A 72,089-nucleotide genomic window follows, 5' to 3' on the forward strand; every position below is an offset into this window, starting at 1 on the left:
TTAAACAAGATACTTACTTAACATTATATACGTAAACCTGTGATATTCGTGATTTTTATACGGCCATATTTTCATATGAACGTATTATGATGTCGTCCCTGTCCCTCCGTTTACATGTGTTTAAAGACACAATACAGGCTACAGATCATATCGGGGGTTGGATGGCCGAATGGTCAGCACCTGCGCGCTGTATCATAAGGCCTGTCATTGAGTCAACGGGCATAAAGAGCCTTGACGAGCTCTCGCTTTCTGGAAGGCCATCAACAGCAACTATTCATAAACATTACCCGGGGACAAGACATGGTGATGGCTGATCGATGGAGGTCGACAGAAGACGCGATGGTAGCTTTTCTTGGCAACCGAGATTGGAGGATTTTAAACTTTTATTATATCTTTAGATGCATATAGATATTAATCAGCCATCATCTTAAAGGAGCTAATATTTGGAACCTAGAAATTGACAACGCATATAATAATGTAATATGAATGTATATAAACTGATTTACATTCAATCGTTTCTGTTTTTACTGTAATTTCTAATCAGTTAGGTTCGGCGACATACGCCAGTATTCTCAATCGAATTTCAATCTCTAGCTTCTGGTTATTCCAGTCTACGCCGAAAGTAAATATTGAGCATGCTCTCCAGATAAGAATATAGCGTCACCGGTTGACATGACTTGTGGAATATGCCTAGCATCGTTTTTCGGGTCCCCTATTACACATAGCGCTGAAACGCATTATGGTACACGATTCGTGTACCAATTGTAAAATGTTTATTTTGCATGCATATAGATGCATATAGATATTAATCAGCCATCATCTTAAAGGAGCTAATATTTGGAACCTAGAAATTGACACAAATGGGTCACAACACATATAATAATGTAATATGAATGTATATAAACTGATTTACATTCAATCGTTTTCTGTTTTTACTTTAATTACAAATCAGTTATGTTCGGCGAAGTCTCAATCGAATGGCAATATCTAGCGTCTGGTTATTCCAGTCTACAAAGATGTATTGCGCACGCTCTCCCGGTAACAATATGACGTCACCGTTTAACATGACTTTTTGGAATATGTCTAGCCTCGTTCTTCGAATCCCTTGTTACAAATGGCGTTGAAAGGCATTATGGTTCACGATTCGTGTACCAATGGTAAAATGTTTATTTTGTCTTAAATATTGGATATCAGAAGTCCATCTTATCCCGGTAAGATAACAACATAACAACATAGCAGGGAAATCCCCTAAAATTAACCGTGAAACACTTCTTATATGCATACAAAAAAAAAAAAAAAAATGAAAACTGCATATTTGACAGCTCTTGAAATATTGAAATGAAGCATTGCCCGGGTAAAGGAGAGTGTCATAATTCTTAATAGTAGTAGCACGCACGGCGGGTTGAGAGCTAGACTTAACCAATATTACAAAATGGGATCGAGGGGAAGCAAACTTGTTAATACAACCATTTTTACAGAGGGGGATATAGTTTTCTTTCAAAGACCAGGTTATAAATGTTATGGTATCTATGTAGGTAAGCGAAATTAATTTTCTACTAGCAATTCAATGTGGTTTAAAAATAACGAATGCAAATTCAAAGTTCGCTATGAATGAAATAATATTGTAATTCTTATTGGGCAGGGTTTCATTGTGTAAGAGGCAGAGCTAAAGTAAAATGAAACGAGGTTTAACGTCCTACTGTTCTGCTTCGACTAGACCATTGAAGACAGGCATACTCAATACAGTGTGCTATGAGGGATATTTTGCCCAGGCAGCGGCATATCGAATACCAATTCCAATTAGTGTTCTTGTACGTACACGACAATGTGTACACGGTACCTCAAATTTTCTTCCCATCCGAATGACTGTTGAGATGTATATATTCTGCTTTCATTTAATACAATTATAACATCTTTGTAGACTGGAATGACCAGACGCTAGATATTGCCATTCGATTGAGACTTCTAGCCTATTTCGCCGAACATAATTGTTGAATATGGCGGCCATTTAGGACAGAGATCTATTCTCGAAGTAGAGTAGGTAGTACTCCTTGTGCAGAAAGGGACGAAGTCCTCTAACCGTTCCTATTAAAAATACCATTCTACCTCATCTCTGTTCAAAGGCTATATTGGAGTTCGCAATTTTCACCGCAATTATTCTTTGTTCACCGCGTCTGACACAAATGTATAATAATCCAACATTATTTTCAAGTAGAATTTTGCGATTAAAATCCAAAAACACGTTTAAATCGGCTCTCCATTACAAAACTAACACTTGTGCATGTTTTTGCAATTCTACATGAAAATAGTGTTGGGTTATTTTTATTTTCAGGTAATGATGAAATAGTCTATTTAGCTGGGGATGATAACTCGGATACTATGGTTAAAAGGGAAAACATGTGGAAGGAAGCCAAGGGCTCTAAAATCACCACAGTAAATACAGATATTAAAAGACGGTACGACGTTTTCTCACAGGGGCAAAAAATTTATATTCATAAAATTTCTATATTCACATTGTCAAAACTCCAACCAGTGTCTTACTTCAAGCATTACAAAAACATAAGGGGGTTGGATGGCCGAATGGTTAGCACGTGCGCGCGCTGTATCACACGGTCTGTCATTGAGTCAACTGCATGGTGAGGTTTAGATTCCCCGGTTGTACGTGACAAGGAGTAGGGTCGCCTGTTAAACCTTGTGGGTTTTCTCCGGGTCCTCCGGTTTCCTCCCACTGGTAAGACCCCTTCGCGCAATAAAATTGAACCATGTGTTAGTCCCGAAATGACCTAGTTTGTGTCGAATGGACGTTAAACCCCATCTCTCTCTCTCTCTCTCTCTCTCACACACACACACACACACCCACACACACACACAATATAAATCTTGCATGATTCTTATATCATATATATATGCAAGCGCAATACAAAGTTAAAAAAACTTTGCATGTAGGATCCGTAGAACCGGGAGGAAACCAGACCTCGGTTTTTCGTCCCATCTGAGCGACATGATAGTTCACTTGACTTGACGGCACCACAGACACAACGTCCGATAAATGAAAATATGGTCACAAAGAATATTAAAATAATTCTTATTTTAATATTGATTTTGTTTTGTTTAAAAAGTGTCTTTTCCACAATATTTTTGTAGTCCGTTACCAATAGAAGAAGTAGTAGAGAGGGCTCTATCCAAGCTGGGTGAAGGTGATTATGATCTGTTCGAGAATAGTTGTGAACATTTTGCTATTTGGTGTCGATATGGAGATAAGGAAAGTGATCAGGTACATACAACTGAATTACTCTGTTTATTAAAGGGACAATAACACTCTTGCTGGCTTGAAAGCTCCAGAAAATAAATAATATCTCTATCTAAGTACTAGATGTTTAAGTGTCCTACCTGTTGTGTAAATTATCCATTACATCCTATTTTACTTGTCCAGAGGGTTCGAAAATATTTTTAAATCGAAGTTTCATTTGAAAAGGTTTACGTTAGACGTTTCAAACCATTATTTTGAATTTTTCAAAATTTTTAAATAAGGCGTGTTAAGATGAAATTTGTATCATCAATTAATTGAAATATTCTAAAATAGTACAATTTGTTGACCAGAATAAAGATTGGGACATATTATTCAGTTACAACAAGAGTGGTATTGAGCCTTTAAGTTACCCAACAAACATTTTTTAGTTAGCCACCTAGCATTTTTAGTTATTGAGCCTTTAAGTTACCCAACAAACATTTTTTAGTTAGCCACCTAGCATTTTTAGTTAGCCATCTAGCATTTTTAGTTAGTCAACTAGCATTTTGTTTTTCTCCATCATGTATGTTGTGATTTTACTCTGTATAGTACAGGTGCCCCGTCAGGATAACCGGGACTTCGTCCATCTTTCCATGGAGTCCCGTTCGACCAGCGGTATCTAACATATAGATTGTCGATAGGCTGTTAAGATTTTGCACTAGGCTTGAAATAGGTAATATTGATATTATTACAGACGGCTTGATTCATCAAAGGGGAGTATAGGTACTTTATAGAAATACACTCGATCACTAAGGGAGAAGGGGTAAGTTGAGTCACCCACTTTCCAGCCTGTATGATTAAAGATGGACAAATGGTGGCGCCATCTATTAAATAGTCCAATAGTTATTGGTGTAAAGTCAATTTACCCACAATTGTTTTGGAACTCAACCATTTTATTACGGCAGAGTAATTTGACAGGATATGGTTGTTAATGATGAACAAGTCATTTAACTATGAACCAGCAAATTGTGGATACTTTGAAATCCACAGCAGTTTTTGTGGCAAGTGGCACAACTTACCCCGCTCTCCCCTATATGTATAAAGCGCGGGGGCTGGGTGGCCGCGCGAATGGTTAACGTGTGCACGTTTGATCAAAAGCTCTGAGTCAAGTGGCGTGGTTACGATTGTACGCGATAAGGAGTAGGGTCGCCTGTTCAAAACCTCGTCGGTTTTCTCCTGGTCCTCCGGTTTCCTCCCACTGATAAAAAAAAAACCTACGCGCTAGCGAATTATTGGAATGCCATTGAACCATATATTAGTTCCGAAATGACCTAGTATGTGTCGAGTGGACGTTAAACCCCATTTCACTCTATCTCCCCTACACGTATAATGCAGATGATCAAAATATCCAACCATTTTCTTATTTTTTATTTTACTATTATATTTTAGCTCAATAAGACCAAAACCGACAAGGGTAACTTGGGAAGAAATATGGAACGCTTCGTTAACGGAGCTCAATTTATAGCATCCATAGTAACCGCAGTAATCTAACCCAAGGATATTTTTTAAGTAAAATGATATACATATAATGCAGTAATCAAAAGACCTACGTAGTCCTCATAATAATAAGTGAAATGGAAAAATATGTTAAATAAACAAGGAAGCAAATCATGACAACAGTTGGTTGATGGCCAACAGGGTGTTAAATAAAGATGGCGAATAAAAGGAGGAAACGACACGACGTATCAATTCTTGGATGTCATAAACAGGTTCCATTTGCAAATAAAGATTCAAATAAATACCTAACCGATCCCTTTTCACTAGACACACATGCGACACTGAATGTGAGGCATTTGGGCAGGGTCAGATTGGGCCATCGGGCGATCGCCCGAAGGGCCGGTCGGACAAAAAACTGAAAAAAATAATTTTGTCCAATTCGTCTAAAAAACCCTTTTCTGCTGAACATTATATGGGGAGGGGGGGGGGGGTATTTGACTGGCCATGGAGCGATGATGATCATGTTGTATGTGGCCGGTGGCTTTAACGGACCGCCACGCCATCACTGGAGTCTGGAATGGGCTGGTATAATAGACTTTCTGGGCCGGGTGTGCGCCGGAATTCGGAATCCTGCATAATATGACGATATGATGATTTCACAGGTTGATGGTTGTAAGTTACTTGCAGGTCTGGGTTTTGGACTGAATTAATCGATTTATGAGATATACTATTTGACAGAGATTATAATCAGAATCGCATATTTGGGGTTCTTTTTTCAAAATGTTCCCGGCGGAAAGCCCCCGGACCACCCGTCGGGGCTCCGCGGTCAGTAAAAGGGGCCGCTCCGACACGGGAGCCCGGGCCGGTTTCCGGCCCCAATCCGCCCCTGCATTTGGGTCATGAGAGGACGAACCCTATCGATATCCAGCTTTCCGACACCGTTCGTACGAGAGTTACCCCCTCCCCCTTTTGCTAAAAATCTTGTGAACGCGATAGAGGCTATAATACAAGCCAAATATTGATACTCTTTCCATAAACACGCGGATTGTCTCTGCTCTGACGCTTCATTTATACTTTCTCACTATTCCCCCTTATATCTGTTCCTTTCTTCTCGTGCTTCCTTCTCTCGTTCCGTGATATCAATGGCAGCGATGTTCCGACAGGCTATAACCTTCTTAACAATAGCTATTGGAGCAGCAACAAACAGAAGTAAAGTCTACAAACCAATGGAAAGATTTCCTACTACCACTGTAAAATAGAATGAATTAATGAATGAATGAATGAAATGGAGTTTTATGACAGGCCACGTCCAACCGGTTTGTCATTGAGTTAAGTGTAGTGGTTTGGATTCCCTGCTTGTACATGACAAGGTGTAGGGTCGCATGTCCCTCTGCTGCTAAAAACAATCGATTATTGAAATACAATTGAACATTATGTTAATCTCGAAATGACTTGGTTTGTGTCGAGTGGATGTTAAACCCCATCTCTCTCCCTCTTTTTCTCGCTTCGTGGTTGTAGTTAATCAGAGGTATTGTTTTCTTGAATCAAACACTATCAATGTTATTCTCTATGTTGATTATGTCCAACCTCGTGGGTTTTCTCCGGGTCCTCCGGATTCCTCCCACTGCTAAAGACCCCTACGCGCAAGCGAAATATTGAAATGAAATTAAACCATATGTTTGTGATGAGTGGACGTTAAACCCCATTCCTCTCTCTCTATGTTGATTATTTATACGAATCTACTCATGACGACCCGATAAAGCTATTTTGAAAAGTCTACAAGTGCGAACTTAGTAATTTAGGGTAAGTAAGAAGTTACCACCCGATTCTAGAAAATATCACAAAATTTGTTTTATGATTTGTCTCTTGGCCGTGTTTACCTGTATTTCAAGGGCTTGGGTTGGCATATGTAATATAATCCATCACGAGGATCAAGCTCATACATATCTATCCATCACGTTGCCATGGAAATGAAATGAGAGAGAGAGAAATGGGGTTTAACGTCCACTCGACACAAACTAGGTCATTTCGGGACTAACATATGGTTTAATTTTATTTACATAATTCGCTTGCGCGTAGGGGTCTTTAGCAGTGGGAGGAAACCGGAGGACCCGGAGAAAACCCACGAGGTTGGACAGGCGACCCTACTCCTTGCCACGTACAACCGGGGATTCGAAACCACGCCAGTCGACTCAATGACAGACTTTATGATACAGCGCGCGCACGCTAACCATTCAGCCATCCAACCCACCGGAAATGAAATGAATTGAGGTTTAACGTCCTACTGTTCGGCTTCTAACCTGGGCAAATAAAGACGGGCATACGCCATACAGTGTGCTATGAGGGAAATGTGCCCGGACAGCGGCACTACGGCCCACTCTTATATCGAATTCCAACTGCCAATGGATCTTTTACGTGCACGCCAACGTGTACACAGGACCTCGGTTTTTCGTCCCATCCGAACGACTAGACAACTGTCCTTGTAAGGCCCTCCATCCTGCATCACTGACAAGGGGAAACCACGCCGGAAAATCTGGATGAACTTTCTCGGCCAATGCAGGGATCGAACACCCGACCTCCAGGCTAGCGAGCCAGCGTCTTACATAGCCACCGTGATCCCCCACGTTGCCATGGAACTTTCGTTTTGTATATCGGTATTAGTCTTTGACGCATTACATTGCGCAATAGACTTCACAATCTGAAAGAATGTTTATGATATGTTATCTCACATTATAATTATCCGACTCAAACAAAATTCAATTTTTAATGCAACCATATACAACTGGCGGTAGTTTTTACTTTGATGTCCATAGCAGTTATATCTCATAACAACCTGTCATGACATCATCATAGGTTGATATATTCGTTCATATCAACCGCTGATGACGTCATGACAGGTTGATATTTCATATCAACCGCTAATGACGTCATCTCAGGTCAATATATTCGACTCATATCAACCGCTGATGACGTAGATGATCGAAATAATACAAAAAAAACCACAGAAATAAATTTTTATTCTTTTGACAATTAAAATTTATTATGGTACAGTTTCTAACATTCAGGACCGAAATAGACGGCGTACTTATCGACATACATGTATTTAGATCGATTATCCATGTCTAAGATATCTTTCAGAATTTTCTTTTCGTCCACATTGCGATTATTTCTCCACACACTACAAGACTTGAAAGTATTTATCGCCCAAGAGTTCCTTTGTAAAGTATTTTTGGGTACAGTCCTCTTAAAACAGTCGGTCAAATCCTTCTCTGAACATACCGAAAACCTTCAATCATGGTTCACTGTCAGAATTCTTGGAAAAGAATGCCTTTTGGTCCAAATTTACTGCAGGCTTTGGATAGATCCTCGTCGATATTTGCATTCACATCTATTCCATCGTCAATATGTTGGCTAAAAAGGATTGATTATTCGTCTGACTTCGTATTACTATCCATTTTGTTTTTGCTTTCAATTCAATAGTCCAAAATGGCGACGTATAAACAAAAACATGCACGTGATTACTTCGGTAATTTTCGCTATTTGGCGGAAACTATCGAGCAATTATCCAATCGTTGTTGCCTTTTAATGGAAGAGCCCATTAAATTTAAGGGTGAAATGGCGTTGTATATATGTCGGATATAAACCTACTCTCCCTCGGATTGATATGGTAGAGAACGGGTAGGTTAATATCCTATACATAAACGACCATTAGTTTACTCGTTAATGTTTTCGATAATAAACGCAAAAACAAATTGCTGACCATTTCTATTCGTAAATTCCACCTGATGAATTTCGCAGCTTTTCAAGATTGTGAAATGTTCATAATGTTACGGTGTTTATGCCCTATTCAATGGGCATTGTCTCAAGGGCATCAAAATAAACAAACAATCTTGATCTGATCGAATAACGAGTAATGACAAACTTTTAATATTGCCCATTAAAAAGATTTTAAATTGTCCGGCAAAGGTTTTGCGATGCCCTATATCTTTAATTGTCATCGAAGATGGGGAATCGTGTCCGCGGTCCACGTAAGCAATGAAAGTAACTGCAATAAATGCGAGCTATTGTTACAGACTATTAATGGATGACATGCACAAAAATTGCTTGACGAACGGGGCGACATTTTTTAGAGATCACGCTTTGGAGTGACCCCATAGTTGATAAATTACCTACATACCACTGTGTCCCAGTATAATGTAGTCGCGTTTATGTTATATCACACGTAAGCAATATGTCATATTACTTCTCAGTTTCGTAAACAGGATAAGATAAACAAAGTTGTCAATCATTGTCGAGCGACTTTAAACTGAACAACCGAGGGCCCGTGTACACACTGGCGTGCACGTACAAGATCCTTGGCAGTAAGAATTGGATATAATTGAGTAGCCCTTAGTTTCGCTGTCCGGGCACAATTTTACTCGAAGCACACTGTATGTCGTTTACCCGTCTTCATTAGCCCAGTCGGAGCAGAACAGTAGGACGCTAAACCCCCTTTTATTTCATTTTCGTTACATCTGCATACAATGTAAAACCATGTCACGAAAACTATCCGTATTTTATTTATTTTTTTTAGTCAAGTTCAATTGGAACATGCGCAATTTCTATCTGCCATTTCAGAATGAAATCAAAGGGGTTTAAATTCCTACTTTTCTACACTAACTGTTGTAATGAAGAAGGGTATACACGATACAGTGTGCTATGAGGCGGCGGTGTGAAATGAAATGAAATGGGGTTTAACGTCCTATTGTTCTGATCCGACTGGGCTAATGATGACGGGCATACGCCATACAGTGTGCTATGAGGGAAATTTTGCCCGGGCAGCGGCACTATCGCCTACTCTTATATCGAATTCCAACTGCCAAGGGATCTTTTACGTGCATTCCAATGTTTACACGGGACCTCGGTTTTTCGTCTCATCCGAGGGACTATACAGGTGTCCTTGTCAGGCCCTCCGTCCTGCATCACTGACAAGGGGAAACCACGTCGGAAAATGGCGACGGTGTGTCTTCTACGACCACGCCAGTGTTGATGGAACCTGGGTGTCTCGTGCCATCCCAAAGATAAGGCGCTGTCCTTGTCAGAGCCGGAAAATTTTGTGGCTCCTGTTAGAATCAAAGATGGTCTCGGTGCTCCCACAAAATCCTAGTCTTCAACGTACGGAGGGTTTTGGACCATTGTCAATATTTGACGAAAAGATATATTGCCCATGCGTAACCGAGATTGGTTGTTAATGTGGTTAATTATCCAGTAACTTTGGACAAGTCAAGTAAGAGTTGCGCCCCTTCGCGCAATAAATCCCATAATTCTTGCACTAATATAAAAAAACATAAATCGTGACGACGAATTAGGATTAATTTTTAAAAAAAACCCGATAGATATGGTCCATGAAGAAAGAAATTTTACAATAAAATTAATTTCATGGGCGTCAACATCTTGTTTTAGGACTAGTTACCTCCCATAGACTGTAATAATTGTTTATGATAATGTTAAAGATCGGATAATCTAGCCAATGACCTATTATTCCCAAATGTTGACAACGCATCGAGACTGATCGTGACTAATATTCGTAGAATATTTTTCTGGATGATAGAGACTAAATCAAGTATTGCTATTGGTGACATAGATTTTCAACATGTTAAAGTTCAGACAAGAGTAATTTTCAACATGTTAAAGTTCAGACAAGAGTAATGGCAACGTTATTCTTCCAACAGTTCAAAATACTTATTTTAGTTCTAGAATTGCCATTGCTCCACAATACCAAGGTCACAGTGTTAAAATACAGAATACACATTTCAATAACACAAAATACAATATAAGAGAGTCATGTATCAGTTAGTTTGCACATTATACACTTTTCCATTTTACATTATAGGCAAATGTATTGGGACTCTGCATGATGGAATATATACCTTCTATGGAAACTACAACGCATACGGAAAAAAGTATAGACAATGACGGAAATTAATGAATTACACGATCAATATACAAGGCCAAGGTCAGTAGACGGGAGCGGTACTCTGTTCTCTAGTTGAAGGCAGGCCCCTCGTATGCAAATAGCATTTATATATGGTATATCAAGGTTGTGGACCCTCTAGAGGTCACAATGTTCTTTTGATTTGATGAAACTTGAAATATATCTTTTTATCCCAAAGATTTCAGTCCCTTTCGGTATTCGCGCATTTCAGACCATAACCTCTTAGATTATGTCCCCTGATTGTACAAAAAATCGTGTTTATTTTTTTTTAACTATTTCTCTATCCATCTCTTGCAAAACGTGGCTGTATCTTGTCTGTGGGTGTAGATTTTTGAATGTAAATCTTTTATTTCAAAGAATGCTAATCCTTTGTGGTGATCTTTTAATATGTTGCAATAACATAATAATTAATAGCTGAGAATTATGTCATAACTGGGTTTTTTCCAATGATAGCTCTGATGTTTGAAGTGTTTCAAACATTGAAATATTTCCAATTTTATAAAATGTCCGGGGGGTCGGGGGTAGCTGCCCAATAACTTTTGGGCAATCTGACTTTTCGGGCATACGCGTAAAGTGGTGAAAAAACAATATTTTATAATCTGGTGCCCGAAGTCTAATAAAACACTCATTTTACTATTCTTTTTATTGAATATCGCGAATTTGTACTGCATTGACTATGGATTTAAACATTTTGTATGGAGCCATTCTGCTTGGTAAAATATCATCTAGTTGGTAAATAAAGTGCCCGAAATCTAAAAAAAACCCACATATTTCACTTTTCTGTTAATTGAATACCGCGAATTTGTACTAATTGAATATGGATTAAAACATGTCCGTGCTCTGAGAAATATAAAAAGTTTCAATTTGAGCAAAATGCCAGGTATCACTGACGAGATCTCAATCATTGTACCAAATTCATATTTTTTTTTGAAATTTTGAAACTTGAGTTATGATTCATTGTTTTGTACAACACTATATTATTCTTCAGTTGCATTAGTCATCAGTATGAATTAATATACAGGTTTGAATTAATATACAGGTATGGACCATAGGCTCCCGCACATAAAACACATAAAAGTTCACACCCACAGCTGTAGGTAGTGTTTCGAGAGGTTCATCTAGTGCTAGCTGCTTTTAATCGCAGTTTTATCGAAAATCAAGTTGTTCTTCAAAACGATTGATTATTGTTCTTTATAACATTTTAGCCACATCCAACTACAATTAAGCATACAATCCTAGCTGACACGAACACATATCTTCTGTTTTAAATCAAAGAGGCTACGCTTTAGAAAAAAAAATAAACTCCTCTCGATTTCATATATAGCAAAAGAGGCGTGTAGATGCTAATGCTACAAATTGGCAGTATCTATGAATTGATGACCCAAATCACTACTTGATTAATTTAACCGATAATCCTTGCCTTGAGCTGGGTATCTTTAATTTGTCAAAATAACACTATCTTATTTCAAGGACATAACAGGTATTATTAAACACAATAAGTTTGCAAGGTTGAATTTAATGGATCCATTTGAAACTAAAATCAAACATATTAGAATATGTCAACGTTTTTGGCGATGTTCTCTTAGCTATCGCAGCTTCTGATCGAAATTGAACCATGTGCTGAAATAGGGGCGAGACTTCCTTAAGCTACGTCAGGGTAGCGTACGCCCGTGTACTGACGCAATAGTTAATTACGGTAAAACAGATTTCGGTAAGCCTGAAAATGATAGCTAGAAACAAACATTTGCCATCTACATGTACAGTCATTGAATGAATCACATACATACAAACGGCAAATGTAGTTTTATTTTTGTCTTTGTGCCAGACTATCTTGTGAACCGACCCGTTGAAATCGCCAGAAATGGACAAGACTGGCTATAGGGCAGTCATCAACTGAAAAGGACTTACCCCGACACCGATACATGCCAACATGGTCTCCACTTTAGGGGATGATGCCCCTACTTTTTTCACAGCACAGAAATGGGCTGAGGAATATACGCGTGGCATAAAGAGCCTTGACGAGCTCTCGCTTTCTGGAAGGCCATCAACAGCAACTATTCATAAACATTACCCGGGGACAAGACATGGTGATGGCTAATCGATGGAGGTCGACAGAAGACGCGATTGTAGCTTTTCTTGGTAACCGAGATTGGAGGATTTTAAACTTTTATTATATCTTTAGATGCATATAGATATTAATCAGCCATCATCTTAAAGGAGCTAATATTTGGAACCTAGAAATTGACACAAATGGGTCACAACACATATAATAATGTAATATGAATGTATATAAACTGATTTACATTCAATAGTTTTCTGTCTTTGCTCTAATTACAAATCAGTTATGTTCGGCGAAATACGCTAGAAGTCTCAATCGAAACGTGATGACTTTGACTTTCCAATTGTTAACTTTCCATTTATTAGTAGTAACATTCCAATATCACCAGCTTATGGAGTGTTTGTGTCTCAACTAATTCGTTACGCGAGAGCTTGTTCATTTTATTATGATTTTTGAAGTAGATCGAGGCATTTGTCATCTAAGCTTCAACTACAGGGATACTTGCGAACTAAACTTATTAAAACCTTTAAAAAGTTTTATGGGTGTCATATTGACTTGATTGGTAAATATAACATGTCTCTCTCGGCTATTATTCTAGATATATTTAATTCACGGGTATACAATCTCCCTGATAATGTCTGTCTACTACATCGTTAACACTGTTCACCACGTGCATTTTGCATACCGATAGTCTATTGGCCAATCACGCTATTTTACCGAGATTTCGCCTAATAGTTTGGATGCAGCTATGGCGGGGTGGCGCCATGCAGGGTAAGCTTACTCTTCCGGACACCTGTTACCACTGTTTGTCGTGTATTTTGTACACTGTGAACAGTCCATATGCTGATTACACTATTTTGCCTTATTACACTATTTTGCCTATACCGTTTTTTAGGACTTCGAATTTTGTCTAATGGTTTGGATTGTTCGTACTTAGTTTTATTTTATTAATATCTAGCGTCTGGTTATTCCAGTCTACAAAGATAGTATTGCGCACGCTCTCCAGGTAACAATATGACATCACCGTTTGACATTACTTGTGGAATATCTCTAGCCTCGATCTTCGAATCCCTTGTTACAAATGGCATTGAAAGGCATTATGGTACATGATTCGTGTACCAATGGTAAAGTGTTTATTTTGTCTTAAATATTGGATATCAGTAGCCCATCTTATCCCGGTAAGATAACAACATCAATGTTGATTTAAATTGACAAATAATTCGTGTTTTCAATGCGGAAGACTTTGGGTGATATTGAGTTAGAAACTTAGCTATTCCGGGTGATATTGAGTTAGAAACTTAGCTATTTTAAAAGATACACAAGTCAATATTTATATATCTTGGAAACATAGCAGGGAAATCCCCTAAAATTAACCGTGAAACACTTCTTATATGCATACAAAAAAAAAAAAAAAAAAAAATGAAAACTGCATATTTGACAGCTCTTGAGATATTGAAATGAAGCAGTGCCCGGGTAAAGGAGAGTGTCATAATTCTTAATAGTAGTAGCACGCACGGCGGGTTGAGAGCTAGACTAAACGAATATTACAAAATGGGATCGAGGGGAAGCAAACTTGTTAATACAACCATTTTTACAGAGGGGGATATAGTTTTCTTTCAAAGACCAGGTTATAAATGTTATGGTATCTATGTAGGTAAGCGAAATTAATTTTCTACTAGCAATTACATTCAATGTGGTTTAAAAATAACGAAGTTCGCTATGAATGAAATAATATTGTGATTCTTATTGGGCAGGGTTTCATTGTGTAAGAGGCAGAGCTAAAGTAAAATGAAACGAGGTTTAACGTCCTACTGTTCTGCTTCGACTAGACCAATGAAGACAGGCATACTCGATACAGTGTGCTATGAGGGATATTTTGCCCAGACAGCGGCATATCGAATACCAATTCCAATTAGTGTTCTTGTATGTACACGACAATGTGTACACGGTACCTCGAATTTTCTTCCCATCCGAATGACTGTTGAGCTGCTTTCATTTAATACAATTAAAAAGGTGTATTTAGTCTTGTTGTGTATAACATCTTTGTAGACTGGAATGACCAGACGCTAGATATTGCCATTCGATTGAGACTTCTAGCCTATTTCGCCGAACATAATTGTTGAATATGGCGGCCATTTAGGGCAGAGATCTATTCTCGAAGTAGAGTAGGTAGTACTCTTTGTAGACTGGAATAACCAGACGCTAGATATTGCCATTCGATTGAGACTTCTAGCCTATTTCGCCGAACATAATTGTTGAATATGGCGGCCATTTAGGACAGAGATATATTCTCGAAGTAGAGTAGGTAGTACTCCTTGTGCAGAAAGGGACGAAGTCCTCTAACCGTTCCTATTAAAAATACCATTCTACCCCATCTCTGTTCAAAGGCTATATTGGAGTTCGCAATTTTCACCGCAATTATTCTTTGTTCACCGCGTCTGACACAAATGTATAATAATCCAACATTATTTTCAAGTAGAATTTTGCGATTAAAATCCAAAAACACGTTTAAATCGGCTCTCCTTTACAAAACTAACACTTGTGCATGTTTTTGCAATTCTACATGAAAATAGTGTTGGGTTATTTTTATTTTCAGGTAATGATGAAATAGTCTATTTAGCTGGGGATGATAACTCGGATACTATGGTTAAAAGGGAAAACATGTGGAAGGAAGCCAAGGGCTCTAAAATCACCACAGTAAATACAGATATTAAAAGACGGTACGACGTTTTCTCACAGGGGCAAAAAATTTATATTCATAAAATTTCTATATTCACATTGTCAAAACTCCAACCAGTGTCTTACTTCAAGCATTACAAAAACATAAGGGGATTGGATGGCCGAATGGTTAGCACGTGCGCGCGCTGTATCACACGGTCTGTCATTGAGTCAACTGCATGGTGAGGTTTAGATTCCCCGGTTGTACGTGACAAGGAGTAGGGTCGCCTGTTAAACCTTGTGGGTTTTCTCCGGGTCCCTCCCACTGGTAAGACCCCTTCGCGCAATAAAATTGAACCATGTGTTAGTCCCGAAATGACCTAGTTTGTGTCGAGTGGACGTTAAACCCCATCTCTCTCTCGCTCTCTCTCTCTCACACACACACACACACAAACATAATATAAATCTTGCATGATTCTTATAACATATATATATGCAAGCGCAATACAAAGTTAAAAAAACTTTGCATGTAGGATCCGTAGAACCGGGAGGAAACCAGACCTCGGTTTTTCGTCCCATCTGAGCGACATGATAGTTCACTTGACTTGACGGCACCACAGACACAACGTCCGATAAATGAAAATATGGTCACAAAGAATATTAAAATAATTCTTATTTTATTATTGATTTTGTTTTGTTTAAAAAGTGTCTTTTCCACAACATTTTTGTAGTCCGTTACCAATAAAGGAAGTAGTAGAGAGGGCTCTATCCAAGCTGGGTGAAGGTGATTATGATCTGTTCGAGAATAGTTGTGAACATTTTGCTATTTGGTGTCGATATGGAGATAAGGAAAGTGATCAGGTACATACAACTGAATTACTCTGTTTATTAAAGGGACAATAACACTCTTGCTGGCTTGAAAGCTCCAGAAAATAAATAATATCTCTATCTAAGTACTAGATGTTTAAGTGTCCTACCTGTTGTGTAAATTATCCATTACATCCTATTTTACTTGTTTAGAGGGTTCGAAAATATTTTTAAATCGAAGTTTCATTTGAAAAGGTTTACGTTAGACGTTTTTAACCATTATTTTGAATTTTTCAAAATTTTTAAATAAGGCGTGTTAAGATGAAATTTGTATCATCAATTAATTGAAATATTCTAAAATAGTACAATTTGTTGACCAGAATAAAGATTGGGACATATTATTCAGTTACAACAAGAGTGGTATTGAGCCTTTAAGTTACCCAACAAACATTTTTTAGTTAGCCACCTAGCATTTTGTTTTTCTCCATCATGTATGTTGTGATTTTACTCTGTATAGTACAGGTGCCGCGTCAGGATAACCGGGACCTCGTCCAATTTTCCATGGAGTCCCGTTCGACCAGCGGTATCTAACATATAGATTGTCGATAGGCTGTTAAGATTTCGCACTAGGCTTGAAATAGGTAATATTGATATTATTACAGACGGCTTGATTCATCAAAGGGGAGTATAGGTACTTTATAGAAATACACTCGATCACTAAGGGAGAAGGGGTAAGTTGAGTCACCCACTTTCCAGCCTGTATGATTAAAGATGGACAAATGGTGGCGCCATCTATTAAATAGTCCAATAGTTATTGGTGTAAAGTCAATTTACCCACAATTGTTTTGGAACTCAACCATTTTATTACGGCAGAGTAATTTGACAGGATATGGTTGTTAATGATGAACAAGTCATTTAACTATGAACCAGCAAATTGTGGATACTTTGAAATCCACAGCAGTTTTTATGGCAAGTGGCACAACTTACCCCGCTCTCCCCTATATGTATAAAGCGCGGGGGCTGGGTGGCCGCGCGAATGGTTAACGTGTGCACGTTTGATCAAAAGCTCTGAGTCAAGTGGCGTGGTTACGATTGTACGCGATAAGGAGTAGGGTCGCCTGTTCAACCTCGTCGGTTTTCTCCTGGTCCTCCGGTTTCCTCCCACTGCTAAAAAAAACCCTACGCGCTAGCGAATTATTGGAATGCCATTGAACCATATATTAGTTCCGAAATGACCTAGTATGTGTCGAGTGGACGTTAAACCCCATTTCACTCTATCTCCCCTACACGTATAAAGCAGATGATCAAAATATCCAACCATTTTCTTATTTTTTATTTTACTATTATATTTTAGTTCAATAAGGCCAAAACCGACAAGGGTAACTTGGGAAGAAATATAGAAAGCTTAGTTAACGGAGCTCAAGCTATAGCATCCATAGTAACCGCAGTAATCTAACCCAAGGATATAAAGATGGCGAATAAAAGGAGGAAACGACACGACGTATCAATTCTTGGATGTCATAAACAGGTTCCATTTGCAAATAAAGAATCAAATAAATACCTAACCGATCCCTTTTCACTAGACACACATGCGACACTGAATGTGAGGCATTTGGGCAGGGTCGGATTGGGCCATCGGGCGATCGCCCGAAGGGCCGGTCGGACAAAAAACTGAAAAAAATAATTTTGTCCAATTCGTCTAAAAAACCTTTTTCTGCTGAACATTATATGGGGAGGGGGGGGGGTATTTGACTGGCCATGGAGCGATGATGATCATGTTGTATGTGGCCGGTGGCTTTAACGGACCGCCACGCCATCACTGGAGTCTGGAATGGGCTGGTATAATAGACTTTCTGTGCTGGGTGTGCGCCGGAATTCGGAATCCTGCATAATATGACGATATGATGATTTCACAGGTTGATGGTTGTAAGTTAGTTGCAGGTCGGGGTTTTGGCCTAAATTAATCGATTTATGAGATATACTATTTATCAGAGATTATAATCAGATATGCCACCAAATCGCATATTTGGGGTTCTTTTTTCAAAATGTTCCCGGCGGAAAGCCCCCGGACCACCCGTCGGGACTCCGCGGTCAGTAAAAGGGGCCGCTCCGACACGGGAGCCCGGGCCGGTTTCCGGCCCCAATCCGCCCCTGCATTTGGGTCATGAGAGGACGAACCCTATCGATATTCAGCGCTCCGACAACGTTCGTACGAGAGTTACCCCCTCCCCCTTTTGCTAAAAATCTTGTGAACGCGATAGAGGCTATAATACAAGCCAAATATTGATACTCTTTCCATAAACACGCGGATTGTCTCTGCTCTGACGCTTCATTTATACTTTCTCACTATTCTCCCTTATATCTGTTCCTTTCTTCTCGTGCTTCCTTGTCTCGTTCCGTGATATCAATGGCAGCGATGTTCCGACAGGCTATAACCATTTGTACACCACTTATGACCATCTTAACAATAGCTATTGGAGCAGCAACAAACAGAAGTAAAGTCTACAAACCAATGGAAAGATTTCCTACTGCCTCTGTAAAATAGAATGAATTAATGAATGAATGAATGAAATGGAGTTTTATGACAGGCCACGTCCAACCGGTTTGTCATTGAGTTAAGTGTAGTGGTTTGGATTCCCTGCTTGTACATGACAAGGTGTAGGGTCGCATGTCCCTCTGCTGCTAAAAACAATCGATTATTGAAATACAATTGAACATTATGTTAATCTCGAAATGACTTGGTTTGTGTCGAGTGGATGTTAAACCCCATCTCTCTCCCTCTTTTTCTCGCTTCGTGGTTGTAGTTAATCAGAGGTATTGTTTTCTTGAATCAAACACTATCAATGTTATTCTCTATGTTGATTATCTCCAACCTCGTGGGTTTTCTCCGGGTCCTCCGGTTTCCTCCCACTGCTAAAGACCCCTACGCGCAAGCGAATTATTGAAATGAAATTAAACCATATGTTTGTGTTGAGTGGACGTTAAACCCCATTCCTCTCTCTCTATGTTGATTATTTATAAGAAACTACTCATGACGACCCGATAAAGCTATTTTGAAAAGTCTCCAAGTGCGAACTTAGTAATTTAGGGTAAGTAAGAAGTTACAACACGATTCTAGAAAATATCACAAAATTTGTTTTATGATTTGTCTCTTCGCCGTGTTTACCTGTAATTCAAGGGCTTGGGTTGGCATATGTAATATAATCCATCACGAGGATCAAGCTCATACATATCTATCCATCACGTTGCCATGGAAATGAAATGAGAGAGAGAAATGGGGTTTAACGTCCACTCGACACAAACTAGGTCATTTCGGGACTAACATATGGTTTAATTTTATTTACATAATTCGCTTGCGCGTAGGGGTCTTTAGAGGAAACCGGAGGACAAGGAGAAAACCCACGAGGTTGGACAGGCGACCCTACTCCTTGTCACGTACAACCGGGGATTCGAAACCACGCCAGTTGACTCAATGACAGACTTTATGATACAGCGCGCGCACGCTAACCATTCAGCCATCCAACCCCCCGGAAATGAAATGAATTGTGGTTTAACGTCCTACTGTTCGGCTTCTAACCTGGGCAAATGAAGACGGGCATACGCCATACAGTGTGCTATGGGGGAAATTTGCCCGGGCAGCGGCACTACGGCCCACTCTTATATCGAATTCCAACTGCCAATGGATCTTTTACGTGCACGCCAACGTGTACACAGGACCTCGGTTTTTCGTCCCATCCGAACGACTAGACAACTGTCCTTGTAAGTCCATCCTGCATCACTGACAAGGGGAAACCACGCCGGAAAATCTGGATGAACTTTCTCGGCCAATGCAGGGATCGAACACCCGACCTCCAGGCTAGCGTCTTACATAGCCACCGTGATCCCCCACGTTGCCATGGAACTTTCGTTTTGTATATCGGTATTAGTCCTTGACGCATCACATTGCGCAATAGACTTCACAATCTGAAAGAATGTTTATGATATGTTATCTCACATTATAATTATCCGACTCAAACAAAATCCAGTTTTTAATGCAACCATATACAACTGGCGGTAGTTTTTACTTTGATGTCCATAGCAGTTATATCTCATAACAACCTGTCATGACATCATCATAGGTTGATATATTCGTTCATATCAACCGCTGATGACGTCATGACAGGTTGATATTTCATATCAACCGCTAATGACGTCATCTCAGGTCAATATATTCGGCTCATATCAACCGCTGATGACGTAGATGATCGAAATAATACAAAAAAACACAGAAATAAATTTTTATTCTTTTGACAATTAAAATTTGTTATGGTACAGTTTCTAACATTCAGGACCGAAATAGACGGCGTACTTATCTACATACATGTATTTAGATCGATTATCCATGTCTAAGACATCTTTCAGAATTTTCTTTTCGTCCACATTGCGATTATTTCTCCACACACTACAAGACTTGAAAGTATTTATCGCCCAAGAGTTCCTTTGTAAAGTATTTTTGGGTACAGTCCACTTAAAACAGTCGGTCAAATCCTTCTCTGAACATACCGAAAACCTTCAATCATGGTTCACTGTCAGAATTCTTGGAAAAGAATGCCTTTTGGTCCAAATTTTCTGCAGGCTTTGGATAGATCCTCGTCGATATTTGCATTCACATCTATTCCATCGTCAATATGTTGGCTAAAAAGGATTGATTATTCGTCTGACTTCGTATTACTATCCATTTTGTTTTTGCTTTCAATTCAATAGTCCAAAATGGCGACGTATAAACAAAAACATGCACGTAATTGCACGTGATTACTTCGGTAATTTTCGCTATATGGCGGAAACTATCGAACAATTATCCAATCGTTGTTGCCTTTTAATGGAAGAGCCCATTAAATTTAAGGGTGAAATGGCGTTACATATATGTTGGATATAAACCTACTCTCCCTCGGATTGATGTGGTAGAGAACAATGGGCTTCGACCGCGCGTTCTCTACCATATCAACCTCGGGTAGGTTAATATCCTATACATAAACGACCATTAGTTTACTCGTTAATGTTTTCGATAATAAATGCAAAAACAAATTGCTGACCATTTCTATTCGTAAATTCCACCTGATGAATTTCGCAGCTTTTCAAGATTGTGAAATGTTCATAATGTTACGGTGTTTATGCCCTATTCAATGGGCATTGTCTCAAGGGCATCAAAATAAACAAACAATCTTGATCTGATGGAATAACGAGTAATGACAAACTTTTAATATTTGCCCATTAAAAAGATTTTAAATTGTCCGGCAAAGGTTTTTCGATGCCCTATATCTTTAATTGTCATCGAAGATGGGGAATCGTGTCCGCGGTCCACGTAAGCAATGAAAGTAACTGCAATAAATGCGGGCTATTGTTACAGACTATTAATGGATTACATGCACAAAGATTGCTTGACGAACGGGGCGACATTTTTTAGTGATCACGCTTTGGAATGACCCCATAGTTGATAAATTACCTACATACCACTGTGTCCCAGTATAATGTAGTCGCGTTTATGTTATATCACACGTAAGCAATATGTCATATTACTTCTCAGTTTCGTAAACAGGATAAGATAAACAAAGTTGTCAATCATTGTCGAGCGACTTTAAACTGAACAACCGAGGGCCCGTGTACACACTGGCGTGCACGTACAAGATCCTTGGCAGTAAGAATTGGATATAATTGATAGCCCTTAGTTTCGCTGTCCGGGCACAATTTCACTCGTAGCACACTGTATGTCGTATACCCGTCTTCATTAGCCCAGTCGGAGCAGAACAGTAGGACGCTAAACTCCCTTTATTTCATTTTCGTTACATCTGCATACAATGTAAAACCATGTCACGAAAACTATCCGTATTTTATTTATTTTTTTAGTCAAGTTGAATTGGAACATGCGCAATTTCTATCTGCCATTTCAGAATGGAACCAAAGGGGTTTAAATTCCTACTTTTCTACACTAACTGGTGTAATGAAGACGGATATACACGATACAGCGTGCTATGAGGCGGCGGTGTGAAATGAAATGAAATGGGGTTTAACGTCCTATTGTTCTGCTCCTATACTGGGCTAATGATGACGGGCATACGCCATACAGTGTGCTATGAGGGAAATTTTGCCCGGGCAGCGGCACTATCGCCTACTCTTATATCGAATTCCAACTGCCAAGGGATCTTTTACGTGCATTCCAATGTTTACACGGGACCTCGGTTTTTCGTCTCATCCGAGGGACTAGACAGGTGTCCTTGTCAGGCCCTCCGTCCTGCATCACTGACAAGGGGAAACCACGTCGGAAAATGGCGACGGTGTGTCTTCTATGACCACGCCAGTGTTGATGGAACCTGGGTGTCTCGTGCCATCCCAAAGATAAGGCGCTGTCCTTGTCAGAGCCGGAAAATTTTGTGGCTCCTGTTAGGTTCTCCCACAAAATCCTAGTCTTCAACGTACGGAGGGTTTTGGACCATTGTCAATATTTGACGAAAAGATATATTGCCCATGCGTAACCGAGATTGGTTGTTAATGTGGTTAATTATCCAGTAACTTTGGACAAGTCAAGTAAGAGTTGCGCCCCTTCGCGCAATAAATCCCATAATTCTTGCACTAATATAAAAAAACATAAATCGTGACGACGAATTAGGATTAATTTTTAAAAAAACCCCGATAGATATGGTCCATGAAGAAAGAAATTTTACAATAAAATTAATTTCATGGGCGTCAACATCTTGTTTTAGGACTAGTTACCTCCCATAGACTGTAATAATTGTTTATGATAATGTTAAAGATCGGATAATCTAGCCAATGACCTATTATTCCCAAATGTTGACAACGCATCGAGACTGATCGTGACTAATATTCGTAGAATATTTTTCTGGATGATAGAGACTAAATCAAGTATTGCTATTGGTGACATAGATTTTCAACATGTTAAAGTTCAGACAAGAGTAATTTTCAACATGTTAAAGTTCAGACAAGAGTAATGGCAACGTTATTCTTCCAACAGTTCAAAATACTTATTTTAGTTCTAGAATTGCCATTGCTCCACAATACCAAGGTCACAGTGTTAAAATACAGAATACACATTTCAATAACACAAAATACAATATAAGAGAGTCATGTATCAGTTAGTTTGCACATTATACACTTTTCCATTTTGCATTATAGGCAAATGTATTGGGACTCTGCATGATGGAATATATACCTTCTATGGAAACTACAACGCATACGGAAAAAAGTATAGACAATGACGGAAATTAATGAATTACACGATCAATATACAAGGCCAAGGTCAGTAGACGGGAGCGGTACTCTGTTCTCTAGTTGAAGGCAGGCCCCTCGTATGCAAATAGCATTAATATATGGTATATCAAGGTTGTGGACCCTCTAGAGGTCACAATGTTCTTTTGATTTGATGAAACTTGAAATATATCTTTTTATCCCAAAGATTTCAGTCCCTTTCGGTATTCGCGCATTTCAGACCATAAACTCTTAGATTATGTCCCCTGATTGTACAAAAAATCGTGTTTATTTTTTTTTAACTATTTCTCTATCCATCTCTTGCAAAACGTGGCTGTATCTTGTCTGTGGGTGTAGATTTTTGAATGTAAATCTTTTATTTCAAAGAATGCTAATCCTTTGTGGTGATCTTTTAATATGTTGCAATAACATAATAATTAATAGCTGAGAATTATGTCATAACTGGGTTTTTTCCAATGATAGCTCTGATGTTTGAAGTGTTTCAAACATTGAAATATTTCCAATTTTATAAAATGTCCGGGGGGTCGGGGGTAGCTGCCCAATAACTTTTGGGCAATCTGACTTTTCGGGCATACGCGTAAAGTGGTGAAAAAACAATATTTTATAATCTGGTGCCCGAAGTCTAATAAAACACTCATTTTACTATTCTTTTTATTGAATATCGCGAATTTGTACTGCATTGACTATGGATTTAAACATTTTGTATGGAGCCATTCTGCTTGGTAAAATATCATCTAGTTGGTAAATAAAGTGCCCGAAATCTAAAAAAACCCACATATTTCACTTTTCTGTTAATTGAATACCGCGAATTTGTACTAATTGAATATGGATTAAAACATGTCCGTGCTCTGAGAAATATAAAAAGTTTCAATTTGAGCAAAATGCCAGGTATCCCTGACGAGATCTCAATCATTGTACCAAATTCATATTTTTTTTTAAAATTTTGAAACTTGAGTTATGATTCATTGTTTTGTACAACACTATATTATTCTTCAGTTGCATTAGTCATCGGTATAATTAATATACAGGTTTGAATTAATATACAGGTATGGACCATAGGCTCCCGCACATAAAACACATAAAAGTTCACACCCACAGCTGTAGGTAGTGTTTCGAGAGGTTCATCTAGTGCTAGCTGCTTTTAATCGCAGTTTTATCGAAAATCAAGTTGTTCTTCAAAACGATTGATTATTGTTCTTTATAACATTTTAGCCACATCCAACTACAATTAAGCATACAATCCTAGCTGACACGAACACATATCTTCTGTTTTAAATCAAAGAGGCTATACGCTTTAGAAAAAAAAAATAAACTCCGCTCGATTTCATATATAGCAAAAGAGGCGTGTAGATGCTAATGCTACAAATTGGCAGTATCTATGAATTGATGACCCAAATCACTACTTGATTAATTTAACCGATAATCCTTGCCTTGAGCTGGGTATCTTTAATTTGTCAAAATAACACTATCTTATTTCAAGGACATAACAGGTATTATTAAACACAATAAGTTTGCAAGGTTGAATTTAATGGATCCATTTGAAACTAAAATCAAACATATTAGAATATGTCAACGTTTTTGGCGATGTTCTCTTAGCTATCGCAGCTTCTGATCGAAATTGAACCATGTGCTGAAATAGGGGCGAGACTTCCTTAAGCTACGTCAGGGTAGCGTACGCCCGTGAACTGACGCAATAGTTAATTACGGTAAAACAGATTTCGGTAAGCCTGAAAATGATAGCTAGAAACAAACATTTGCCATCTACATGTACAGTCATTGAATGAATCACATACATACAAACGGCAAATGTAGTTTTATTTTTGTCTTTGTGCCAGACTATCTTGTGAACCGACCCGTTGAAATCGCCAGAAATGGACAAGACTGGCTATAGGGCAGTCATCAACTGAAAAGGACTTACCCCGACGCCGATACATGCCAACATGGTCTCCACTTTAGGGGATGATGCCCCTACTTTTTTCACAGCACAGAAATGGGCTGAGGAATATACGCGTGGCATAAAGAGCCTTGACGAGCTCTCGCTTTCTGGAAGGCCATCAACAGCAACTATTCATAAACATTACCCGGGGACAAGACATGGTGATGGCTGATCGATGGAGGTCGACAGAAGACGCGATTGTAGCTTTTCTTGGTAACCGAGATTGGAGGATTTTAAACTTTTATTATATCTTTAGATGCATATAGATATTAATCAGCCATCATCTTAAAGGAGCTAATATTTGGAACCTAGAAATTGACACAAATGGGTCACAACACATATAATAATGTAATATGAATGTATATAAACTGATTTACATTCAATAGTTTTCTGTCTTTGCTCTAATTACAAATCAGTTATGTTCGGCGAAATACGCTAGAAGTCTCAATCGAAACGTGATGACTTTGACTTTCCAATTGTTAACTTTCCATTTATTAGTAGTAACATTCCAATATCACCAGCTTATGGAGTGTTTGTGTCTCAACTAATTTGTTACGCGAGAGCTTGTTCATTTTATTATGATTTTTGAAGTAGATCGAGGCATTTGTCATCTAAGCTTCAACTACAGGGATACTTGCGAACTAAACTTATTAAAACCTTTAAAAAGTTTTATGGGTGTCATATTGACTTGATTGGTAAATATAACATGTCTCTCTCGGCTATTATTCTAGATATATTTAATTCACGGGTATACAATCTCCCTGATAATGTCTGTCTACTACATCGTTAACACTGTTCACCACGTGCATTTTGCATACCGATAGTCTATTGGCCAATCACGCTATTTTACCGAGATTTCGCCTAATAGTTTGGATGCAGCTATGGCGGGGTGGCGCCATGCAGGGTAAGCTTACTCTTCCGGACACCTGTTACCACTGTTTGTCGTGTATTTTGTACACTGTGAACAGTCCATATGCTGATTACACTATTTTGCCTTATTACACTATTTTGCCTATACCGTTTTTTAGGACTTCGAATTTTGTCTAATGGTTTGGATTGTTCGTACTTGGTTTTATTTTATTAATATCTAGCGTCTGGTTATTCCAGTCTACAAAGATAGTATTGCGCACGCTCTCCAGGTAACAATATGACATCACCCTTTGACATTACTTGTGGAATATCTCTAGCCTCGATCTTCGAATCCCTTGTTACAAATGGCATTGAAAGGCATTATGGTACATGATTCGTGTACCAATGGTAAAGTGTTTATTTTGTCTTAAATATTGGATATCAGAAGCCCATCTTATCCCGGTAAGATAACAACATCAATGTTGATTTAAATTGACAAATAATTCGTGTTTTCAATGCGGAAGACTTTGGGTGATATTGAGTTAGAAACTTAGCTATTTTAAAAGATACACAAGTCAATATTTATATATCTTGGAAACATAGCAGGGAAATCCCCTAAAATTAACCGTGAAACACTTCTTATATGCATACAAAACAAAACAAAAAAATGAAAACTGCATATTTGACAGCTCTTGAGATATTGAAATGAAGCAGTGCCCGGGTAAAGGAGAGTGTCATAATTCTCAATAGTAGTAGCACGCACGGCGGGTTGAGAGCTAGACTTGACCAATATTACAAAATGGGATCGAGGGGAAGCAAACTTGTTAATACAACCATTATTACAGAGGGGGATATAGTTTTCTTTCAAAGACCAGGTTATAAATGTTATGGTATCTATGTAGGTAAGCGAAATTAATTTTCTACTAGCAATTACATTCAATGTGGTTTAAAAATAACGAAGTTCGCTATGAATGAAATAATATTGTGATTCTTATTGGGCAGGGTTTCATTGTGTAAGAGGCAGAGCTAAAGTAAAATGAAACGAGGTTTAACGTCCTACTGTTCTGCTTCGACTAGACCATTGAAGACAGGCATACTCAATACAGTGTGCTATGAGGGATATTTTGCCCAGGCAGCGGCATATCGAATACCAACTGCCAATTAGTGTTCTTGTACGTACACGACAATGTGTACACGGAACCTCGAATTTTCTTCCCATCCGAATGACTGTTGAGAAGTATATATTCTGATTTCATTTAATACAATTAAAAAAGTGTATTTAGTCTTGTTGTGTATAACATCTTTGTAGACTGGAATGACCAGACGCTAGATATTGCCATTCGATTGAGACTTCTAGCCTATTTCGCCGAACATAATTGTTGAATATGGCGGCCATTTAGGGCAGAGATCTATTCTCGAAGTAGAGTAGGTAGTACTCCTTGTGCAGAAAGGTACGAAGTCCTCTAACCGTTCCTATTAAAAATACCATTCTACCCCATCTCTGTTCAAAGGCTATATTGGAGTTCGCAATTTTCACCGCAATTATTCTTTGTTCACCGCGTCTGACACAAATGTATAATAATCCAACATTATTTTCAAGTAGAATTTTGCGATTAAAATCCAAAAACACGTTTAAATCGGCTCTCCATTACAAAACTAACACTTGTGCATGATTTTGCAATTCTACATGAAAATAGTGTTGGGTTATTTTTATTTTCAGGTAATGATGAAATAGTCTATTTAGCTGGGGATGATAACTCGGATACTATGGTTAAAAGGGAAAACATGTGGAAGGAAGCCAAGGGCTCTAAAATCACCACAGTAAATACAGATATTAAAAGACGGTACGACGTTTTCTCACAGGGGCAAAAAATTTATATTCATAAAATTTCTATATTCACATTGTCAAAACTCTAACCAGTGTCTTACTTCAAGCATTACAAAAACATAAGGGGATTGGATGGCCGAATGGTTAGCACGTGCGCGCGCTGTATCACACGGTCTGTGGTGAGGTTTAGATTCCCCGGTTGTACGTGACAAGGAGTAGGGTCGCCTGTTAAACCTTGTGGGTTTTCTCCGGGTCCCTCTCACTGGTAAGACCCCTTCGCGCAATAAAATTGAACCATGTGTTTGTCCCGAAATGACCTAGTTTGTGTCGAGTGGACGTTAAACCCCATCTCTCTCTCGCGCTCTCTCTCTCTCTCTCACACACACACACACACACACACACAAACATAATATAAATCTTGCATGATTCTTATAACATATATATATGCAAGCGCAATACAAAGTTAAAAAAACTTTGCATGTAGGATCCGTAGAACCGGGAGGAAACCAGACCTCGGTTTTTCGTCCCATCTGAGCGACATGATAGTTCACTTGACTTGACGGCACCACAGACACAACGTCCGATAAATGAAAATATGGTCACAAAGAATATTAAAATAATTCTTATTTTATTATTGATTTTGTTTTGTTTAAAAAGTGTCTTTTCCACAACATTTTTGTAGTCCGTTACCAATAAAGGAAGTAGTAGAGAGGGCTCTATCCAAGCTGGGTGAAGGTGATTATGATCTGTTCGAGAATAGTTGTGAACATTTTGCTATTTGGTGTCGATATGGAGATAAGGAAAGTGATCAGGTACATACAACTGAATTACTCTGTTTATTAAAGGGACAATAACACTCTTGCTGGCTTGAAAGCTCCAGAAAATAAATAATATCTCTATCTAAGTACTAGATGTTTAAGTGTCCTACCTGTTGTGTAAATTATCCATTACATCCTATTTTACTTGTTTAGAGGGTTCGAAAATATTTTTAAATCGAAGTTTCATTTGAAAAGGTTTACGTTAGACGTTTTTAACCATTATTTTGAATTTTTCAAAATTTTTAAATAAGGCGTGTTAAGATGAAATTTGTATCATCAATTAATTGAAATATTCTAAAATAGTACAATTTGTTGACCAGAATAAAGATTGGGACATATTATTCAGTTACAACAAGAGTGGTATTGAGCCTTTAAGTTACCCAACAAACATTTTTTAGTTAGCCACCTAGCATTTTGTTTTTCTCCATCATGTATGTTGTGATTTTACTCTGTATAGTACAGGTGCCGCGTCAGGATAACCGGGACCTCGTCCAATTTTCCATGGAGTCCCGTTCGACCAGCGGTATCTAACATATAGATTGTCGATAGGCTGTTAAGATTTCGCACTAGGCTTGAAATAGGTAATATTGATATTATTACAGACGACTTGATTCATCAAAGGGGAGTATAGGTACTTTATAGAAATACACTCGATCACTAAGGGAGAAGGGGTAAGTTGAGTCACCCACTTTCCAGCCTGTATGATTAAAGATGGACATATGGTGGCGCCATCTATTAAATAGTCCAATAGTTATTGGTGTAAAGTCAATTTACCCACAATTGTTTTGGAACTCAACCATTTTATTACGGCAGAGTAATTTGACAGGATATGGTTGTTAATGATGAACAAGTCATTTAACTATGAACCAGCAAATTGTGGATACTTTGAAATCCACAGCAGTTTTTATGGCAAGTGGCACAACTTACCCCGCTCTCCCCTATATGTATAAAGCGCGGGGGCTGGGTGGCCGCGCGAATGGTTAACGTGTGCACGTTTGATCAAAAGCTCTGAGTCAAGTGGCGTGGTTACGATTGTACGCGATAAGGAGTAGGGTCGCCTGTTCAACCTCGTCGGTTTTCTCCTGGTCCTCCGGTTTCCTCCCACTGCTAAAAAAAACCCTACGCGCTAGCGAATTATTGGAATGCCATTGAACCATATATTAGTTCCGAAATGACCTAGTATGTGTCGAGTGGACGTTAAACCCCATTTCACTCTATCTCCCCCACACGTATAATGCAGATGATCAAAATATCCAACCATTTTCTTATTTTTTATTTTACTATTATATTTTAGTTCAATAAGGCCAAAACCGACAAGGGTAACTTGGGAAGAAATATAGAAAGCTTAGTTAACGGAGCTCAAGCTATAGCATCCATAGTAACCGCAGTAATCTAAACCAAGGATATTTTTTAAGTAAAATGATATACATATAATGCAGTAATCAAAAGACCTACGTAGTCCTCATAATAATAAGTGAAATGGAAAAATATGTTAAATAAACAAGGAAGCAAATCATGACAACAGTTGGGTTGATGGCCAACAGGGTGTTTAATAAAGATGGCGAATAAAAGGAGGAAACGACACGACGTATCAATTCTTGGATGTCATAAACAGGTTCCATTTGCAAATAAAGAATCAAATAAATACCTAACCGATCCCTTTTCACTAGACACACATGCGACACTGAATGTGAGGCATTTGGGCAGGGTCGGATTGGGCCATCGGGCGATCGCCCGAAGGGCCGGTCGGACAAAAAACTGAAAAAAATAATTTTGTCCAATTCGTCTAAAAAACCTTTTTCTGCTGAACATTATATGGGGAGGGGGGGGGGGGATATTTGACTGGCCATGGAGCGATGATGATCATGTTGTATGTGGCCGGTGGCTTTAACGGACCGCCACGCCATCACTGGAGTCTGGAATGGGCTGGTATAATAGACTTTCTGGGCCGGGTGTGCTGGGTGTGCGCCGGAATTCGGAATCCTGCATAATATGACGATATGATGATTTCACAGGTTGATGGTTGTAAGTTACTTGCAGGTCGGGGTTTTGGCCTAAATTAATCGATTTATGAGATATACTATTTGACAGAGATTATAATCAGATATGCCACCAAATCGCATATTTGGGGTTCTTTTTTCAAAATGTTCCCGGCGGAAAGCCCCCGGACCACCCGTCGGGGCTCCGCGGTCAGTAAAAGGGGCCGCTCCGACACGGGAGCCCGGGCCGGTTTCCGGCCCCAATCCGCCCCTGCATTTGGGTCATGAGAGGACGAACCCTATCGATATTCAGCGTTCCGACAACGTTCGTACGAGAGTTACCCCCTCCCCCTTTTGCTAAAAATCTTGTGAACGCGATAGAGGCTATAATACAAGCCAAATATTGATACTCTTTCCATAAAAACGCGGATTGTCTCTGCTCTAACGCTTCATTTATACTTTCTCACTATTCTCCCTTATATCTGTTCCTTTCTTCTCGTGCTTCCTTCTCTCGTTCCGTGATATCAATGGCAGCGATGTTCCGACAGGCTATAACCATTTGTACACCACTTATGACCATCTTAACAATAGCTATTGGAGCAGCAACAAACAGAAGTAAAGTCTACAAACCAATGGAAAGATTTCCTACTGCCACTGTAAAATAGAATGAATTAATGAATGAATGAATGAAATGGAGTTTTATGACAGGCCACGTCCAACCGGTTTGTCATTGAGTTAAGTGGAGTGGTTTGGATTCCCTGCTTGTACATGACAAGGTGTAGGGTCGCATGTCCCTCTGCTGCTAAAAACAATCGATTATTGAAATACAATTGAACATTATGTTAATCTCGAAATGACTTGGTTTGTGTCGAGTAGATGTTAAACCCCATCTCTCTCCCTCTTTTTCTCGCTTCGTGGTTGTAGTTAATCAGAGGTATTGTTTTCTTGAATCAAACACTATCAATGTTATTCTATATGTTGATTATGTCCAACCTCGTGGGTTTTCTCCGGGTCCTCCGGTTTCCTCCCACTGCTAAAGACCCCTACGCGCAAGCGAATTATTGAAATGAAATTAAACCATATGTTTGTGTTGAGTGGACGTTAAACCCCATTCCTCTCTCTCTATGTTGATTATTTATAAGAAACTACTCATGACGACCCGATAAAGCTATTTTGAAAAGTCTACAAGTGCGAACTTAGTAATTTAGGGTAAGTAAGAAGTTACAACACGATTCTAGAAAATATCACAAAATTTGTTTTATGATTTGTCTCTTCGCCGTGTTTACCTGTAATTCAAGGGCTTGGGTTGGCATATGTAATATAATCCATCACGAGGATCAAGCTCATACATATCTATCCATCACGTTGCCATGGAAATGAAATGAGAGAGAGAAATGGGGTTTAACGTCCACTCGACACAAACTAGGTCATTTCGGGACTAACATATGGTTTAATTTTATTTACATAATTCGCTTGCGCGTAGGGGTCTTTAGCAGTGGGAGGAAACCGGAGGTCCCGGAGAAAACCCACGAGGTTGGACAGGCGACCCTACTCCTTGCCACGTACAACCGGGGATTCGAAACCACGCCAGTCGACTCAATGACAGACTTTATGATACAGCGCGCGCACGCTAACCATTCAGCCATCCAACCCACCGGAAATGAAATGAATTGAGGTTTAACGTCCTACTGTTCGGCTTCTAACCTGGGCAAATAAAGACGGGCATACGCCATACAGTGTGCTATGAGGGAAATGTGCCCGGACAGCGGCACTACGGCCCACTCTTATATCGAATTCCAACTGCCAATGGATCTTTTACGTGCACGCCAACGTGTACACAGGACCTCGGTTTTTCGTCCCATCCGAACGACTAGACAACTGTCCTTGTAAGGCCCTCCATCCTGCATCACTGACAAGAGGAAACCACGCCGGAAAATCTGGATGAACTTTCTCGGCCAATGCAGGGATCGAACACCCGACCTCCAGGCTAGCGAGCCAGCGTCTTACATAGCCACCGTGATCCCCCACGTTGCCATGGAACTTTCGTTTTGTATATCGGTATTAGTCCTTGACGCATTACATTGCGCAATAGACTTCACAATCTGAAAGAATGTTTATGATATGTTATCTCACATTATAATTATCCGACTCAAACAAAATTCAATTTTTAATGCAACCATATACAACTGGCGGTAGTTTTTACTTTGATGTCCATAGCAGTTATATCTCATAACAACCTGTCATGACATCATCATAGGTTGATATATTCGTTCATATCAACCGCTGATGACGTCATGACAGGTTGATATTTCATATCAACCGCTAATGACGTCATCTCAGGTCAATATATTCGACTCATATCAACCGCTGATGACGTAGATGATCGAGATAATACAAAAAAAACCACAGAAATAAATTTTTATTTTTTTGACAATTAAAATTTGTTATGGTACAGTTTCTAACATTCAGGACCGAAATAGACGGCGTACTTATCGACATACATGTATTTAGATCGATTATCCATGTCTAAGATATCTTTCAGAATTTTCTTTTCGTCCACATTGCGATTATTTCTCCACACACTACAAGACTTGAAAGTATTTATCGCCCAAGAGTTCCTTTGTAAAGTATTTTTGGGTACAGTCCTCTTAAAACAGTCGGTCAAATCCTTCTCTGAACATACCGAAAACCTTCAATCATGGTTCACTGTCAGAATTCTTGGAAAAGAATGCCTTTTGGTCCAAATTTTCTGCAGGCTTTGGATAGATCCTCGTCGATATTTGCATTCACATCTATTCCATCGTCAATATGTTGGCTAAAAAGGATTGATTATTCGTCTGACTTCGTATTACTATCCATTTTGTTTTTGCTTTCAATTCAATAGTCCAAAATGGCGACGTATAAACAAAAACATGCACGTGATTACTTCGGTAATTTTCGCTATTTGGCGGAAACTATCGAGCAATTATCCAATCGTTGTTGCCTTTTAATGGAAGAGCCCATTAAATTTAAGGGTGAAATGGCGTTGTATATATGTCGGATATAAACCTACTCTCCCTCGGATTGATATGGTAGAGAACAAATTGCTGACCATTTCTATTCGTAAATTCCACCTGATGAATTTCGCAGCTTTTCAAGATTGTGAAATGTTCATGTTACGGTGTTTATGCCCTATTCAATGGGCATTGTCTCAAGGGCATCAAAATAAACAAACAATCTTGATCTGATCGAATAACGAGTAATGACAAACTTTTAATATTGCCCATTAAAAAGATTTTAAATTGTCCGGCAAAGGTTTTTCGATGCCCTATATCTTTAATTGTCATCGAAGATGGGGAATCGTGTCCGCGGTCCACGTAAGCAATGAAAGTAACTGCAATAAATGCGGGCTATTGTTACTGCGATATCACCTCGGTGGAAGCGGACGTAAATACAACTAACTCATCATCATCACAGACTATTAATGGATTACACGCACAAAAATTGCTTGACGAACGGGGCGACATTTTTTAGTGATCACGCTTTGGAGTGACCCCATAGTTGATAAATTATCTACATACCACTGTGTCCCAGTATAATGTAGTCGCGTTTATGTTATATCACACGTAAGCAATATGTCATATTACTTCTCAGTTTCGTAAACAGGATAAGATAAACAAAGTTGTCAATCATTGTCGAGCGACTTTAAACTGAACAACCGAGGGCCCGTGTACACACTGGCGTGCACGTACAAGATCCTTGGCAGTAAGAATTGGATATAATTGAGTAGCCCTTAGTTTCGCTGTCCGGGCACAATTTCACTCGAAGCACACTGTATGTCGTATACCCGTCTTCATTAGCCCAGTCGGAGCAGAACAGTAGGACGCTAAACCCCCTTTTATTTCATTTTCGTTACATCTGCATACAATGTAAAACCATGTCACGAAAACTATCCGTATTTTATTTATTTTTTTTAGTCAAGTTCAATTGGAACATGCGCAATTTCTATCTGCCATTTCAGAATGAAACCAAAGGGGTTTAAATTCCTACTTTTCTACACAAACTGGTGTAATGAGGACGGATACACACGATACAGCGTGCTATGAGGCGGCGGTGTGAAATGAAATGAAATGGGGTTTAACGTCCTATTGTTCTGCTCCTATACTGGGCTAATGATGACGGGCATACGCCATACAGTGTGCTATGAGGGAAATTTTGCCCGGGCAGCGGCACTATCGCCTACTCTTATATCGAATTCCAACTGCCAAGGGATCTTTTACGTGCATTCCAATGTTTACACGGGACCTCGGTTTTTCGTCTCATCCGAGGGACTAGACAGGTGTCCTTGTCAGGCCCTCCGTCCTGCATCACTGACAAGGGGAAACCACGTCGGAAAATGGCGACGGTGTGTCTTCTACGACCACGCCAGTGTTGATGGAACCTGGGTGTCTCCTGCCATCCCAAAGATAAGGTGCTGTCCTTGTCAGAGCCGGAAAATTTTGTGGCTCCTGTTAGAATCAAAGATGGTCTCGGTGCTCCCACAAAATCCTAGTCTTCAACGTACGGAGGGTTTTGGACCATTGTCAATATTTGACGAAAAGTTATATTGCCCATGCGTAACCGAGATTGGTTGTTAATGTGGTTAGTTATCCAGTAACTTTGGACAAGTCAAGTAAGAGTTGCGCCCCTTCGCGCAATAAATCCCATAATTCTTGCACTAATATAAAAAAACATAAATCGTGACGACGAATTAGGATTAATTTTTAAAAAATAAACGATAGATATGGCCCATGAAGAAAGAAATTTTACAATAAAATTAATTTCATGGGCGTCAACATCTTGTTTTAGGACTAGTTACCTCCCATAGACTGTAATAATTGTTTATGATAATGTTAAAGATCGGATAATCTAGCCAATGACCTATTATTCCCAAATGTTGACAACGCATCGAGACTGATCGTGACTAATATTCGTAGAATATTTTTCTGGATGATAGAGACTAAATCAAGTATTGCTATTGGTGACATAGATTTTCAACATGTTAAAGTTCAGACAAGAGTAATTTTCAACATGTTAAAGTTCAGACAAGAGTAATGGCAACGTTATTCTTCCATAAATGTATGGAAGAATAACGTTGCCATTAGTATTTCAATGTTTACGGTCGCAAAATGCACATGTCAACAGTTCAAAATACTTATTTTAGTTCTATTATTGCCATTGCTCCACAATACCAAGGTCACGGGTGTTAAAATACAGAATACACATTTCAATAACACAAAATACAATATAAGAGAGTCATGTATCAGTTAGTTTGCACATTATACACTTTTCCATTTTGCATTATAGGCAAATGTATTGGGACTCTGCATGATGGAATATATACCTTCTATGGAAACTACAACGCATACGGAAAAAAGTATAGACAATGACGGAAATTAATGAATTACACGATCAATATACAAGGCCAAGGTCAGTAGACGGGAGCGGTACTCTGTTCTCTAGTTGAAGGCAGGCCCCTCGTATGCAAATAGCATTAATATATGGTATATCAAGGTTGTGGACCCTCTAGAGGTCACAATTTTCTTTTGATTTGATGAAACTTGTAATATATCTTTTTATCCCAAAGATTTCAGTCCCTTTCAGACCATAACCTCTTAGATTATGTCCCCTGATTGTACAAAAAATCGTGTTTATTTTTTTTTTAACTATTTCTCTATCCATCTCTTGCAAAATGTGGCTGTATCTTGTCTGTGGGTGTAGATTTTTGAATGTAAATCTTTTATTTCAAGGAGTGCTAATCCTTTGTGGTGATCTTTTAATATGTTGCAATAACATAATAATTAATAGCTGAGAATTATGTCATAACTGGGTTTTTTCCAATGATAGCTCTGATGTTTGAAGTGTTTCAAACATTGAAATATTTCCAATTTTATAAAATGTCCGGGGGGTCGGGGGTAGCTGCCCAATAACTTTTGGGCAATCTGACTTTTCGGGCATACGCGTAAAGTGGTGAAAAAACAATATTTTATAATCTGGTGCCCGAAGTCTAATAAAACACTCATTTTACTATTCTTTTTATTGAATACCGCGAATTTGTACTGCATTGACTATGGATTTAAACATTTTGTATGGAGCCATTCTGCTTGGTAAAATATCATCTAGTTGGTAAATAAAGTGCCCGAAATCTAAAAAAAAACACATATTTCACTTTTCTGTTAATTGAATACCGCGAATTTGTACTAATTGAATATGGATTAAAACATGTCCGTGCTCTGAGAAATATAAAAAGTTTCAATTTGAGCAAAATGCCAGGTATCACTGACGAGATCTCAATCATTGTACCAAATTCATATTTTTTTGAAATTTTGAAACTTGAGTTTTGATTCATTGTTTTGTACAACACTATATTATTCTTCAGTTGCATTAGTCATCGGTATGAATTAATATACAGGTTTGAATTAATATACAGGTATGGACCATAGGCTCCCGCACAATCTTGTTTACCAGTTTCTATGTTCTGGCAGTGACCTCGCTGAGTTTCCGCAGATATACGCGTAATGGATGCTAGAGACGTCCTATAAGAAAATTTCCTTAAAATAGCACCCCGACTGTGTCCCAGTATAATGTTGTCGCGTTTATGTTATATCAGACGGAAGCAATACGTCATATTACTTTCGTTTTGTAATATCGGTACTTATCCTTGACGCATCACATCATGAATTACTTATATCACACGGAAGCAATATGTCATATTACTTTCTGTTTGGTAAACACAATAAGATAAACATAGTTATCAATCCTTGTCGAGCGACTTTAAACTGTTTATGAGTTAGTTTATTATCTATCACAAAGACGCAATAGACCAAAGTTCTTTAGACGAGGTTTACAAATATGATGAGATAAACGAACCTGACAGACACTCTCGAACGGCTATGTATTTTGAAATGACATGCTTTGAGACTACGTTCACAGATGAAGAACTCATCGCCCCAACCGAACCACCGAGCTGCATGTGTGACACGCAATAGCGCCATACACGTGGGAGGGTTTCATTGTCAAATTTGACACTTCAAGAGAGGGTTGAGAATGATTGCCGCGTGCTGGTTTATCCTATCCATGTTTTCTTTCCTATCGGTTCTTGCACAAGATTTACTGTTTAGCGTGTCTTTGCTTGACGTCAACGTCAAGAATTAGCCGTGGCACTGCAAGAGGAGTAGGTCGGATTGCCCCAAATCGTGATTGACGGTTGATTAGGAGTATGCCACGACGAATTGCTAAATGTCTGAGGATTGGTGGAGCAATTAATCATTGTTAAGACAAAGATAAAAAACGTCCATTTTCACTTTTGACAGTGTATCTCTTTGCAAGTGAAATGGGACCGTCAGATAAGCCACCCATATGAACTGTTTATATTCATGTGTAGGCACTAATAACAACAGCAGTGCATTTCCGCAGTTTTGTATTGTTTCTGAATATCCCTTACTTTTTTTGAAGAGTATAAAACGTGGATGCTTCGTTAAATGTATGCACCCAACCGCAATACAAATTTACAAACTGTATATGGCATATAGGATCCTTTTAGTATTCTCCGCACCGGGCTAATGAAGACGGACATACGCCATACAGTGTGCTGTGAGGGAAATTTTTGCCCGGGCAGCGGCGCAAAGACGACCTATTTTTATATCGAATTCCAACCGCCAAAGGATATTTTATGTGTACGCCATTGTGTATACGGGACCTCGGTTTGTTGTCCCATCCGAACGACTACGTGGTGTCCTACCCCACTCACAAGGTGGAACCACGCCGGGAAACCCTGATGAACTTTCTAGGCCAACGCAGAGATTGAACATGGGACCTCCAGGTTAGCGAGCCAACGTCGTACTTACTTGGCTACCGTGACTCCAAGGAGCCAGAAAGAAACCAGACCTCGGCCTTTCGTCCCATCTTATCGACAAGAGAACACTTGACTTGAAGCACCCCAGACCCAAAGTCCGACAAATAAAAACATGGACACACAGAGTACCCGCATATTAAAATAATTATTATTCTAATATTGATTTTGTTTTGTTTAAAAAGTGTCTTTTCCACCATATTTTGCAGTCCGTATTCAAAACAAGAAGTAGTGAAGAGGGCTCTATCCATGCTGGGTAAAGGTGGTTATGATCTGATAGTGAATAACTGTGAACATTTTACTAATTGGCGTAGATATGGAGTTATGAACAGTGAGCAGGTACATATAACATAATTTACCCCATTTATTAAGTTACCCATCAAACATTTATTATGTTACCCACCACTCAGCTAGAATGTATTAAATTACCCAGCTAGCATTTACTATTAAATTACCCAGGTAGAATTTATTAGGTTACCCATCTAACACGTATTAAGGTACCCACCTAGCATTTAATAAGTTACCCAGGTAGAATTTATTAGGTTACCCATCTAACACGTATTAAGGTACCCACCTAGCATTTAATAAGTTACCCAGGTAGAATTTATTAGGTTACCCATCTATCACGTATTAAGGTACCCATCTAGCATTTAATAAGTTACCCAGGTAGAATTTATTAGGTTACCCATCTAACACGTATTAAGGTACCCACCTAGCATTTAATAAGTTACCCAGGTAGAATTTATTAGGTTACCCATCTAACACGTATTAAGGTACCCACCTAGCATTTAATAAGTTACCCAGGTAGAATTTATTAGGTTACCCATCTAACACGTATTAAGGTACCCACCTAGCATTTAATAAGTTACCCAGGTAGAATTTATTAGGTTACCCATCTAACACGTATTAAGGTACCCATCAAACATTTATTAATTAAGGTACCCACCTAGCATTTATTAAGTTGCCCAGCTAGAATTTATAAAGTTAACCATCAAACATTTATTATGTTACCAATCAAACATTTATTAAGTTATCCAGCTAGAATTTATAAAGTTACACAGTTAGAATTTATAAAGTTACCTAGCTAGAATTAATTGAGTTACCCAACTAGCATTTACTTTTTGTCCATCATGTATGTTATGATTTTACCCCGTATAATACAGGTGTCCGTCAGGATAACTGGGACTTTTTCCATCGTTCCATGAAGTTCTGTACGACCATCGGGACAGAACATATAGATTGCCGATTTGCCGTGGCAACAGTTCAGATTTTGCTTTAAGCTTGAAGTAGGTAACATTGATATTATTGCAGACGCCTTGATTCACCATGTGGGACTATAGGTACTTTAAATAAATACCCTCGATAACTACATTTATAAAGCAGATGATAAATATGTACGACCATTTTCTTATGCTTTATTTTACTTTTATTTAATTTTGGTTAATAATGCGGAAATGGGTACGATCGTAGGGTCAACTATAGGTATCACAGGTGTCGCTGGTGGGATACTTGCCAAAGTATTGAATTGAAATCGGGTTTAACACCCTACCGATCTGCCCTGACTGGCCTAATGAAGACGGAAGTACCCATTGCAAGTGCACGACCAATTGTAAGTGTATAATTATTATGTATAAGTAGATATTTTATATTTCTAATCAAAATATTTTCACATTAAATTTGTATTTCCCTTATTTTTTTTTATTATGTTTTGTTTTAGTACGTAGAGCAAACTAACTGGGGTTTTATTTGTATATTAATGATTTACTGATTGGTGTTTTTCATAATGGCTTTTCAATATAAGATTTGCAGACAAGGGTTTTATTTGGTGTTCAGTCAAAAGATGTTGCTTATGAACTGTCGAAATTCCCTTTTAGTTGTTTGAGACAAACTTTTTATAGACGTCGTATTTTAATGATGAATAAGTACATGTCGGCTAATTTAATAGAACTTTTTAAAATAATTTTAAAATTAGCTTTAGAAGAAGTTCAAACATATATAAAACTATTATATAACTTCGGAGTTTGCTAACTGGAGGGGGGGGCACCCTACTTCTTGTCACGTACAACCAGGGATTTGAAACCACGCCAGTCGACTCAATGACAGGCCTTATGATACAGCGCGCACGTGCTAACCATTCGCTCCCTCGCCAATAAGTAGTAAGTTAAACCCCATTTCATTTCACGTAGAAACGATGACCTTTTTTTATTTATATGATATTAGTAAGCAATTCCTCACACAGCCTCCTCGAATGTAGATTTTACGTAATATATCCTTACTTATAACAGATAATAGTGTCCCACCCATATATTAAATATACTTATTAAGAATGAATATAATGTGCATATATTGGAATTTATCTTAGAAAGGATAGCAGTATCCTTACTTATAACAGATAAGTGTCCCCACCCATATATTAAATATCCTTATTAAGAATGAATATAATGTGCATATATTGTAATTTATACAACGTTGTCGTTTCTAGGAAATATGTCTATCTAGCAACAGTATATATTACAAATAACATTACAATTTTTTTTTCATGTATATTTCCGATGTTTACACAGTATTAAAGTCTTAACTAGATTCTCTCTGGTCAGGTTAATTATTAATATTTGTTGTATTTCGTTTCATTTCAAACCATTTTTATGCTCCGAAATTTCAGTTAGCCCCAACCAGAAGTACCATCCAAGAAAGACCATCAGCGCCACCAACACCAAAAAACAATGAAATCTCTTTTGTATATAAATCTAATGTATTGTATGTATTTTCAATAAAACTAGGAAACATCACGAACTAACTTTTCATCCTCCTAGGTCAGTGCTTATGTGGAGACTTAACCTCTCCCCCAAATTCTTAAACCTAACCTACCTTTATATGCTCCGAAATTTCAGTTAACCCCAGAGCTCAGGAAATGTAATTGCGCATAAAGCTTCCTATATTTGGTGTCGCGGCATTGTAAGATATCACAGCCCGAACCTTATGATATTTTTGCAAGGTGAATGATAAACATACAATAGAGAACACAAAACACCCAAGTAGTAATAAACAAGGAATCCAATCATGTCAACAGTTGTTGACCAACAGGGTGTTTAATAAAAATGGTGAATAAAAGGTGTAAGCGACACGATGAATTAATTATAAAACAGGCTCCATATGAACATAAGGAACCAAATAGATATGTAAATGCCTTTTCACTCGATACACATGCGCAAGGGGTCGGATATGGAGTCAAATCGCGACACTGGATGTGAGGCATTTTAGCCATGAGAGGACGAACCCTATCGATGTTCAGCGTTCCGCCACCTTTCTTACCAGAGTTACCCCCCTTCCCATTTGTTACAAAAAACCATGTGAACGCGATAGAGGCTATAGTACAAGGTAAATATTGCATAAACAAGTTGATTGTCTCTTCTCCCTCTCTCCATTAATACTTTCTCTCTATTCTCCCTTATATTTGTTCCTTTCTTCTCGTGCTTCCTTCTCTCGTTCCGTGATATCAATGGCAGCTATGTTCCGACAAGCTATGACCATTTGTACACCACTTATGACCATCTTAGCAATAGTTATTGGAGCAGCAACAAACAGAAGTAAAGTCCACAAACCAATGGAAAGATTTCCTACTGCCACTGTAACATAGTAATGAATGAATGAATGAAATGGTGTTTTATGACACGTCAGCTCAAAGCATGCTATATTGCACCAAACATATAATGGGGCTAAATCATATCACCAAAAATAATTATATGCATACTAAAACAAATATCACAGAGTATTTAAAAATAAAAACAAATATCACAAAATGAGAGAGAGAAATGTTAACACCCGGCACAAACTAGGTCATTTCGGGACTAACATATGGTTTAATTTTTTTTAAATAATTCGTTTGCGCGTAGGGGTCTTTAGCAGTAGGAGGAAACCGGAGAAAACCCACGAAGTTGGACAGGCGACCCTACTCCTGTCACGTACAACCGGGGAATCAAAACCCCGCCAGTTGACTCAATGAGAGACCGTATGATACAGCGCGCGCGTGCTAACGATTCGGCCATCCACCCCCGGCCATCCACCCCCCCCCCCCCAACACAAAATGAAATGCATAAAAATATTTAAAACTAGAAGAATGCCCGGCTTCGCTCGGGGGTCATAACCCCGAAACCGGAAGTGGTAGACTAACGCCATCTGGCCTATGTTACTCCCCGGTACGAGCTACCCCTATACCCCAAATTTCAGACTCGGAGCAGAGCTAGTGTAGCCGCCAACCCCGAACAGACAGACAAACGGTCACAAATATTAGTATAGATAGATGTGAAAATGAAATTGATTTTCTACTGCCATAATAATGTTTACACTTAAAATTAACAACAAAACGTCTAGCATTTTACAATATAGACTCGTTTAGTAAAATGTACTGGATATATAAATAATCACTTTGTACTTTAAACACGTGATACATGAGAGGTCCAATAAACATTTTGCATGCATATATTAAATAATAATAAGGGCCGAGAATCATGTTTTAGCACAAACAAGCCATAATATAACTGGGTCAATGAAGACCGAATCCGCCATGAGGGACAGTGGCGTTCACGCCTTACTTCATCCAATTCGAACTGCCAGTGGAACCTTTTACGTGTACGCCAACGTATGGCGTTTCTTTCTCCTAGCAATGTACTAGACTATTGTAAATATAGACTAAAAATTGTTCTTTAGGTCAAATTCCTGCACGAAGAGCCCAAAACCCGAACATGTCTTGGATTTTAGGTGACCCTACTCCTTGTCATGTTAAAGCGGGGAATCCAATCCACGCCACTTAACTCGATGACAGGCCTTACGATGCAACGGAGATGCGTTAACTATTGCCCTCCCCCCACCCGCACCCCACCATTCTAGCGAGAACTAATCTTAATCTAAATGTTATATAATGTATCTTTAAGTAATGAACACTGTGTCACCTGTTAACATAAGAACGGGCAGCCCACATCGATACGGACACGCTCGCATAATCCTTCTAGTTATCAGAATGTCAGACGTTTGTTATCTTGTATATTCCTGAAGCAATGACCCGAGAAATCCATTTCTGGCATTGCTGGATTGGCTGTTGATACTTGAGCTTTTGAGGGAGTGTGTCTATTCTTCCCGTTTAATCAAATCTATCCCAAGTACAGCAACATTACAGCCCTTCGTTTAATCTGGGGTCTTCACTCAAACAAAACACTGCGAGGAGTATGGTTATCTAGCGACTTTCCACTTTGTCAATAAACTAAGATGTATACCATTCGACCCTACTACCCCATTAAACATAGAAAAAATATGCAAAACTTACAAACTGGTCCGATGGTGAAATGCCGAAGGTAAAGTAAACAGTAAAATATTTCATTACCTAAACACATTACAGACAATACATGCTGAAATGTATAATTAACATTAGTAATTATATCCCAGACAATATTATATTGTAAAATATATAATTAACAATATTAACCACTTCAAAGACAATATTATATTCTGAAATATATAATTGTTAATTTAATTCTGAAATATCGGGTGACCTAGAAAAAACAAACCAAATACACTTCTAAGTCCGGTAAAAGATAAATTGACATTGTTTTTTGTTTTTTTTAAATTTGTACTATGTTAACACTATTTGGGATGAAGTTGTCAAACGTATAGATTGTAGCACGTGTCATTTGAAACGTTAATAATATAATCACAATAATTGTTTAATTATTATACTTTAAATGGTCTACTGGTTTTTGTTTTCCTGGTCACCCGATATATAATTGTTTTAAAGCTATTACCACGATAAATAAAACAAGTCCGGCGTGGTTCCTCCTTATCAGTGGTGCAGGACCGAGGGCCTTGCAAGGGACACTGTATAATCGTTCGGGCGGACGATGTCCGTGTAAAATTCCCCTCATGGCACCTTGTATGGCATATGCTCGTCTTCGTTAGTCTGAGCAGAACAGTGGGGCATTAAACTCCATTTCATTTCATTTCAATCGATCCAGTTGTAAATGGGATCCGGCAAGGTGGTTTACGTACTAAAACGGGTAAAGGGAGGTAATTACGCTTACAAAATATGGATGCAGACCTCCTATTGAATTAAATGTAACAGTTCCTTCAACCTTTCGTTGCACTCCACGATCTCCACCACATTAGTCTTGGGCCAAAGCTTGTTAAATGGAACGAAATGAAATTGGGTTTAACGTCCTACTGATATGCCCCGGTTGGGCTAATGAAGACTCTTATATCGAATTCCAGCTGCTAAGGGGCCTCGGTTTTTCGTTCCACCCGAACGACTAGACCGTTTTCCTTGTCATACCGTCCGTCCTGCACCAATGACAAGCGGAAGACATGTCGGAAACTCGCAATGGACTTTCTCGGCCAACGCAAGGATCGTACATGCAACCTCTAGGCTAGCGAGCCAGCTCTTACTAGTTTCCTGTGATAATGGCGACATCGCTTGCTAAATTATAATATTCGATTTTTGATCATCAAACATAACAAACTGGAAACAGGGGGGTTTATTCTGACATTTAAGAGATGCATTGTGTTAAGGTTTGTCACAAAAAGTTAACAAACGGATAATAAAAAGGACATACTGTACATTTCCGTCAAATTTACTTTTTTCTCAGCGAAGTTAAGAATGTTTGAAATTTTGACAAGATTTAGCCTAAATAGTATCGATTGTTCATTTAAAGGTTACCCAATTAAATGGCACATGTGGTCTAACCCATTTAATATCTAAGCCATCCGTTTAGAGAGTTGATTTTGGTCTTGTTAATAACTGTCTGAATAATAATTTATATAACAGAAAAAGACCCGCACTATGAAGATTTAGCTCTTACATAATGCATCTGTAAATTCGATATATTTAATAAATAATTTCACTAACTTCGTTTGTATAATAATGACGTACAATAAAATTTTCTGACAAATCGACGTGTTTATGATTCTCTTTGCCAATCATCAATGAACTGGAAAATAAATAAATTTATTATAACACAGGTCAAAGGTCACAGGTCACACGTCTATGGAATACAATTACTAGTGTTCATTACTGAGCGACTTTTCGACTCCAGTCTTTTGTTAAATGGAAATAAAATGAAATAAACTAGGGTTTAACGTCCTACTGTTCTGCAGACATAGGCTATGAAGACAAATGAAAATGAAATGAAATGGGGTTTAACGTCCTACTATTCTGCTCCGAACTGGGCTAATGAAGACGGGCATACGCCATACAGTGTGCTATGAGGGAAATTTTGCCCGGACAACGGCGCTACGTCGTATTTTTATTTCGAATTCTAGCTGTCAAGGTTTTTCGTCCCATTCGAACGACTAGACAGTTGTCCTTGCCAAGCCCTCCGTCATGAGCCATTGACCGGGGGAACCACGCAGGAAATCCCAATTAACGTTCTCAGTCAACACCAGGATCGAAAACCGGACCTCCGGAACAGCGAGTCAGCGTCTTACTCACTGAGCCACCACGACTCCTCGTTAGGCGCACCTAATGTTATATGATGACGACTGTTTTGTTTTTAATCATTGGTTATAAAACTAGGTCAGGCTGGATTGTTGTAAAGTTCTGTAGCGGTGAGCTACGCGTAGGGGGGTCTTTAACATTGAGAGGAAACCGGATGATGAGGAGAACACCCGCGGGGTTAGGCCACCTCGACAAGCCACTGATTCAAATATATTGTAATAATCAAATGTACCTGTGTAGATAAACCCAGTGACTGAAGATATCAAGTGCCATACTGAACTGGAAGAAGAGAATATAAGTTGGGTAGAAATGACACAGCACCGCACACATACACATCGTAATTATCCGATCAGTCAGCTGATCTAACAGTGCACCCAGTTTACTAGCTGAAATATTGACCATTACAAATATACATGCAGAGATGGCCACTTTAGTTTAATCATAAAACAGAATGACTCACAATCTGGTTAAAACACAGATCCTATTTCAATTCGTTTTTATAGTTCAAAATTTCGTTTTACTTGTCTTTACTACACTTGGATCTGGAAGACTTGTTATTTAATTCGTGTTCTGTTTAAAATGAGGGGCCAGCAAATCAAATGGTCTGTCGAATCGAGTGTTTGACCTTTTTTGCCCGGAACTGTTGGTAATCCAATAGTAACATCAATGCTGATTGGTTAATCAAATGTCTGACGTCATAGGTCAAAAGTCGGTCTTTTGATCCCTGACGTGACCTATCGCTATAACATTTCAGATCTTCATGTAGTGTAGGCCATCGAAAGTATAAAAAAACGAAACGAAATATAGATCTGTATTTCAATCAGATTGACCCGTCTCCCAGTCCTAATTCCAGTCAGCCGTGACCCGTACATTTCAGGTAAGTTCTTAAGGAACTTAGTGCTATATTGGTTCGAGCATTATCATGTTGGAATGACTTAAGATCGTGATACAACGCAAGGCCGTCTGGCACGCAGTCCAACATAACGTAGTCGGCGACTATAGTATCAGCAGTACGGAAAATCTACAGCATGCAATCCTACATAAGTTGCCGGATAACGTGCCTGCTGGGAACGATCGGCCAGTACATGTAGTATGATGGCATCCAACCCTTCGGTGGTTCACTCTAATCTCGTGTTCTCGGTGTTTAGGTGTCAACATTTTCATATCGTAACTATAAAAGCAACATTCATACCCTAATGCAAACATTCCCATTCTGACCGATTCAATATTTTGGGAGATATGATCTGTGATGTATTTGCGCAAACGTGTAAACATCATTCTAACGTGTTATTGACTTTAATGAAAAACGCACCACTGACTTTACCGGAAGTGCTGGCGAGTTATAATACTAGTGTCGGATTATGGCCCACTAGGGCACTATCCAGCAACTCCCCCTTCCCCTCTCTATAATAGGTTAAGTTGTTACTGATTTTTTTTTGATTTGTATACACACACATTGTTATCATCTGATTTCCGAATTACAAGATTAGAGTTTATTTCCCAAACGAGATTTTTAATCGTCAATTTATAAAAGTGACGTGTACTTGACTATAACATTGAAATATTGTTTTGAAAGCAAATTTAAAGATGCTTTATGTAAGATTTAGACAAAGATGTTGTCGTTCTTGCTATACTAGTTCAAAAATAGAGAATTCAAAAATAATATATTGAAAATTTCAGTCAAATTACTTTATTCGGACCGAAGTTATCACTATTTGAGGTTTTCTCCATTTTTAATTAGATCATTAAATGGTGATCGTATTTCAATCCGTTTTAATCTCTGCCATCCGATGCTCTAGAGAGTTGATTATAGGCTTGTTATGTGAATAAATGTATAAATAATAGATTATATAACATATGCAGCCCAAATTAAAACCTGAACTAGGCAGAATTGGCTCTTACATAATGCATCTTTAAGGAGATATATTCAAGGCCGATGCAGTATCCCATTTATTTACTTTGTTTATCAACTCTCTTATCGTTTTATTTGATATTGTACAAGCGGGGAGTGCAAATAATATAAAATTTACTTTGTTTATCAACTCTCTTATTGTTTTATATGATATTGTACAAGAGAGAGAGAGAAATGGGGTTTAACGTCCACCCGACACAAACTAGGTCATTTCGGGACTAATATATGGTTTAATTTTATTTCAATAATTCGCTTGCGCATAGGGGTCTTTAGCAGTGGGAGGAAACCGGAGGACCCGGAGAAAACCCACGAGGTTGGACAGGCGACCCTACTCCTTGTCACGTACAACCGGGGATTCGAAACCACGCCAGTCGACTCAATGACAGGCTTTATGATACAGCGCGCGCACGCTAACCATTCAGCCATCCAACCCCCCGATATTTACAAACGGGGAGTGCAAATGATAATAAAACAAAACAAAACAAAACAAAAAAAACCACAAAAAACATAAACTTTTTATTGTTTATTTCTTATCAAAATAACTGTGTGTGTTTGTGATAATTGTCTTGACACAAATTGATATGTATGTTGTTAATTTGTAACAAGACGTTTATTTTAGAATTTTAAAATATGCATCTATTTCGTCGCCTCAGGATATTTTTAATATTTCAACATGGGCGGGAAATCTTCCTTTGTTCTTTTCGTTGAATAAGCAGATAGTTTTTCCTCTAGTAGATGGGTGGGGCTTAACTGTGCAATAACTAGACATGTTCAATGTTATTGCACACTTTTGCTGGTTTACACTAGTTTTAGTAGAAATCATATAGAGAAGTGGGGTGGGTTTTCTGTGCAATAACAATAAGCATGTTGAGCAGTTGTCAATGTTACAAGTCAATTATAGCACGCTTCACTCGTTAACAGGTTTACCCCTCGGCCTTCGGCCTCTGGTTAAACCTGTTAACTCACGAAAGTCGTGCTATAAATATAACTTATAGGACACCCCCTTTAATGACTAGATGCAATAAAACTCTGATACTAGAGTTACCTTTCCACTTAATTTTATTTATTTTATTCATTGTATTTTAATTAATTTATTCATTTTATGCATTTTATTTATTTATCTATTTATTTATTATTACCGATGGACTTAATTTTATTTATGTATTTATTTATTCATCGAACAGAACATCGATGCAGATTAAATAGTTTTCATGACTGCTTGTTTAGCGCAGCAACAGAAAGATAAGGTCATAAAAGAGCAAAGGTTTATATTTACCCTTAAAGGGGAAGAACAACGATTTTCAACAAGGTTTCCATAAATCTTAAATCATAATAAACAATTAACCATGTTGCTTGATTTGGAACACAGCGTACTGTTCAGTATGAGTGAATTTACGCGACGGCTTTGTGTACTAAACGTTAAAAAAACCCCATAAATTCGTGTTTATAATATCCTAATAAACAGACCATTTGATTAGATTTTTGGCCAAAGCACGACAGCAGTAAACATATGCCAAATATGTATGCTTACTATAGAGCCCATTGATCATGTTGAGCCAACTATGTCACTTCCTGTTTTAATAAAAATTAATTTCTCGCTTACAAAAACTTTTTTGCTTGTACTACAGAGTGGATTATTTATCAATATATATTTAAGGTTCATGGAAACCTTGTTGAAAATCGTTGGTCTTCCCCTTTAAGACTAATATTTCAACTTGAGTAAAATATCCCTCGGCAGAGGTACTTATAACAACGAACATACACATCTGTCATGATTCGGCTTTCGAACTATTTCAGCCTTTTCGGCGTGAAATGAAATAGGATATAAAGTAGGACTTTTCTGCATCAACCGGGATAATGGAGACGGGTATACCCCACATTGTGTCGGGACAACCCTAACCCTAACCCTAGTCAAGGGTTCTGATACGTGCATGCCCACGTGTACACGGTACCCCGGTTTCTCCTCACATCCGAACGACTAGCAATCAGATTAAAACGCAGATCCTATTTCGTTTCGTTTTGATAGTTTGAAATTTCGTTTTACTTATCTTTACTACACTAGGATATGGAAGAGTTGTTATCTTTGACGTGTTCTGAATGTAGTGCGGGCTTAGCCAATGAAATGGCCTGTACGACGAGCTTTAGACGTGTTTTTGCACGGAACTATGGGTAATGCACTAGTAACATCAATGCTGATTGGTTAATCAACTGCCTGACGTCATAGGGTCAAAAGCCGCTCGTATGACCTTTTACGTGACCTATCGCTACAACCAGTCATGTAGTGTAGGCCATCGAAAGTATAAAAAAACGAAACCAAATATAGATCTGTATTTTAATCAGATTGAACGACTAGACGTTGTATCTTGCCAGCTCCGCCCCCACACCATGTGGCACTGATTAGGAGAAAACCACGATGGAAACCCTTAAAGTTACAAGTTATATTTTTAAAATGTATTAAAATAAAGCCCTGAAATAGTTGGTATCTATAAACAGTCCTACCTTGTTAAAGAATAATCCTATTAATCCTATAATTCACTATTGAGAAACTGGCAAAAATATCATTCTCAACTTCAGATTCAAACGTTTGAAGATAGCGATTCCATGGTGGGGAATAGGAAAACAAGGGAGGTAATTGGGAGGTAATTGTGTTATTATTTCCGATGTGAAGATTTTTAAGTGTGAGAAAGATAACCTATGATCATATAATAGTAAGTTGACAACCTACTGAGCAAAAGACATAGAAATAATTATGTTTTGACTTTCTCAGAAAATATGAAATTGTAACTTTAAACTGGTGATTGTGCCCGACATACTTGACATACTTACTTTGTTTTAAAAGTCTAGCAAGGCGGCCATCGAATTCATCTAGAAAACCACTTAATAAATATAAACACGCTGCTTTATAATGGTCTGTAGGCATATAGTAGAAAGACATGAACGCAAAGATCACTCGACAATAGTCTGAAATAAAGATGAAATAAAGGTTTAATCTACTGTTTTGCGAAGACCAATCTGATTACAATACAGATCTATATTTCGTTTCGTTTTTTTATACTTTCAATGGCCTACACTACCTGAAGATCTGACAAGTTATAGTGGGGGCGGGGGAGGCACGTCAGGGGTTAAACGAGCGGCTTTTGACCCAATGAAGTCAGACATTGATTAAGCAATCGGCGTTGACGCTTCTAGTGGTTTACCCACCGTTCCGTGCATAAAAAGGCCATAACTCGCCGTAACAGACCGTTTCTTTGGCTAATTCCTCATATCAAATACAACGCCTGTTACATAACAACTCTTCAAGATCCTAGTGTAGTAAAGACAAGTAAAACAAAATTTTGAACTATAAAAACGAAACGAAATAGGATCTGCGTTTTAATCAGATTGTGCTCAGACTGGATTAATGAAGATGGGCACACCCCATACAGTGTGCTGTGAGGGAAATTTCTCCCGGACAGCGGCGCCACGGCCTACTCTTATATCGAATTTCAACTGCCAAAGTTTCTCTTCAGAAATGGAATGGGGATTAACGTCCTACCTTTCTGCTCCGAATTGGGCTAATGAAGATGAGGTTCTTTTACGTGGACACCAATGCGTACACAGGACTTCGGTTTGTCGTTCCAACCGAATCACTATTAACATAAGGGTAAATACTACATTTAAAGATGCCTTTTATGAAAAAGCCTAATCACCCCATTGTTATATAAACTATTATTTCGACATTTCCTCACATGATAAGCATAAAGCATCGGGTGACCGTGATTATGAATAGATGCAAACAATTTAACTTAGAATAGATAATCTAGACTTTGTTTATTATCGTAGTAATAGTACTGGACAATCGGGACTATATTGCCAAATTATCTCTGGCATAATGTCCCAGTAAACCTAATTTCACAGCATCCAGTAAATACAGAATAAAGCTGCCACAATAGTGTCCGAAACCACGCGATAGGCGCTAAGATTTTTTTGACTTATCTATGTTAAACATGATCAGATTAAGAGAAGGAGAAAAAAGATGGGGTTTAACGTCCACTGGACACAAACTTGGTCATTCCGGGACTAAAATATGGTTTAATTTTATTTCAATAATTCGCTTGCGCGTAGGGGTCTTTAGCAGTGGGAGGAAACCGGAGGACCCGGAGAAAACCCACGAGGTTGATCAGATTAAGACTTTGATATATCCGACACTTTGTCTTAAAGAATTTCCCATTCGCTACAATATGCCATTATGCATGCTAAGGAATCTCAAAACGATAAGCTCTTAATTCTTGGACATCAAAGGACGTCATCCTGTGGCCTATGTTTGGCCTATTCTGAAGAATAAACGACCGACATAAATATCGAATAACGACACTTCTAGCTTTAAACAGAATCCCGAACACCGACATTTACATTCAGCGCTTTAAATGTGGTTTTACAGTTGCTATATTTTCAATTTCTATTTCGATGTAATTTCCATCTTCGGTCAAAGCTGTCTTTATTTGGTATACCTTCGGTTATGGATTAAACAGCCCCGCTCCCTCCCATCGGCAGTCGCCCCATGATTAAGAGTTTTCACAGTTGTTAGGTTTTTAATACAGTTCAGTCGCATCAATAAACCCCATAAATCTATTTATTTGTTTGATACTGGTATACCTCCTGCTTGTTAAATGAAATCGTTATGGATTTAAACACCACCCCCCCATCCCCCGCTGCCACATCTGCCGCCGCCCACGACCTTGTTGCAAGTTTATTTATTATTCACCCGATCGGCATGGACCGACCTTGATCTTATTTTTCATATCTCTAATATTTATGGCACATTACAAAGTATAATTCCCTGATAGTATGTTTATTATAGTTCCAGTTGAGTTAATCGAAATGGGACTGGGGGTGGGGGATGAATGGCCGAATGGTTAACACGTGCCCGCTGTATTATAAGGTCTGTGTTTCAGTCAACTGGCTTAGTTTCGAATCCCCGGTTGTACGTGACAAGAGTAGGGTCGCCTGTCCAACCTCGTAGGTTTTTCTCCGGGTTCTCCGGTTTCCTCCCACTGCTAAAGACCTTTACGTGCAAGCGAATTATTGAAATAAAATTAAACCATACGTTGGTCCCGAAGTGAACTAGTTTGTGTGGAGTGGACGTTAAACCCCATTTCTCTCTCTCTCTCTGTCTCTCTATCTCTTTAATCGAAGTGGCGCTGGGTTATCGTATAAAATTGTCAAATAAAATCGTATTTAACTACCATGTTAACCCATCATTGCGGATGATAAAGGAGCTAATTCGCTAATAATGTAATCTGATTGTTAATAAACTGATTTACATTCAATTGTTTCCGTTTTGACTCTAATTTCAAATCAGTTATGTTCAACGAAATACGGCATGAGTCTCAACCGAATGGCAATTTCTAGCGTATGGTTATTCCAGTCTATTACGCATGCTCTCCTGATAAGATATGGCGTCACCGTTTGACATGAGTTGTGGAATATGTCTAGCCAATAGAAATATTTCTATGGTCTAGCCTCGTTCCTTCTGGTCACTTGTTACAAATGACGCTGAAACGCACTATGGTACACGATTCGTGTATCAATGGTAAAATGTTTATTTTGTCTTAAATATTCGATATCAGAAGCCTACCTTTGCCCGGTAAGATCACAACATCAATGTTGATTTGAATTGACAAAAAATTCGTGCCATTCGTGTATTTCGCCGAACATAACTGATGAGAAATTAAAGTAAAAACAGAAACGATTGAGTTTAAATCAGTTGATATACATTTATATTACATTATTATATGCGATGCTACTCATTTGTGTCGATTTTTGGGGGTCAAAGAATATCGATTAAGCTCCTTTAAACATACATTATGCAAGAGCTTAATCTGTCTATTGCAGTTCTTTCTTTAAGCCTGAAAGGTTATCTAAATTATTAATTAGACATTAATTAACCTATCCAGACCATAATCCAGACCATAGATGACATCGCTAGAAGGCGAACTTTAGTGGATTATGAGCCGATTTACAGCACAACTTTCCTTCACGATTTAACGATCACATGGATAATCGAAACTATGCTGTTTATCGTACTGACTTTAGTAATATTGATCGCGGCTAGGCGGAAGTTTCAATCGCTACCTCTCGGTTCATAGTGGATCAATTTGAATGAAATTTTCAGCAAATTGCCTGTACATTATCTAGTTTTCAACTATTATAGTGAGAACTGCCAACTCTTGATTTTATCTCCCATAATGTATCTTTAAATAAAACTATTTTATACACACATTAATCCACCATGTGTTACAATGGAGTCCCCCATAAAAAGATTACAAGTTTGTTATCTGTTTGACAAACTATGGTATAAATATTTGTCTACATTTTAAATATCTACTGTCAAACTAATCTATTATTTCCATGGCATTCCTTTCGTTTAATATGCTCTGAATTCCATTTTTACCACCAACCTCGTGGGTTTTCTCCGGGTCCTCCGGTTTCCTCCCTCTGTTAAAGACCCCTACGCGCAAGCGAATTATTGAAATAAAATTGAACCATGTGTTGGTCCCGAAATGATCTAGTTTGTATCGAGTGGACGTTAAACCGCACCCCCTCTCAACCTCTCTTTCTCTCTCTCTCTCTCGATCGACGTGGGAGGAAACCGGAGAAACCACGATGTTGCACAGGCAACACTACTCCCTGTCACGTACAACTAACCGCGCGAACACAATCGAACGAAAACGAGAGCAGAGTAATATCATTAACTCAGTATTTGCGAGGAGGCTAAGTGTGTAGGAAACCACCCTAGTGTCTTGATATTTAAGTCTAAATAATAAAGAGATCTTGAAATGAAATGGGGTTTAACGTCCTACTGTTCTGCTCCGAACTGGGCTAATGAAGACGGGCATAAGCCTTACAGTGTGCTATGAGGGAAATGTTGCCAGGACTGTGTCACTAGGGCCTACTCTTATTTCGAATTCCAACTGTCAAAGGTTGTTTTACGTGCACGCCAATGTTTACCAGGTCACCCGCCCTGCACCACAAACAAGGGCGAACCACGCCGGAAAATCTCGATGAATTTTCTTGGTCAACACCGGGATCGAATACGGGACCTCCGGGTTTGTAATATACATGTAGTGTCCAGATAATCAAGACTACGTGTATCTTGACTATATAAGATTTAAGGGTTTGGGTAATCGGGATGGTATACAACGACTCGACACCTGAGGTGGCACGGGTGGATGCACCTGGGTGAATAAAAAATATATTCAACGCACATGGTTGTTGGTTGGTCATTTTTAGAATGATAGATATATATTACAGGGTTAGCGAGCCAACGTCTTACTCACTGAGCCACGCGGCTCCCCATGCAAACATTAAAAAAAATCTGTAAAGTAATAAGTTACTGCGGCCATCATTCGTTACATCGTTAGAAAATTTCAAGCTTCTACGACCATTAATATTTTCTTATTTTTCCACCCTCAGAAAACGTCATCAAAATATTCCTACAGTTGTCTATCATACATAATAATGAATGGAAAAAAATGGACCACGGTACAAGCATCATTTATAATATCAGTTTATATGAAATGAAAAATATATAATTAATTTTCTTACCAATAATGTTAGGTACAAACAGAAATATGTTATCTGTCATTTTGACAGCTTCTTTTACGCTCTGTTGTTATCGGGCGTTTATAGAAGCCCGACCTTATTATCCCCGTAATACGCATGCTCGGCGTCGTGGCTTATAAACGCGTTAGACCATTCGTTAACCCAGCCACCCGAGACTAACGGGTATCTTTCCTTCGGTTTGGTTGCACGAGAAAGTTCATCAGGATTTACGGACCTGGTTTCCCCTTGTCAGTGGTGTTGGACGGAGGGAAAGACAAAGGACAACGTTCGGACGGGGCGAAAAACCCAAGTCGTGTACGTAAAAAATCCCCTTGAAGTTGGAATTTGATGTAAGAGTAGGTTGTAGCACCGTTTTCCGGGCAACATTTCCCCTCCTAAGGCCTATGGCGTACGTCTTTCTTACTCATTTAACCACTACGGATCCCTGAATGCCTTTAAAATATAACCGGCAGTTCAATGGAAATGGATGGGATCCTTGACCCGGCAAGGTACAGCGTATCTTATAGTCGTTTGGACGAAAAACCGAGGTCCCGTGTACACATTTGTGTGCAGGTAAAAGAACCCTTGACAATTGGAATTCGAAATTAGAAATTAGAGTAGACCGTAGTGCCGCTGTTCGACCAGAATTTCCGTCATATCACACTGTATGGCGTATACCTGTCTTTGGGGCCGAACACTAGGTCGTTAAATAGAGAATCAATAAAGGCGAGTAGGAGATTTTATTTATCACCCAACCCTTTCGCTTTTTTACGCGCATAAAAAAATAAATACAATTCTTTGGTATAGATTTAATATTACTGAACCTGATTACATTACGGCGTAGTGATACATCATTTTTCGACAACAAGTCCTATATATTGACCCGATGTTTCCTTTAGGGTTATGGATAGTATTGTAATTATTTATGGTAATTGAGAACTTTTCTCCAACAATATTACTGGATCCAAAACGTAGTTCCTTTCCAATAATCAAAACAGTAGTTCCTTTTTAATTTACCAATCAAATTCATGTAGAGCGGTATCTCCTAAGAACGTTATCACACAAGGGATATCTACTGTTGAATGTGTTATTGGGTGATAAACTCCAATATGTGATACACAATAATATAAATCTCGGTAATTCCCTGCTGCACTTGTTTTAATGGATAAGCAATTGAGCGTATTGATTCGTGTTGCCGTGTAAAGAAAGGGTTGCCTCCCTTTAATAAAAGTTCCCGTTAGTTATAATTAAAGAAGAGGTTCCAGATTTCAGGGTATGTAATTTGTAGAAAAAAAACATTAGGATTATTCGAATCGCTTATTTCAGACTGAACTGCCGAGTTAATTTTCCATAATGCAGTTGCACCACCCGAGAAGCAATGCGCGAGCGGTCACCCCCATTGTTTTATCGACATTCTGTTGTACTGTTCACTGACGGTGTTCAACCACTGCCTTGGCAGAGGGGCGGGATGCTGGATTTAACATAGTTATGTACCGCCCTCTGATGTGTTCCCATCGTAGTTTAGTTTCTGTTTGATTTATATTCCTGTGTATGTATGTTTCGGTTCCCCGATGTAAATAAATATTTACTAAACTGGTCTACTGTTATGAGGTTTAACGTCCTACTGCTCTGCTCGGACTGGGCTAATGAAGATGGGCATCCAGTCAAATACAAATACAGAAATGAAATGAAATGGAATTGAAACAAGCCAACAGTGAGGCTGATGTCCCCCGCCGAAATCCCCAAATAAATAGATGACACATATTAATTAATCGCACATCTATTTTTTTTCAAAAGTATCCAGCAATCAACTGATTATAAACTATACACTAAGTTTCATCACTCTCTATCAGATAGAATCAAAGTTATCTTGTTCCAAAGCATCGACCAAGGAAATTGCTTATCTCTTCTTATCTCGATATGTTAATCATTGAACTAAGTCAAGATGAACATTTACATCAAGTTTTAACATTCTACCTCAATTAGAAGAAGAGTTGTTATGTTCCAAAGTCTTAACCAATCAAAATGCTTATTGCTCCTTAGCCTAAGCTGAAAATTCTCATCATCGAACTTAGTCAGGGTATTGAGGTAATGAAACTATACACCAAGTTTCATCACTCTCACTTAATTAGAACTAAAGTTATCGTGTCCCAAAGTATCAACCAATCAAATTGCTTATCTCTGCTTACCCTAAGCAGAAAATGCTCATCTTCACACCCCATCAAGGCATTGACCTGATAAACACCTACACCAAGTTTGAACATTCTAGCTCAAATAGAATGAGAGTTATTGTGTTCCAAAGTCTCGTCCAATCAAATTGCTTATCGCTCTGCTTACTCTGAGCAGAAAATGCTCATTGTCGAACTTAGTCAAGGTATTGATGTAATGAAACTATACACCAAGTTTCATCACTCTCACGTAATTAGGACTAAAGGTATCGTGTCCCATAGCATCAACCAATCAAATTGCTTATCTCGGCTTACCCTAAGCCGAAAATGCTCATCTTCGAACTCCATCAAGGCATTGACCTAATTAACACCTACACCAAGTTTGAACATTCTAGGTCAATTAGAAGGAGAGTTATTGTGTCCCAAAAAGTGTGACAGACAGACGGACAGACAGACAGACGGACGAACCCATTTTAATAGTCCCCTGCTTTCTTCGAAAGGCGGGGGACAATTAACTGAAATGAAATACGGTTTAACGTCCTACTGTTCTACTCGGACTGGGCTAATGAAGACGGGCATACAGGGTATAAAATACAACATGGTGATTCATTTGTTTCGTTCTGTCCCAAGATAGTTGTCTACTCTGTCATCTATTACCCTTGACAACTTCTAAAAGCTCCCATTATTATATATTATAATGGCGTCTTAATAATTATCGATTCTTCACTCAATAATGGAAAACTTTTATGACGATATGGAAAATGTTTCCAAGAAATTCAATTACTTTCAAATTTCTATCAATTTTCATAAAGCCAAATGTTTCTTTTCATCCAATATTGTCTTATTATTACTATATCGAACAGAGCAGTGAAGTTTTTTGATGTGATTTGGATGAACGGCTTCAAATTAATTTTGACAAGTTTTCAACGTTCTATTTCCGTAGCCTATATTTATTTTTGCTTAAACAGACGGGAGGTGGATGGCCGAATGGTTAGCGTGTGCGCGCTCTATCATAAGTTCTGTCATTGAGTTTTAGTTACCCGGCATCTCCACCATTTGTAAAAGTAAAAGTATTTTCATATCAACATTGGAGCTTATTTGCTATTAAGAATTGAATCAATCTGTGTTACATTAATTGTCTGCTGTAATTTATGTTGATTAATTGTTAACCAAAGGAATGTAGTAATATTAACAATCAACAAGATTCCTGTCTTCATTTATTCAACCATGAGAATTCTAGAACATACACAAGGATTCCACTTGAACACTATTTTGATTTTCCTCTTCTTAATTAAATGTTAACGGAGCTAAATCGCTAATATTTGCGACCTAGAAATTGGCACAAATGGGTCGCAACGCATATAATAATGTAATATGAATGTATATAAACTGATTTACATCCAATCGTTTCCGTGTTTGCTCTAATGTTTTTCAAATCAGTTATGTTCGGCGAAATACGACAAGTCTCAATCAAATGGGAATCTCTGGCGTCTAATATTTCAGTCTACACCAAAAGTATTCATTGTGCATGCTCTCCAGCTAAGAATATGCCGTCTTCGAAGAAATTATTAGTGAGAAGAAATTCGCCCGTGTATCTGTTATGACTCGTCAATTCAGTCAGTTATATAGAAGGATAACTCGTGTTTTCCTTTTGCGTTCGTCTCTTCCGTTTGTTGAACCCTTCATTACTCATCTATCGTAGCAATGATCTCCTTGTTAAAATTATATACTGAGCACCATGGAAAACGCATCACTTAGTTTTTCGCATAACAAAATGATCCTGTAAACATATCTTATTTATTTTGCTTCTTATTGTGAACAATATTCAAATGGGAACACATCAATAACAACACATTTGTACACTTATGGATGTTTAATCTGTAATCAAGGGTACAAAGTCAGAGGGGTCAAAACCAAAAGTACGACACAGATGTTAGTAGCGAGTGTGTCCTCCACGGGCCATCATCACGGTAGGCTACAGCATTAACGCGACCCCTGCAAATGTGCAGGGCGGTCCGGTGATGAAATGTGAAGCCTCCCCACACCATTACACTTCCCCCACCCCATCGATTCGTTTCGAAGACGCAGCAGTCTGCAAGACGTTCCCCAAGACGTCTCCACATACGTTGACGGCCATCAGCGTGATAAAGATGAAAGCGACTCTCATCACTGACGAGTACACTTTGCCAGCCTACTCTTCGCTATGTCTGGTGTCCTTGAGCCCATATCAAACGCCGCTGACGGATGATGATCCCTGAGGATAGCTCCAACATAAGGTCGTCGTGCACGAAGTCCTACCTACTTCTCTTAGACGACGTCTTACGGCGTTGGCACTTACTGGTCCTTGTCTTCCGACGACTGCTGCACCTGTTCGAGTCGCTGGGCGGAATCTGTCACGTAGATGAGTGACCCGGATGTAGCGGTCTTGAGCCTGGGTTGTAACGCGTTGTGGACCAGGACGTTGACGGACGTGTTGATCCAGTAACTCGAACACGTTCCACCAACCTTACAATAGTGGACTGATGACAATTGAAGTGTCTGGCAATAGCACGTGTAGACGTGCCAGCCCTGGACATTCCCATGGCTTCATTCCTTTGATTTTCAGTAAGTCTCGGCATCTCTAGCTCGATTCCTCCACACGTCCAACAACAAATTACGACAGATTGACGATTCACAGTTCATGTACTGCACATTAAGTTGAAAACATGCTTTTAAAGGGCTCACACACAATGCTGCACGTGAATATTGGGTTTTTAGTGTGCATCTCGTGCAATTTTTTTTGTGCACACGGGCCGATATTTTTTGGGTTTGGGAGCATTGTGTGAAACAATAGTTCATAGTATTGCATAATATTATACATACAAAACCACCTAATAATAAAATATTTTGGAAAGAAAAGTGATGCGTTTTCCATGGCGCTCAGTATATTTGGAACGTGTTTAACCTGTTCTATCACATATGTGATAATGATTGACACCAATATTGTCCTTTAAATAACCAAACTGAGTACATATAAGCGTGGATAAAGTCGTGAGAAATTTGATATTTTAACAAAAAATGAGAATGACGCATATTAACTTTAAATAAAAATATCAAATAACTCAACACAGTTGATAAAACAAACATTGATGAAACTAAACACTGGGTTATATCTAGCTGTGTGGATGTACGCTGGGCAGGAGTGAGGGGGGGGGACATATCACCTCCAACGATACGGTGGGGTAGGGGGTTTGGGTCATAAATCTCAAACTCTGTCTAGTAGTGATGGGAGATGGCACATCTTTAAAAAAAAAGTCGGGTTACGGCAGGATGGATGTTCGCGAAGGTGTCAGTCATAAGCCTCTCCATACCCCCCACCCCTTTTCAGAAATTCCGCACACGCCACTACACGTGGAGTTGAATCAATTGAAAATCTACCGGATAAGATGAGATAATAGAAACTGAACCACCTGGGGGTTAGATCGATTGTATTTTGTATTCGCCTTTGTTTATTATCAGAAATGAAAATAGATTCATTGGTCACGATTTGATCTTTTAGTAACCTTAAATATAACATCATGTTGGTGCTTGTCATTATATGTCTTCACGTTTCTTACTAACACGTGAGACCTATTTGGTCAGAAAATGAAAAAAAAATGATTAAATGAAATGGGATTAAACGTCCTACTGATCTGCTCCGACTGGGATAATGAAGACGGGCATACGCCATACAGTGTGCTATGAGGGAAATTTTGGACGAACAGTAGCACAATGGCCTACTCTCATATCGAATTCCAACTGTCAAGGTAAGTTTTACGTGCACGCCAATGTATACACGGATCCACGGTTTTTCGTCCCATCCGAATGACTAGACAGCTGTTCTTGTCAGACCCCCGTCCTTCATCATTGACAAGGGGAAACCACGCCGGAAAATCCTGGTGAACTCTCTCGGCAAATGCAGGCATCGAACACGCAACCTGCAGGCTAGCGAGACAGCTTCTTAAACACTTAGCTACCGTGTCTTCCTATTTCGGCCAGAAGATGCATGAATAACAATCGTACTATTGACCAGAAGATGCATGAATAACGACCGTACTATGGGCCAGGAACTGGTCATGTTGCTGAACGAAATTCAAAAATCAAATTCACCAAATCGATGCGGAATTGTTCAAATAAAAAGCATACCAATTTTCATGTCGATTGGACTTGCATTGACAGGGCCTTAGGCTTTTTCGAAGAGCGTCATCCCTGGTCCAAAACTTGGTGTATTGACAATTGGTACAAAACATGTCCGCCATAGCACATTACATAGCGCCTGCTCGACTTCTTTATCCCGGTGGTGCAGAAAAGTAAGACATTAAACCCCATTTCATCAGGCAAGCTATACTGGGTACGTCTCTAAATAAATCTTAAAGCGCCATAATGTCAGCCATGTTGGGCGGGTGCCATTATAATACCAATGTAATTATGAATTACATTATCATTACCTTTCAAATGTAATCATTTTTAGCAACGAATTAACTACCGTTACCCATTACATTGAATGTAATTCACTACCATTACCCATTACATTGAATGTAATTCACTACCATTACCCATTACATTGAATGTAATTCATTACCATTACCCATTACATTGAATGTAATTAATTACCATTACCCATTACATTGAATGTAATTCACTACCATTACCCATTACATTGAATGTAATTAAGTACCATCACCCATTACATTGAATGTAATTCATTACCATTATCCATTACGTTATGACTATATAAATAAATACATTTTTTATGTACATGTACATTTAAAAGACATACAAAATAATGCTGAATTAGAATTAATCTGTCTTTGATTCGCTATAACAGAGTTTTCTATATCAGTTGATATTACATGACCATTGCTTAAAAAATGTAATGATTCCATTTCATTACCCATCCCCATTACCCCAGCCCCGCAGCAATGACGGATTGGCATCCGAGTTTGCATACATTCCAATTTGAATTTCTGAATATATCTCCGTAGCCAAATCGAAAACAACAATTTCACCGATCAGGAAATGCCTTTAGATATACACTCGATTTAGCATATCATCTAATTTTAACACCCCTAATATATTTCCGTAGTCAAACGACGCCTAATCGAAAACATATATTACTCCACCCCCTCCCCTCTACCCCCACCCCTTTACCCCCACCCACCCTTGATATATTTTCATAGTCAAATCAATAAAATCGAAAAAATATTTTTACCGACTTGCAAAGATCCTCAAAGCATTAATGCTTCTTTAAGCAACCCTTTTAACGCCAAAAAATAATCGAATAAGTAATTTTCCACTTTATTTCCATCTGTCGAGCAATAATTCATGCGAATAATCGACACTACCTTCAAATATGTCCAAGCTTTGAAATTACACTTTATAAAAAAAAATAATCAGAACTATTTATAGTTGGCTGCAATTTATAAATGATGTTCTTTACTCACAGGTTATTGAAATGGGATTGACCTGGGAATATTTCACTCTAGATTACAGAATGAAGGGTACAGTGGAACTATCTCCTTTGGGGTGGATGCGCGTTCTGAAAAGATTGTCATAGCGTAGTTTCGATCTTAAACTTGTACGTGACAAGGACTAGCCTCGTCTGTTCATTCTAGTTGGGTTTGTTCTATATTACGGACGAAATAAAACTTTAAAAAAAATATATAACATACTAAAAAAATCATGTATTATATAACGAACGAAAAATAATACGAAATTAAGCAAGAAAATTAACTGGGTCTTTTCATTGGGAGGAAATCAGAGGACCTGGTGACAACGATGGTGGGAAGACGACCCTACTCATTGTCAATTACAAGCTTAGGATTGAAACCATGCAGACCTTATGATGTAAAGTTTGGGAAGGAGCCTTATTGCTCAGGTAAAGTTGGAGATGTGATCACAAATATACAATAAAAACATCGCAGGTTTTATGCAATGCGTCTATTCAGAGTAACATACCAACCCGAAGTTTCTTTTGTTGCTTAGTATATATTATCAGCATCAACTGGGATGATGAAGACGGGCATTTACTATACAGTGTGCTTTGAGGGAACCCCTGTGGCACGGTGGCTCCGTGAGTAAGACATTGATTCTCTAACCTGGATGTCTCGTGTTCAACCCTTGCCTTGGCCAAGAAAGTTCATCGGAATTTTCAGGGGTTCCCCCATATCAGGCGTGGAGCACTAAGGCCCTGGCAAGGGACAATGTATAGTCGTTCGACTGGGTAGAACTACCGAGGTCCCGTGTACACATTGACGTGCACGTAATAGAACCCACGACAGTTGGAATTCGAAATAATAGAGGGGAACAGGGTTTAACGTCCACTCGACAAAAACTAGATCATTTGGGGACTAACATTTCTACGAGGGAACACTTGGCTGACTCTCTAACGAGGAAGTTATTTTGTCGGATAGAGTTCCTAGGGATCTTTCTGCATGATTGCCCTTTGTCAATAGAGCATGACGGAGAGAGAGAGAGAGAAATGGGGTTTAAAGTCCACTCGACACAAACTAGCTCATTTCGGGACTAACATATGGTTTAATTTTTATTTACATAATTCGCTTGCGCGTAGGGGTCTTTAGCAGTGGGAGGAAACCGGAGGCCCCGGAGAAAACCCACGAGGTTGGACAGGCACCCCTACTCCTTGACACGTACAACCGGTGATTCGAAACCACGCCAGTCGACTCAATGACAGACTTCATGATACAGCGCGCGCACGCTAACCATTCAGCCATCCAACCCCCCAGAGCATGACGGATGGCCTGTTTAATAAACAGCATAATGTAGTATCGATGGGTAAAAAAGACACGATGTCCCGTACACATTAGCGTTGTAATTATTTGAGTAAATGCGCACCGATTTTTTTTATATTTTCGATTCCTGGTTCATATAGTAAACTCGTGCACTTAAGGATTAAAGGCTCAATACCACTCTTGTTGTAACTGAATAATATGTCCCAATCTTTATTCTCGTCAACAAATTGTACTAATTTAGAATATTTCAATTAATTGATGATACAAATTTCATCTTAACACACCTTATTTAAAAATTTTGAAAAATTCAAAATAATGGTTTGAAACGTCTAACGTAAACCTTTTCAAATGAAACTTCGATTTAAAAATATTTTCGAACCCTCTGGACAAGTAAAATATGATGTAATGGATAATTTACACAACAGGTAGGACACTTAAACATCTAGTACTTAGATAGAGATATTATTTATTTTCTGGAGCTTTCAAGCCAGCAAGAGTGTTATTGTCCCTTTAACATACATTATTATGCAAGAGTGTTATTGTCCCTTTAACAATGGGCGGGTGGAGTGGATTTTGAGAGTTTACATTGTTCTTGAAACAACGGAAATAACAAATCAATTGTTGAATCGAAAAACAGATCGAACAGCAAACACATGCCAACAATCAACCTTCACATAAAACATTTCTATTTCTTCTATCGACTGATAGTATATAGTTTGTTCTTCCTGGATTAGTCTGTTCATTTCAATCGATATTTTACCAATTTACAAATTTCACAGTGTTTACAACCCAATTGATTTTAGCTGGCTGAACTTTGTTGATTGTCAAAGTCTAGTTTTTCTTTCCAAATGAAATCCTGTATCTGAGATTGAAATATCTTCCAAATATTGATCAGATTAGGTTTGTGTTTTTTTGATGGTCAACAGAAACTGTCACACACCGGTCTGATCTATTTGGTTTTTAATAAAAGGAAGTTTAGGTGCCTTGTCAATGATGTCAAACACCAGACACCCAGTCTGGGTCTTTCAAATCATATTGAGATGAATCTCGGTAAAAGACTTCCTTTATATGGACAACCAACCAGCTCAATATAAAACAGTTTTTCATGGACGACTACTTCATTATTAAGAGTAGGTTCTACCCTTTCACTCGACCGACATTTGTTTCAGTTTTACAGAGGAAAAGAAAGAAATGGGGTTTAACGTCCACTCGACACAAACTAGGTCATTTCGGAACTAACATATGGTTCAATTTTATTTCAATAATTCGCTTGCGCGTAGAGATCTTGGCAGTGGGAGGCACCAGAGGACCCCGAGAAAACCCACGAGGTTGGACATGCCACCCTACTCCTTGTCACGTACAACCAGTTAGCGTGTGTACACTTTAACAAAAGGGCACATTTCATTCGATAGCTCATATTAGGATGGGGATCACGGTGGCTAAGTGGGTAAGGCGCTGGCCCTCAAGCTTGGAGGTCGGGTGTTTGATCCCTGCATTGGTCGAGAAAGTTCATCCAGATTTTCCGGCGTGGTTCGCCCTTGTCAGTGATGCAGAGCGGAGGGCCTGACAAGAACAGCTGTCTAGTCGTTCGGATGGGACGAAAACCGAGGTCCCGTGTACACATTGGCGTTTACGTAAAAGATCCCTTGACAGTTGGAATTCAATATAAGAGTAGGCCTTAGTGCCGCTGTCCGGGCAAAATTTCCCTCGTAGCACACTGCATGGCGTATGCCCGTCTTCATTAGCGCAGTTTGGAGCAAAACTGTAGGACGTTAAACCCATTTCATTTTTTCATATTAGGATTCTTCGGTCACTATGTAAATCAAGGAATTGAGGTGCACATATCAACCAGTTTTCTGGGCGATTGGAAGATATTTATAATTACAGAAGACTGAACAATGGACAGCCATCTAAGAGAACGTACCAAGGTAAAGAAAAATGAGGTCTGACGCCCTAATTGGCTGTACCAACTGGACTAACGAAGACAGGCGAATGCCATGCAGTGGCTATGAGGTGAAGGTCGCCCGTTTTATAGAATTATAACTGCCAGTTGTTCTCTAACGTTAACGTTAACATGCCAGTTGTTCTTTATCACACCCTACGCCTTGCCCGGACAAGAGTGTTTCCAGCTTGCACGAATGAGAGACTGGAAAATCGTGAGCAACTCATTGATAGAACCAAAGATATAATGATTCAAAGTGGGCAGGGTCTTATTTACAGAGGTTCCATGTTCGATCCCGGTGTTTGCCCGAGAATGTTTAACAGGATAACAGGACGCGCTTCCCCCTTGTCAGTGGTACAAGACGGTGGGTCTGTCAAGGGACAACGTATAGTTATTTGGATGGGACGAAAAACCAAGGTTCCGTGTACACATTGGCTTGTACGTCAAAAAACCCTTGACACTGATACAGGAGTAGGCCGTAGTGCCGCTGTCCGGACACTGTATGGCGTTTAAATTGTCCGTCTTCCTTAGGACAAAAGGACGTTATTTAATTAAACCCCATTTTATTACAATTGTATTGTATAGTTAAATCAACACTAATGGAAATGTTTTGTTTGAGAGATAAGCAAAGATCCCGATAAAGCAAATCCCTCAGAACATGAATTATAAATCACAAACAATATTATAAAATAAAGAATAGCTTTTAATGATCTAATGATAATTATTATCCAATTATTTTATTCATTTTGTTCCGAATTAAATATGATACGGAAAACCCAAGAGAGTTCACCAAAAGTTTCAAAGTCAAACTAAATGTCACGACAAAATGCGTAAAAGAATTATGTCAAAATGACAATATAGTGTTGCAATTTCTTTGATGTTCAGCCACAAACTGGTTTAGTTGCTTGGATAGTAGGAAACACAGATGGAGTGAATGGAGCCGCGATGAATCGGTGAGCAAGATGCTGGCTCAGGAACCAGGAGGTACGTGGTTCGATCCCGTTGTTGGTCTCAAGAATTTCCCACCCTTATCTGTGGATGCAGGATGGAGGACCTGGCAAGGACAGTGTCTAGTCGCTCGTATGGGACGACAGGTCGAGGTTCCATGTACACGTTGATACGCCCGTAAAATAGTCCTTTATAGTTGGACTTTGATATAGCACACTGTATGGCGTACGTGAGTCTTCATTAGCCGGGGACGTTGGCTCGCTAACCTCGATGATCCGTGTTCCATCCCTGCATTGGCCGAGAAACCTCATCGGAATTTTCCGGTGTTAGTGGTGCAGGGCAGAGGGATTGCAAGGGAAAACATATAGGCGTTCGGATGGGGCGAAAAACCGAAGCCTAGTGTACAGACAGGGTTCTCTACACTCTAAACAGAGTAGGCTGAGCGATTACAGCCTGTCAAACACAAAAACTGCAGCATTTAGTCATAAATCGCTGTTTGGGCGTATCAACATCCATTTGTAGCCGAATGACAATGATTTTGTTTTTATCGCCAATATCAAAAAACGGGGTACTCGACAACAACAAAGGACATAAAACCCTGCACGTTGATGTCATTAGAAGTATGCCTCACCAAAAAAATTAAAACATACTTATGAAATGCAAAAAAGAAAGACTAAAAAAATTAAACACATTTATAAAATGTCAGACATAAAATGGAATTTGTTTTTTGAAAACAAAGAATTGCATAAATAAACTAATAAATCTATTGAAATTTAATCATCAAAAAAAAATTACTGGGTGACAGAATAACGATATATTTTCTCAGATTAGACAGGCGAGTGGGATGAACTAGACTAAATATAAAATGTAATTTATAGACAGATGAATTGTGAAATACTGAGTTAGAATAGTACATGAAGACAAACTGGTCGTGAGAGAGAGAGAAATGGGGTGTAACGTCCACTCGACACAAACTAGGTCATTACGGGACTAACATAGGGTTTAATTTTATTTCAATAATTCGCTTGCGTGTAGGGGTCTTTAACAGTGGGAGGAAACCGTAGGACCCGGAGAAAACCCACAAGGTTAGACAGGCGACCCTACGCCTTGTCACGTACAACCGGGAAATCGAAACCACGCCAGTTGACTCAATGACAGACTTTATGATACAGCGCACACACGCTAACCATTCAGCCATCCGACGCCCTCCCCCCTCCCCAAAAAAACAAATCAACAACCCCCCCCCCTCCCAAAACAAAAAACAAAACAAAAAAACTGGTCGTGTGCTAGCTTGACTGACGGAACGGTTTTATTTCTTGATTAAATGGTTAGGCGGTTTTGGGAACATCGAAGGGTGTCAACGTACAAAAGACTCTGCAATTAAACGGCCACAAAAGAAGCTGACAGAAAATAGTTAAGGATTTGCTTGGGCCTCAATATGTTTGGTCAATGGACAGCAAAGTTTTAATAGATTAATTAGTTTGAATATGTTTTTAGACCAAATTATATCATCAAATCACCTAGTTTGCACGTGGGAATGTATCGTTAACTGTTCTATCAGACATGTTTCATAAAACGTATAATAAAAACTTATTTTTTCTCTATGATCTTCGATTTGCCCCTTCTGCTAAATCCACCCACGCCCTCCCGAATTGCATGACGATTATTGAAATACAAATGAACAGTGTAAGGCTCGACATAACCCAACAATACACTCTGCCAATTATCCGTCTTAGAATACAGGAATCCATTAATAAATTATAAATTTTTGTATAAAAATGCAAACAGATAAATCTGATCTAAAGACAGAACAACCCACGCTTGTGTTTTACTGTTAACAGAACTACGATAAATCTAGCATTGTCAATATAAATGCATAAATCTTAAGTTTAAAAATAGTTGAACGTGGCTGCCAAATTCTGCATAAAGATGATGAAAGGACGAAATAAATTGTCGATATAAATGCATAAATCTTAAACATACATTATGCAAGTGCTAAATCTGCCATTTGAAATGTTATCTAAATTGTTAATTAGACATTAATTAACTTATCCAGACCACTATCAATTCTCGATGTCATCGCTAGCCTGCGATATTTACTGGATTATAATCCGATCTGCTCCTCAGCGCTCATTCATGATTAAATCACAAAATGGATAATCCAGACTATGTTTTCACGATTTGACTGAAGTTTTCAGCAAATTCCCTTTACATTATCTAGTGTTTAACTATTATAGTGAGAACTGCCAGCTCTTTAGCTAATCTCCCATAATGTATCTTTTAGATTAAAAACAGTAAAAAAAACTGAATGTGGCTGCCAAAGTCAGCATATAGATGAATAAAGGACGAAATGTTACAATTCAGTTTCAGCGAATTCTCGGGGATCGTCGGAAATTACAGATAATGCAATAACATACCATTTTACGACCTCCAGGTATTCCCAGTACCGAAGTGTCAACACAAATCACCCGAACCAGCCGTAACGACTATTTAAAAAAGGACCGAAACTACTACCCTGACTAACGACCAAAACTAACTAACGCCAACACATTGATAGAACCAAAGATATAATGGTTCAAAGTGAGCCTTTGTCTCGTAAAATTCACCATATGGTTGGCGCAATATAGCCCGGTTGGAGCTGACGTGCCCTAAAATTTTATTTCATTCATTAAAAGTGAGTCAGGATCTTATTGACCGAGGTTCCGTGTTCGATCCCGGGATTTTCTGACGCACTTTCCCCTTGTCAGTGGTACAAGACGGTGGGTCTGGCAAGGGACAACGTATAGTTATTTGGATGGGACGAAAAACCAAGGTTCCGTGTACACATTGGCTTGTACGTCAAAAAACCCTTGACACCGAAACAGGAGTAGGCCGTAGTGCCGCTGTCCGGACACAGTTTCCCTCATAGAACACTGTATGGCGTTTGTCCGTCTTCCTTAGGACAAAAGGACGTTATTTAATTAAACCCCATTTTATTTCAATTGTATTGTATAGTTAAATCAACACTAATGGAAATGTTTTGTTTGAGAGAAGCAAAGATCCCGATAAAGCAAATCCCTCAGAACATGAATTATAAATCACAAACAATATTTTAAAATGTAGAATAATTTTTAATGATCAAATGATAATTATTATCCAATTATTATCCATCTTGTTCCGAATTAAATATGATACGGAAAACCCAAGAGAGTTCACCAAAAGTTTCAAAGTCAAACTAAATGTCACGACAAAATTCGTAAAAGAATTATGTCAAAATGACAATATAGTGTTGCAATTTCTTTGATGTTCAGCCACAAACTGGTTTAGTTGCTTGGATAGTAGGAAACACAGATGGAGTGAATGGAGCCGCGATGAATCGGTGAGCAAGATGCTGGCTCAGGAACCAGGAGGTACGTGGTTCGATCCCGGTATTGGTCTCAAGAATTTCCCACCCTTACCTGTGGATGCAGGATGGAGGACCTGGCAAGGACAGTGTCTAGTCCCTCGTATGGGACGACAGGTCGAGGTTCCATGTACACGTTGATACGCCCGTAAAAGAGCCCTTTATAGTTGGACTTTGATATAGCACACTGTATGGGGTACGTGAGTCTTCATTAGCCGGGGACGTTGGCTCGCTAACCTCGATGATCCGTGTTCCATCCCTGCATTGGCCGAGAAACCTCATCGGAATTTTCCGGTGTTAGTGGTGCAGGGCAGAGGGATTGCAAGGGAAAACATATAGGCGTTCGGATGGGGCGAAAAACCGAAGTCTCGTGTACAGACAGGGTTCTCTACACTCTAAACAGAGTAGGCTGAGCGATTACAGCCTGTCAAACACAAAAACTACAGCATTTAGTCATAAATCGCTGTTTGGGCGTATCAACATCCATTTGTAGCCGAATGACAATGATTCTGTTTTTATCGCCAATATCAAAAAACGGGGTACTCGACAACAACAAAGGACATAAAACCCTGCACGTTGATGTCATTAGAAGTATGCCTCACCAAAAAAATTAAAACATACTTATGAAATGCAAAAAAGAAAGACTCAAAAAATTAAACACATTTATAAAATGTCAGACATAAAATGGAATTTGTTTTTTGAAAAGGGATTAATAAGAATAAACTAATAAATCTATTGAAATTTAATCATCAACAGATTACTGGGCGACAGAATAACGATATATTTTCTCGGATTAGACAGGCGAGTGGGATGAACTAGACTAAATATAAAATGTAATTTATAGACAGATGAATTGTGAAATACTGAGTTAGAATAGTACATGAAGACAAACTGGTCGTGAGAGAGAGAGAAATGGGGTGTAACGTCCACTCGACACAAACTAGGTCATTACGGGACTAACATAGGGTTTAATTTTATTTCAATAATTCGCTTGCGTGTAGGGGTCTTTAACAGTGGGAGGAAACCGTAGGACCCGGAGAAAACCCACAAGGTTAGACAGGCGACCCTACGCCTTGTCACGTACAACCGGGAAATCGAAACCACGCCAGTTAACTCAATGACAGACTTTATGATACAGC

The 72,089-nt window shown here is 38.7% G+C and overlaps 1 protein-coding gene and 2 long non-coding RNA genes across 3 annotated transcripts; 2 read left to right on the forward strand and 1 right to left on the reverse strand.

Moving 5' to 3' along the window:
• Positions 1-1,414: 1,414 nt before the first annotated feature.
• On the forward strand, positions 1,415-4,881 carry LOC126825018 (uncharacterized). Its single transcript, XR_007681760.2, has 4 exons — positions 1,415-1,535; positions 2,333-2,456; positions 3,145-3,274; positions 4,679-4,881. It is a non-coding gene; the product is annotated as an uncharacterized LOC126825018 (long non-coding RNA).
• A 22,168-nt stretch (positions 4,882-27,049) lies between these two features.
• Positions 27,050-28,891, forward strand: LOC130013070 (uncharacterized). Its single transcript, XR_008788371.1, has 3 exons — positions 27,050-27,171; positions 27,990-28,113; positions 28,780-28,891. It is a non-coding gene; the product is annotated as an uncharacterized LOC130013070 (long non-coding RNA).
• Positions 28,892-42,202: 13,311 nt separating this feature from the next.
• LOC126824214 (CDP-diacylglycerol--inositol 3-phosphatidyltransferase-like) lies at positions 42,203-55,783 on the reverse strand. The gene is made up of 6 exons (XM_050553398.2): positions 55,744-55,783; positions 50,983-51,117; positions 46,477-46,630; positions 45,657-45,738; positions 44,085-44,166; positions 42,203-42,384 (listed from the first exon to the last, which is right to left on the reverse strand). The coding sequence occupies exons 1-6, from the start codon at positions 55,781-55,783 to the stop codon at positions 42,203-42,205; spliced, it is 675 nt and encodes a 224-aa protein (XP_050409355.2).
• Between the last annotated feature and the right edge of the window lie 16,306 nt (positions 55,784-72,089).

Source organism: Patella vulgata, chromosome 6 (assembly GCF_932274485.2).
Source record: "Patella vulgata chromosome 6, xgPatVulg1.2, whole genome shotgun sequence".
Classification (NCBI taxonomy): Eukaryota; Metazoa; Mollusca; class Gastropoda; family Patellidae; genus Patella; species Patella vulgata.

What these genes read in the sequence shown, in the direction of transcription:
- LOC126824214 (XM_050553398.2), bottom strand. Translation starts at nt 55,783, where the DNA reads ATGACAGATAACATATTTCTGTTTGTACCTAACATTATTG. An exon ending in TGCTAGACTTTTAAAACAAA is followed by an intron (nt 46,631 to 50,982) that starts GTAAGTATGTCA and finishes TCAATATTTCAG; the next exon opens with CTAGTAAACTGGGTGCACTG. An exon ending in TTTCACCATCGGACCAGTTT is followed by an intron (nt 42,385 to 44,084) that starts GTAAGTTTTGCA and finishes TTACAGTGGCAG; the next exon opens with TAGGAAATCTTTCCATTGGT.